We start from the raw sequence: 60,948 nt of genomic DNA, 5'->3' as shown, positions 1-60,948 counted from the left end.
CTTAAACCTGCATCACTTCTGGCTTTCTGTTTATTTTAGCTAACACGACGTTATATGACTGAATGTCTGTTGAAGCGGATTTAAAGCTGTCACTCACTTTTCATTCATACAAAATACATACATTCATCAAAATAATTGACACACCTTGATGTTTGAAATACGATACTGTATCTCAGCCTTTGCATGTACTTTCCACAACCCCCACACCCCCTCACATCCTTGGTTAGTGCCCATCGTGAACCCGCGCCATTAGGGAACGGTCTAACTGAGACCGGATGGTATTGTACTTCTCACAATTAGATTACCATTACCGTATTTACACTTCCTCTCAAAACAATATCATAACCTCTGTAACCAATCAAATTACCACGAGCACGGAGCAACACACGTGTGAAATGAGAGTTAGCGTCGAGTCATCTCATGCTAAACCTTTGTTCGGGGAAGCAGCTCAAGTATAATTTGTCTACAGCAGTTAGCCGAGTCAGCAGTAGAACTGCTGAAGTCGAGCCTGATCGCCTCAGGGACATCATGCTTCCCCTCTGTGGTTAATCAGCATCACAAGTAGCTATAACTTGATTAATTTGCTGTCTATATTGACCATCTTCTGATGTAACGTGTATGGTCATTAGATGTAATTTGGCCTCGTGTGTCAGAGTTGTGGAGTGTGTATCGATATGTCTTTGAACTCGTCCCTATCTGGTCGGAAACGACATGGGATCTGTTATCAGCACACGCCACAAGACACTGTATGCTGAAATATGTATAGATATCACAGGTTCAGCGTTAGGCTGGAGTCTCACGTGGAATAGATATATTGTGTGCTTCAAACAGGATAATTAAGACTGAATGTTGGCTCCTAATCTTGCTTCCCAAGGCAGAATACCATTGTCTACATTGTCAGTGATAAGCATTGTCTCAATGCAAATGAAGGGTTTTGAATGGGTTTGCGCATACACAATGCCACAGCACTGACTAAAGGTTACTTTGCGATCTCCAATGTATCTCTTTTTCGGTCCAGGTTTGTGTCTGAAGAGAGCTCCAGGTATTGATATCCTTGATGGATATATCAACAGCAAAGACACACGATCATTTACAGATTATATCACGGAAACGTTCAGTGAATAAACAGACGGGATTAGGTTTCAATTGTCTTTGTAAAATAAAATTGTTGCTAATTTTATTTATTTCTCCCTAATTTTGCGTACAACCGCGAGTATCCTGAATTTAACGACATCTACCGTGATGTAGTGGGTGGATCATGTGCCCGGAGAATGGACGGCAGGTGGTTCGATTTCCCTGGCCGCGTCAGAGACGTTACGATATGGCTGGTAAGTGTTACGTCATAGACGTTACGATATGGTTGGTACTTGTTACGTCATAGACGTTACAATATGGTTGGTACTTGTTACGTCATAGACGTTACGATATGGCTGGTAAGTGTTACGTCATAGACGTTACGATATGGCTGGTACTTGTTACGTCACAGACGTTACAATATGGTTGGTACTTGTTACGTCATAGACGTTACGATATGGCTGGTAAGTGTTACGTCATAGACGTTACGATATGGCTGGTATTTGTTACGTCACAGACGTTACGATATGGCTGGTAAGTGTTACGTCAGAGACGTTACGATATGGCTGGTAAGTGTTACGTCATAGACGTTACGATATGGCTGGTACTTGTTACGTCACAGACGTTACAATATGGTTGGTACTTGTTACGTCATAGACGTTACAATATGTCTGGGACTTGTTCTGTCTTCTGGCGTTCTGCAGTAAGGGAACAATACCTGGTCGGCTCGGAGTCAGTACATTGTGTGTGAGTGGGCTTTCCATGATAAACTGCGGCATGGTGTCTCACGTAACAAGTACAAAGGAACCGGGCCCACTAGAAGCAGCCACCCACTAATGCACGTTGCTATTTAAGTATAATTCTCTTGAAAGCTAAATCCTATTTCCCAAAACCTCACCTGAATTTAACAGTTTTTTGGCTTTTGGCTGCCTTGTGAACTGGAATTTGGTTTCATCTTCTATCGCTGAAAATAATTCGCACTTTTAGGCAATCAAGTTAAAACTATTTCCTTAAGTGACTAAACTATCCTCCTGCAGTGTGAGTGAGCAGTATTTAAGTAAACGCTGAATCTGGGATTTGAACTCGCGATCATACATTTCTCGCAGGCCAAAGGGACGCAACCCTTAAAGGGTAGGTTCTCTTCCTAAGAGTTCTGAGACATTCCTTAATAAACTAATATTGAAGCGTATTCCAAGCATGAATTGAGATTACTATCAAAAAATCGGATGTATTGGTTTAATATTATAAATTATACTGGTACTACCCTTTTCGCGAACACCTGGTGTCATCAATGATTTTCAGTGATCCTTTCATATAATTTTTACACTATTTTGCCTTGCTTCGGTAGCTATTCGAGACTAATGTTTGACTGGCGTTGACATTTTGAATTTTGTAAGAACCGACCAAAATGAGGATCGGGTGGGAAAAACTATGTGACCCGACAGGCGCGTCATTCCACCCCGACGTCGTGGACAGCTTTTGCTGCTAGGAATCACTACTTGCTTTCTGTTTCAAAACCATGCACGACTGTGGTAAACCTGCTTTAACCAATGCATGACCCAAGTTGACTTCGGTCGACCAGTGCCGGCATGTTAACTGATTTACCATCGGTTCCCAACTCAACTGAACCCCTTGGGTACAGTACTCTGGTTAACAGCCTTCAAGTACTTTCATCGTTAAAGATAATCAGTTTCGTTTTAATGAATATTATTAACTCGGTATTGATACGATATATGTATTTTGACATGCGACAGGAAAATGTAACTTTTGTTTTAGAATCGATACTGCAACCTTTGATGTTCTACGTTTTTTTTTAACTTCCTGGTCGATTAATGTGCATAAAATAGCGATACAATGGCTTTGAAAAGCAATAAAACTCTTGTTCACCTCTCATACTTGTGTGCTAAAGCAAAACACGTGACTGTTGTGTTTCTCCTTCTCGTGGTAGCCATTTTGTATTGTATCAATGGTTGTATCTAATGCGTATTTAACTCGGGTACTGCCCTAAGTTAACCTTGATTAGCACTGGTTAACTCAGGTTGAATTCAGTCAACCCTGGTTGACAAATGCGGTAACCAGGGTTGACTCAGCTCACTCAAATTTTGATAATCGAATACACGTGCTAGTTTGCATGGCCCACATTCTACTGTAAACGGGATGCAATGATAATATCCATTTCAATATCGCAGACTCTCACGTAAAACAACCTTCATTCACAAGTTATGTGACAGGCGATTGTGTAGGACATGTTTACCATTTCAGCGAACACGAGATCCATTCATGTTCATCATTCTTTGCCTTCTGGGGGCACGGGTGGCCCAGTCGTCTAAGGCGCCGCGATTCGCTGTGCAGAGTTGCGTCCCTTAGGCACGCCAGAAACCTTTGATTGTGGGTTCGAATCCCGGTTCGCCCCGATTATGTTTCTAGGTTTGTCAGCAACCCGTGCTCGTGGGTTTAACCGAAGTGGTAAACGTCTTAGACCTGCATCACTTCGGGCTTTCCTCCTACATTAAGCTGACACGCCGTGATATAACTGGAATACTGTTAAAAGCGGCGTTAAACCCAACTCACTCACTCACTCTTTGCCTTCTACTCCCTATGGAATCTGTTTCAGCGAATAATCGAGACTGGTTATAGTATGGCGTTGACGTTTAATATGGACTTACACAAATTACATTGACTTATATTGCTATAAGCAAAGAAAACGTATTTTAGTTATGTAAAGAAAAATATCATGACATTAATTCTCCCTGTGTATATCATATCTAATACATGACATATGTAAGTTAATATTGAGCTTTAGTTACAGTGTTTTGATTGATGTTTAAAGATCACCCAGCAGTATTCCAGCTGTATGACTTCGGCCTGTAAATAATCAAGTCTGGACCAGACAAACCAGTGGTTGATATCAGAAGCACCGTCTCCTGCCGTCGGGTACGCAATCAACCTAAGTAAATTATTTAGTGATAACATTAAAAGTTTTTCAACATTTTTGTTGCTATTAAGCGATATTATTACTTTTGTGTTAAAAGAAACACTTCATCTCCTAAAGATATGTTTTAGCATATGTTTTACGAGCTTCGTACATTGCGTACACCTTCAGCTAGTTCTCCGCTGCTTGACATATTTGTTTCAGACATTAGATCTGACGCTAGAACCCTTACACTGTATCGCAGTTCAGTGTCGTTCACAACGAGTCGCCCCGTGGGGAGTCCGGATTAGAACAGGCCCCAGCAACCTGGTGGCAAGAGGCGACCCTGTGGATCGGGTGGTCAGCCTCGGGGACTTGGTTCATAGCGTTTCATCGTACCCCAAAGTCGTTGCTCACAATATCGATCACTGGACTGTTTGGTCAAGACTTGCTGAGTGCGGCGTTAAACAACAAACATATAGTCATCACATTCAGCAAATAGCCAACGTTGTAGGTCACGTTGTCACCAATCAAGAGCAGATTATACGTGGAGTTGCCCTGGCCTTCATTCTGATATTTTATGTAAGTTCTGGTAGAATCATCGGGTTACACTTTGGGAAATCCTTGTATAACCTTGACAGTCAAAAATACCAACTATAAATGAACAATGATACTTTTTAAACTATTCGCTAAAAAAGGAGTTTTTTTTACAGTAAACGACGTTAGATATCAGAAAAATACTTTTATTTAAGAACCATGTTGAATTCATTGTTTTTTTATATGTTATTAAGGTTATTGATACCCAGGACGCCTTTTAGAATAAACCAAAATTGTCATTTACGATTTTATGTTATCTAAACAGCAATTAGCACGGTGGCGTCACCACGTGTACGAAGAATTCACACGAACTCCTGAAGCATTTTGTTACATTCATCACTCAAATCTCCGAATTCCTCCGAATTTGTCCAGGAGGGTAAGGGAGCAAGTGGCCGCTGGGTTCTAGAGTACATTGACCCCCTTGTGTCTGGGCCCGGGGGAGGTGCCGCTATCTTCTCATGTTTGACAATTAGTGGTTTTAACGAGAACATATATTTTTGGGTCCAAGGGTACTGCCTGCTATATGCCACCTTCTGATGTGTTATTTCAATTATCCAGACCTGTCCGATGTTCAGCAATTTGTTAATTACGACCAGAAACCAATCACTGATGTGTATTCTTGATTTGACAAGGGATTAGAACTGCGCTGCATTGATTGGACTACGCGTGGAAATGGGAATCTGTTTGTAGTGTTCCACTGATACCACATTTGGCTACCCCAGTTGACTTTTAATTTCAAGAACGGGAGCATTTTTTAATGTTTTTTTTTTTATAATAACAGTAAATAAGCACAAACCACGATATCACCATTGATGTAATGTGAGGTTTACAGCGTTACCCGAGCCACCAGGGCCCACTTGCACAAAGCGATCTCGGCGCTACGATTATCGTAACCCCCATTCTTTAACATAGGCTTACAATAGTCGTAGCGCTAAGATCGCTTTGTGCAAGTGGGCCCAGGAGATGTTCCCATGAGGGAATCAGCGTGACCAGTACACGCTGTAACCACGAGCCAGTCCACCGCCCCCTATACCACCGAGACCGTTTTAGATTCATCCGCGTTCTTATCAGTTGTTCATTTACATACAGTCATAGTCATACTCAAAGAACTATGGAATCCCAAATAAATACGTTACAATATACTTCTTCTGTCCGCGTCGGCTGCGCCAAGCCGTGACATGGCCGCTCAATGTTACCACTTCTTTAATGTCTTTCTGTTTTTTTGTGAAAATTGTGTGAATGGCGGATACTACCGGTAGAAGATCTTCCCGGGGCAAGAACTTCCACTAGCCTTTTTATCAAAGTCTTGTTTCTACCCTTGCCACATCAAGCCCACTTTCCTGTAAATACGATTGATTATCGCACATATCGATTTCCAATCAGAGAACGTTTCTCAAAACGACATCCACGACTGGTACACCTTCGTATGAAAGTGAATATGTCTTTTTCATCTTTTAAATCAGCAACGATTGCCTCTGTTTTTGTGTCAGGGATGAAATCGTGAATGTTTTCGTTGCCCCCTCGACTTGGTCGTCGCCTATGATGTTCGCCATCTTTGGAAAGCTATACGAGATAAGAGGGAGTGAGTTGGGTTTAACGCCGCTTTTAACAGTATTCCAGTTATATCACGGCGTGTCAGCTTAATGTTGGAGGAAAGCCCGAAGTGATGCAGGTCTCAGACGTTTACCACTTCGGTGAAACCCACGAGCACGGGTATGGTGCTGACAAACCTAGACACATAATTGGGGAGAACCGGGATTCGAACCCACAATCACAGGTTTCTGGCGTGCCCAAGGGACGCAACTCTGCACAGCGAATCGCGGCGCCTTAGACGACTGGGCCACCCGTGCCCCCATACGAGATAAGAACAGCGATCTAATTGGCTATCGCGATTTCATTACAAGTGGCACAACACGTGATCTACGCGGGGTGGCGCCAGGGTCGAGCCAAAAAAAAGTATCCTCGGTGTGGTAAGGGTAGAAATTAGGCTATGATATAGGCTAGTGGACACGCTTGCCTCGGGAAGATGCCGGTAGAACAGGACACGCTGAACCTTGCCGTGAACACTTGGTGTCATCACTGATTGTCACTGATCCTTTCATATAAATTTCACTGGTATTTCGCCTTTTGCGACCCAACGGAATCTGTTTCGGCAGATAATGGTGGCTGGTTATTCTTTAGACCTTTTATATTAAAGTGCAAAAATGTTATGGTATAAGGACAAGAACGATACAATCAAAGGAAGACTTCGTGATACAGTGTAGGTTAAACTAGCTGTAAATAAGATTGGTGAGGTGAGGTGAAATGGGGTTTACTGCACTTATTGCATTTATGCACGTGTCTGTGGCTGCTTGCACCAGTCCGGACAGATGCCTATTTTATAGTTCTAGCCCACTGAGATAGCCCGCAGTTTAACACCCTATCTTAAATACCCCTCGCAGACACAGTGTACAGACTCCGAGCCGACAAGTTCTTGTTTTAACCCCTAATACCGAGCGCCAGACAGGTTAACACCAAGTACTATTTTGTTACGGCCGGGGATCGAAGTCCGGACCTCACCCACTAGACCACGGAAGCGATCTATATTAGATTACATGAATGATACATCAATCTGCGTGGGTATATAATGGTTATTCACACATTGATCAATGGATATGCTATGTATGTAGGAATAAAGCACAAAGTGACGCAACCCTCTAAAAAGGGAAAACTTGTGATTGCTATCGAACAAAAAAACTTTACTTCGAATACACAAAAAGCGTATCCTGGCTGCTAAAGGGACACGACTCCAAGGCAGATACAGGGATCTTGTGTGAAACAGTTGGAGCTGTGTCATAACTATAGTTGGTCACAATTGATTTACGCCGATTTTTGCAATATTCCAGCAATATCTCGACGGGGACACCAGAAATTGACACAGTGTTACCATGTAGGGAATCAAACCCGGGCCTTTGGAGTCACAAGCGAACGCTTTAACCACGAGGCTACCCCACCGCCTTGTCATAACTGTTAGTATGAACAAGAGCATGTTACAAGATCATGTGAGGTCATTGTCATGAACGTTAACTTGATGCCCGCTGTTCTTTGTATTATGATCCTAACCAACCATATATTTGAAAGGAAAATTAAGCTGATTCATGTTTGGATGGATTTTATTTACAGTTTCATTGTAAATACTTCAACAATCAATCAATGTATGTACGTAAACAAAGGTGAACACCCAAAACCGTAGCTGGCCACAATAACCCTGCTAGGACATGTGAAGCAGTTCCCGGATGATAGACTCATGTTCTGTTAATGGTGGTGGATGTGAAACAGCGAACTGGACTCCCCTCACTCTCACACCTCCCCAAACAATTTCAGTATAAAGAGACATATTGCCCAAAATATGATATACTATGTTTAAAGAATCATAGTCTTTCGAATGACACAACCTAACTCTCAGCAGCTTCAGCTTTCTCTGCGCTGCCCTCACCAGAATCCCGCTTTCCAAACCTCATAAACCTCTTGCCGAACCTCATAAACCTCTTGTCCTGTCCGTCACGGCCAAATCTCATAAAACGTTTGCCGAATCGCATAAACCTCTTCTCATCGTCTCCACTCTTTCCGAATCTCATGAATCTTTTCTCGTCTTCGCCGTCACGACCAAACCTCATGAAGCGCTTGTCTGCTTCGAGTCCTTCATCGTCATCTTCAAATTCTTCACCATCTTCACCAGCTCTGCCGAATCTCATAAACCTCTTCTCCTCTTCGCCGCTCTTTCCGAACCTCATGAAGCGTTTCTCGTCCTCCCCATCACGTCCAAACCTCATAAATCTCTTCTCTTCCTCCCCAGCCCGTCCGAACCTCATAAACCTCTTGTCTGCTTCTCCCGACTTGCCGAATCTCATAAACCTCTTTTCTTCTTCTCCCGACTTGCCGAATCTCATAAACCTCTTTTCATCTTCTCCAGATCTCCCGAACCGCATGAAGCGTTTGTCTTCACTTGTCAGCTCATCAGCGTCTCTTTTTTCAATGTCCTTGTTGCCCGTCTCGACAGCCTTGGTCTCGGCGGGGGCAGCAGCAGCTGATCGCCTGCGTCTTGTGTTTGGTGAATCGTCCAATGAGTATGCGAGTAATGAAGCACGTATGACGTCATCTAGGTCTGAATCAGAACGCCCGAATCTCAAAAATCTTTTCTCCACATCATCCCCATCCTTTCCTATTCTGTAGAATTGTCTGCCAAACCTCAGAAAGCTGTCCCCTGCTAGTGTACGCCCGAAACGAAGGAACCGTTTGTCTTCATTTTGGGGAGGGCCACCTGTAATTTAGAAGGAAAACTGCCTTAAAGGTTTGGACGAACATCAACGTGAGTATTTCAAGGACAGAAGTGGACGTAGATTACAAAACATTACAAAACATGACACCACAAAACATACGAAACATGATCAGTGGAAGAGTTTCACCACAACAACAGAGCTCAAGCGTCATCGTATATCGGGAGACAATGCGGTTTAGATTTGAAAGGGAAAGTTTCGAAGTGTTTTAGAGACAGGATAGTAACAAGATCGTTCACTACTTACCTAATATTGAAAGGACTTGACTTCAGTCGACATCAGTCTTCGTACAAATATAACACGTACTTTCTACAAAAGTTGAAAATCTATTACATCTTATAAAATAGCGATTGGTCGAAACGCACAGTGTCCCGATATACAAATATCCTTGCTGTCTGATACAGGGAATGCAAACATGAATATGCTGGAAATACAATTTTAGCAATAAGTTTGGACCATTCATCAGATGAACGTACACTAACGGCAAAGGAGTAGAATCATGTCCAGATAAATGCGGCGAAACATCTCATGTTTTACAGTAGCCATCTTTGCTCTGATAACACCATTATTTATTAAAGTATATAGGGTCACACTATGGAACACGTGCATGTTTCCCACACACGTATGTAGCATTCGTCGATTTATTTGCTTAAATATAGCAAAACTAATGATCAAAAGTGTTTTTAATGTTTTTATCCTATATCGTCATTGTTAATCATTTTTAACGCATCAATTGGAGTCATTGTCTCTTTTGGGACTCCATCCACAAAGGAATCGTTGTGCTAAGGTGATCGTAATGCCCAAACGTAAACAAAGATTTACGACTGTCGTAGGGCTAAGGTGATCGTAATGCCCAAACGTAAACAAAGTTTTAGGACTGTCGTAGGGCTAAGGAGATCGTAATGCCCTAACTTAAACATACACTTACGACTGTTGAAGGGCCAAGGTGATCGCAATGCCCAAACGTAAACAAAGATTTACGACTGTCGTAGGGCTAGGGTGATCGCAATGCCCAAACGTAAACAAAGATTTACGACTGTCGTTGGGCTAAGGTGATCGTAATGCGCTTACTTCAACATACCCTTACGACTGTCGTAGGGCTAAGGTGATCATAATGCCCAAACGTAAACAAAGATTTACGACTGTCGTAGGGCTAAGGTGATCGTAATGTGCTAACTTACACATACACTTACGGCTGTTGTAGGGCTAAGGTGATCGTAATGCGCAGACTTAAACAAAAACTTACGACTGTCGTAGGGCTTAGGTGATCGTAATGCGCTTACTTAAACATACACTTACGACTGCCCTATGTCTAATGAGATCGTAATGCGCAGACTTAAACATACACTTACGACTGTCGTGGCGCTACGATCGCTTTGTGGAACAGCGCCCAGTTTCGGTCTTTGTCCTTGAAATCAGTCTCACACGGATAAATAGACAGATCAATGAAGTTAAGATAATATTTTTCTCTCTAAAACCGTTTGAAATTGGCATTGTGTTTTCAATGTGTTTAGTATATACGATGCAATAACGGGGTAGAACGTTACATAAAACTATATCGAAATAATTCTCAATTTGGTTCTGTCCGATATATTGTCTTATAAGAAGAATTTCCAGTTAGAACATCCCCCATCCTTGCTTCAGCATGCCCCAATTCCTCCCGCGAGAATGGACAAGATATGGCAGGCACATTAATCTGAGTGATCATTTTACAAGCTGAAGGCTTTTCACAGCGAGTAATTAAATTCCCCAAGAGGAAGCATACGGTGCTATTGTACGGAACTTTCATTTGGAGGACGATGTCATTGGATGGGAATTATTGCCAGTAGATTCCTGCCGTGGCAACACTTAGACAGAGCGAACAACTTGCTCAAACCCTTTTAACCCTAAATGTAGTTAGGCCATTACCATCTTCTAGCGTCCATGTAAGTCGGTGTCTTAAGGCCTTATGGGCTCTTTTGAAAGAGAACGCCCCCTTCGACACATGCATATTATGTCCTAATTGGGTATCAACTTATCAACGCCGCCATGTTCTGAAGACAATGGGGTGATGTTGTGAAGCACGTTTGCAAGGATACAATGATAGCTTGGCAGGGTGTGTAATACTCCTTCATTGACAGCAAAGTAGGCTTGTGTTGCGCTTTCTGTTTAACTCGTCTCTGAATGGAAGGAATGACACTATTGGCTGCACCAAATAATTTAGTCTCAACAGATTGATGTTTGAGATTTGTGGCCGCTGAAGACGTAGTATTGGGTTTGTTCTTAGACAAATTAATGGTAGTGGTTGAAAGGTCTTGTGAGTGTTTCTTGTCCCAAAGGTAATATGTTCTGTTGAATTTTTTTTATTCTTGAATCGCCAGAGATTGAGCTACCAGCTTACACAGAATAAGATGGGTTACTTACAGTAAGGCAACATCATATTGAGTATATGTTGGTTGGAATCGCCTTTATTTCTGTTTATTCAAAAAACATCTTTTCTTGTTTTTTTAGCTAGTGTTTAGTTTTATGTTTACACTTAGGCTACCCCGATGAACACGGTGACAATTACGGGGAGAAATATCCTACCGGTCAAGGTGCTGAGAAATTTAAAGATTCTATTGTCTAAAATGTCTCTAAGAGTACACTGTGCAGAAATATCCTGCCGGTCAAGGTGCTGAGAAATTTAAAATTCTATTGTCTAAAATGTCTCTAAGAGTACACTGTGCACTGTATTGAACACATACGAGAAATATTCAGTTCTAAAGTGTTTATGAGTCTTTGCATGTCTTTGCATGTGTTTGTGACGTGTGTCACTTGTGTGCAGGATACATTTTTCGCGAACACCTGGTATCATCACTATTTTATAGAGATTCATTTATTATATTGTCGGAATCGTACAATGGACTCTGCTTTTAGCAGCAATTTCTTATGATTATGAAAATGGTTTTATCGTTTTTATTTTAATGCCAAACTAAACCTGTTATAATATTCCCGTTCGGATGCCTAACAATAACGTGTAATTTATAAAAGAGAGTCGACCAACTTGTCTTCAGCAAATCCGACCAACATTTAATTGATTTGTTGTGGCCATCTGTAGAATTGCCAACGGTACGGCTCAAACAGACACGGGAAGGTTAACTGTTGATCTCCTTATACGGTACATGCAATTACTCTCTTGGCAAGGATTGGCGGCGGCAGTTCATGTCTAGGCATTTGCCAATGCCCCGGAGATGAAAAAACGAACATTTCTTTGTATTTTCGTCAACATTGTACACAAACTACCTTTTAGCTCTTATCCCCAATAGGTGTTTCGCGATTAACAAAGATATCAATTCTGTGCGGGATCATTACAAGGGAAAATAGAAACATGCTAGGAATCACTCAACATCTTTTCAATGTTCAGCTGGACAACCATTCCATGCTGTCGGAGATTAAATGAGCCTTGCTTTAGACACCACAGCTTTAACGTCTGTTATAACGACAGCATCCGTAGTCATGTTTACATTACGTAAATTTCTACAGTTAAACACTCGAGGGCGTCGATGATGGAAGAATAATTTATCCCTTACTTCTACAAAATCATGGTGTATCAAGTTACAAAATATTTATTTTACGATTGATGCTGACTCACTGAATATACATGAAAGCGGTACTTTAAGCAGAGGTTAATAGCCAATCGTATAAAACATATTTTCACAAGTTTCTTATCCCAATCCTATTCAGTAACTGTCAATAAACAATCTTCGAGTTGAATGAAAAATACACAAAAACGGACTACAATGATTTGGCCTGTCTGGATTCCACACCAATCTGGGGATTGCTTCTAAAGACATTTAAACTGCCCCACATGAGAGGGATTTCAACAAAGTTTGAAATGAACATCATCTTGCTGATTGCTATCGATTTCTTTGTAGGAAAGCGGATTGGCGACAACAGCAAAGATCGGGCACACTGATAAAATTGAGAGTCACTGAGAGGGAAAAATGAAATAGTATTGACCCTTTCACGTTATCCGCTTATGTCTGGAAAATAGACAAAGATGATGATAGGAACGACGTTTGATTGACAGGCAACACACTTTGGGAGTTACAGATATGAGCCTTAATTCTGTCACAGCGAAACGTTTTCAAAGCCATTGGCAATATTTGTTTATGCAATTCTGGGATAAAATGTCATCCGCTGATACTCTTTTAAACAATAATCTTTAAGTTATTAGCTGAGTGAGTGAGTGAGTTGAGTTTGAGAGTTTTTCAGGTTCACATGTTGGTTAAAAAGTCCGAAATGACGCAGTTAGTAGATGACTAGCAATTTGAAGAAACGGACGAGCATTTCAAATAATATGAACTTTTCCTGTCAGATAAGAACATTTCCCACGAAAACAGCTTTTATTTCGACATAATCTTTTTTCCCTCTGGTACATCATGTTTTCATTAAACTTCAAGTGATTCAATATGAAACAACATGTCTCTTTTTGCAATAAAATATTTCAGGTGTGGAGACGCAATTTCAGTGGTCATCATTGGGTATTTTGTAGAATTCAAACCAAATAACTTTTTAAAAACACTTTATGTATTCATATTGTACAGGGGCGGTCGGGTAGCCTAGTGGTTAAAGCGTTCGCTCGTCACGCTGAAGACCCGGGTTCGACTCCCGACATGGGTACAATGTGTGAAGCCCATTTGTGGTGTCCACCGCCGTGATATTGCTGGAATATTGCTAAAAGCGGCGTAAAACCAAACTCACTCACACTCACTGATCTTGTACAGGGGCAAGCTGTGGCTATGACGCGTCGTTACAAACAATCAAGAAGTTATTATTTATAATAGTGTTGTGTCTTCATGTTCTTCTAAATGCTTATCGAGGACTTCAAATAGGTGTTCAGGTGGCTATTCCGTAGCCCATGAACACTGGCTTCGTAGAATACTCAACTATTTCAAGCTGTTAAGATGAACTGTCCTATCGTAGACACCAGTCTGCTGACAGTCCGTAGGCTAGTGAACGTGCGTGACAAACTTCTCTTCATACAATGATGAAGCACACAGTCGAGACAAGTGCATTGTGTTGGGGATGGGAATGACCATACAACCGATGTCTTTGCGACCAACGTGTCATCTTCATCACCCTTCCTTGATAGTTATCACTAGTCTGTCAAGGAGGACTATATAAGTATTGTCTGTGAAAGATGTAATGGATTACATGAAACACACCCTATTTGTCTATATGCATTAACTCACTTCAGCAGTAGACGATATTATAGCATTATTGAAAGATTAAATATTGTAACATATAGCAGTTCATCATGCAACCCGGGCGAATAGGAGCTCTTGAAACTATCTCATGGAACTATTTATTTGGCATTAGGAGACGCGACGTGTCGTGCAAATGAATTCAAATCTACTTCTGTTTTAACACCGCACTGATTGCGGATGTGCCTCTAAATGATGTGAGCAAATGAGCACTTGCTGGAACTCTGCTTCCGTCGTAATTGGTGTCATGTTTTTATTTAACATTTTTATCACCCAATTACCGCATTACTTTTCATTGTTTTACAAACACAGCAACTTATTCGCGTAACATTTTGAATTGTTTTTAATCGAACGAGAGTTTTGAGTATGACATTTCTTCAGGTCCACTTAATGAACGGAACAAGATGTTGTCACAACGCCATTATACCACAGTGTCGGATCTCTGCGTTCATATAAAACCCACTCTCACAGGACTAGAATACGATTCTGACCGCCACCTGCCTCGTAACAGGCACATGACGTTAATCAGCTATATGGGAATCAATTACCATCACAGAAAGGTCAACCTTGCTGATATAACATATCTTACATTTCTTTCAAAAACTCCATGTTTTAAAATGCGCTACGATATACCCGCTGATGGCGTCCCGCATTGCCTTGTGGTCTCGCAGGATAAGGGTTCTTATTAGAACAGATCTTATCGACTAGTAAAAAAGGCCTTTTCACATCTTCGCTTTTAAGTTTCTGTTTATTGCGAATACTTCTTAAGAATTATGAAATTACGTTGGGATGCCGATATCTTGAAATGAATTATCTCAAAGTCCCTTCTTTTGGTTGATCAGTGTGTGGGAACGGATAGTGCAAAGATGAAATTAGTTTCATCAGGACCCTTTTTTGGTTCTCGTGAGGGATGAAAAAGATCATGTTAAATATGCGTTAAGGTCTCACGGGACAAGGCATCTATATAATATCTGATGTAAATCGTGATACAAAGGGCAAGGATGCTCCTTCGCGTGGGACACCTGGTGTTATCACATTGAGTTAGCAATGTCTCTTGAGGCCAGGCTTCTATGGAATGTCGCTTCTGTTTTTTTTGACCTGCTAACGTAACAGTGATAGACAAAATACCCCAAAGGTATTGATATTTTATTTCACATGGTAAAGTAAAACTTTCTCAAAGTTGTATGGTGGACATGTTAAGAACATTTTCAAAAACGTCTGATGTAATTCTCTATTTCGACTTGTACCATGCTCCCGGGTTTTTTTTCCAGGTCCGCAATTCGCTGTGCAGAGTAGCGTCCCCTAGACACGCCAGAAACCTATGATTGTGGGTTCGAATCCCGGTTTACCCCGATTATGTTTCTAGGTTTGTCAGCACCATACCCGTGTTCGTGGGTTTCACCGAAGTGGTTAACGTCTGAGACCTGCATCACTTCGGGCTTTCCTCCCACATTAAGCTGACACGCCGTGATATAACTGGAATACTGTTAAAAGCGGCGTAAAACCCAACTCACTCACTCACTCACTTTTCCAGGTGACTTGCCTTTGTATGACTATGTTTCGGATGCCACCAACGGAGCATTCTACGCTCACCATTTCGCGAACATTAGGTGTCACCACTATTAATGGTGATTCATAAAGACATGCTCACGATGGAGTTGGGATCGTACAATGGACTTGAGCAGAGATTTCATATGGTCATGGAAAGGGTTTCGCCGCTTAAATTGTCTTGCTTTTTATTCTTTCATACGCGTAACGGTCACACAGGTATGTCACGTTGCTGTAGCGCTTTGTCATATAGACGTCATCTGGGCATGGACTAAGACCGGGGCAGGGGACTCTATTTTGGTGAAAATCATTGTATGGTTCTGAGGAATCTGAGTGAGTGGGTTTAACGCCGCTTTTAACAGTATTCCAGTTACATCACGGCGTGTCAGCTTAATGTGGGAGGAAAGTTCGAAGTGATGCAGGTCTCAGACGTTTACCACTTCGATGAAACCCACGAGCACGGGTATGGTGCTGACAAACCTAGAAACATAATCGGGGCGAACCGGGATTCCTGAGGAATCATAATCGCGATGAACCGAGGATTCGAACACACAGACAGCGGATCCTGGCAGTGCTACGGGGGGTTATAAGAAGCATTTCCCAAAAGTTATAAATCATCTTGATAGAGAATTATAGCATCCCGGGGCAATGGCCTTCACCTTTACACTGTTCACACCAATCCCCAGGTATCGTGGTACTACTGGAATAACAGCGTGAATGTCAGGAGCATGGCGAAACAAGTGATGATGTTAAACAAATAGAAACTCCCTTTAGAATAAATCTACAGAATTGATCTGGTAACTGGATTCAACATCAGAAAATCGCTATTGACAAGTCAACACAAGACAATGCCAATCGAGATGCCAATTTGTGATTTGAATGTGAACAAATCAATTCTCCAGTTGCCTTGTCATTCACATCGGCTCCCATGATATTACCCAAGCTCCCTATGACTTGAGATCATGAACTCGCAAGTTAGTACTATTTGGACGTAACCGAGAATCGTGACAGATAGTCAACCGATTAGAGATTCATCTCACGGGAGCTATAGGTATTATCAACATTGGACGAGTATTTGTTTTTATGCTGCCTTTGCCAGGGTTCGTTCAGCGTTAAATTCAACATTTTTGTACTTCGATATTTTGCACACATTGTAACCATGACGAGAATCGGACAGCGTGGCCAGAGATTTTTATAAGAACACAAACTGTATAAGAAGAGTTTTATAATGGACCGATACCTATAGTATATACAGTATTCGATAACAAACGTATTACAAATGCCCATTTTATTACATAGAGGGAAGGGAATATGAACTATTTTTACCCTTCATTCCAATTTCATACATATACATAGAGATCAAATATGCTGAGGATGCAATTTGTGTGATCATTACAAGCATTCTCCACCGGAATGCCAGGTGTAAACTGGCCAAATGTCCTGAGAACACTAATCATTATATAGCATATGGGAGGGATGAAAGTAAGCATGGATTGGATGTTCTTGGCTGTAGAATATGTTTTACTGTTATTGCTTCAAGACATACATTTAAATATCTTAAAACAATTTTTAATTACAATACATTATTGTGTCGGTGGATGCACCAGGTCCTGCGAAATCCCACCCTAAATGTCGATTAAAGCGGGTATAGGAGGCAATCCAATGTGTGACCTGGTTGAGTATGTCATCGTTCATCTACAGTATGGGTCGCCGCTGGGTGTGTCTGATCCAGACTACATACAGACCCCGGTTTGAGGGAGTTGAAATTCAAATGTTATAGCCAACAATCATTTGTAGAAGATATTTTATCCGACGAGCCATTACGCTAGTCTCTTTCTGATACAAAAAATGACATATGTAAGAAAGTCAGTTAGTTCCATAAGTTTAAAATGATATATTGCTCATGTCTCATTTTTTGAAAGAATCAAATTTACAACTTCGAAAACATCTCTCTCGTCCTCCTTTTCTTGTACAAAACGCGCGTTGTCCCCCAATGCAGAACGTTGTGGAGAAATACATGCAATCACACAACGATAGACAGGGAATTTGATGTTAAAGATGAAGACCTTTGTCAAAATGAGAGTAAATATTTGCGATGTGTCAGAACGACTAGCGGACAACGTTCTGAACTTTGATCTCATATTGTACCCCCTACTTAACCCCAAGATCTGTCAACGTGAGCTTGGTTGTTGAAAAATCGAAATATTGAATTTCTTCGCAAAAAGTATGATGATAAACTGTCTGTGGAAATTGAATTGGTTTTAGTGTTGACCTCAAAGGTCTGTTCATGAAAAACGTCAGACGTTGACTGACAACCCTTCTATCTACACCGTCTTGGAAAACAGTAATTGAATTGTTAACATCCCATGTAGAAGACTCGGGAGATTTCTTTGGATACTGATGTTTGCCAAATTGGATTTATGACGCTCGTTTGTCGACTCACAGTGACACTCAATGTTAACTGATTTAATTTTTTGCTTATTTCAAAATATATCGTTTCACAAGCACTCATGACCCTCTGCTAGAAACACGTACCGTGTGTTAAAAAAACCGCTATGTCTTTGTTGTTTTCCTCTGGACGACTTTTTTGCAAGAATTACAAAAAATATAATTTCCTGTTGTCAATTACGCCCACGGGGCTTCCTGTATGCGTCAACTACGATGCATGTATATACAAGAACACGAAGCTATGGCTACAGGGCCTTTACAAACTGTTTGATCATGATCCTCGAGACGGGCAGAGATGAACCTAGAGATCGTTGATGATCGTGACACTAAACTGTTGATGCGTTGATAGAACCCCTCAATGCGGTCGCGCACTTTCCCTGCACGTCTTTTCAAGATTATGGTAACCCCGTCTCGCGGTTCTTAAATATTATCATTTTATCCGCTTTATGCGCTGACTCAGGTCTTGAGGGGTGTGATGCCAAATAGTAAAACGTCATCAGCAGTGACCTTCCATAGATGGCGCCTTTATCGCCATGAACCGGATGTCATTGTGCTAACATTGATTCTTTAAGAATCACAAGGGAAATAAATCAAGTTACGCGTTTGGAACTTTTCGTTTGGATACTGTAATGATATTGTTATATTTAAAAATGGGGTCAAATGTTTGTTTCACTCAAAAACACCTGGTGAATGAACTTCGTAATGTTAGCTAGTCTCTCATTTATTGATGACAACAATTTGATTGGACCTCTTTAACAACGGAAATAGGTGCAGTTAAACCTTCTGATTAATTTGTCAGGTTTATAGAAAACTGTTTCAACTAATTATTTGGTTCTAATTGTTCTGTTACCTAAACTCTGACTGGAAGCCAACAGACATACCTTGAATCTAGGGCTGGGGCGGGTAACTCGGGTACCCGGGTCGGGTTGGTACTGAGTAGGACCCGGGACTACCCGGACCCGTGGTTAGTCACGTGATATATTGTTTATTGACAAAAATTATCTAAAACACTATGGTCACGAATGTTCGCATTTCTTTCTGACTATGCACCCATTCCTTCTGATTTTTCATATGGTGGAATAAAGACATAGCTTAATTCAACTTCAGTGTATGAATGACCAGATTGTTTAATACATGTATTTAAATACGTTTTGCCAGGGCTATTCTAAAAATGTTCCCAATCGGACATTTTGAGACATCTCCTAAGACCTACAGCGGGTACCCAGGTCGGGTCGGGTAATAGGAGGGTGGGTACCCGGGTAGTAAATTTGGACTCGTCACAGCCCTACTTGAATCTAACTATAAAAAAACAATTAGTGTCTTAATAATGTTATTACAACACAATTATTACCATGGAAATCTTACAGAACCTGAGATTTGGGAGATCTCTATCCCCTAAAACCAAATTTTCGGTACCAAAATGTTCTCGATTTATATGTTCGCCTTTGAAGTTGTTTTCATGAGATCGTCTCCAATGCCACCACGCCACGCGCTGACGAATGTCATTTGGTCATTGTCACATTGAAGATGCTTCTATATTTTGTCGTAGCATGGTGGTACATGTACATGGCATGGCATAGCTTTTCGGTCCTTAAACCAGGTAGTAACATTAATATATTGATTGCTTCACGGATTTTTTTCTCAAGAGCTTTGATGAAAACTTAAAGTAGATTGTTAATTAATTCCCTCGTTTATGTAAGAATACAGAATCAGTAGAATGAGAAAAAGAAAATTCTCTATTTACGTTGTGATATTTTTTGTTAAATATGACAGGAATGTTTAAGATTTAACAGCAATGCCTTGACCTGAGAATCGATGACGTATTGGGCATGTACCACTTGTCACAGGGGCGGAGGGGCAGCCTTGTGGTTGAAGCGTTCGCTCGTCACGCTGAAGGCCAAGGTTCTATTCCTCACATGGGTACACATGACATACTGGAATAGTGCTAAAAACGGCATAAAACAATAACCACTCACCTGTCTCTGTGAGGCAGGTTTCTTATTCATACACTTGATTATCAGGAAAGGCGTTAATGGTAAAAAAAACTTCAAACAATCATCAAATTCTTTCTAACATTTTTGGTATCTATTGTCGGCGGATCCGTAAACCAAAAACTAAAAAAATACACAATGCCTTACATCAGCCGCCAATGGTAGATGTATTTTGACTTTTGAGTACCAGCGTCTAAGCCCTATTACGTACCCCACGCCCATCAAGCTATTGTGAATCTTAGGACATTGTATCGATCAGCCTACGTTTGTGTTGTAAAGCTGACGTTTATTGGGTGTTCGGGGATTCCTGTAGAATATCACACGTAACCAAGCCCTGGTGTAATGCTAGAAAGACGAAGCCTGTCTGGTAATTGCAAAGGGATCTTGTTCTGAATAACAACAAAAGTAATTGTCTGACGAATGCTCCTCATTTGTGTTTTGAGCTATGACGAAAGAACAGAAACTTGATATGTTATATTTTGTTTTTCCTAACCACATTTTCGCTGCGTCTCTTTAGATGTGTGAATTACAGCTGTAGAAATAGTTCAGGAACTGGATTGTCAGGATCATAATGGCATTAAGAGGAACATAAAGGATGGTTTCATTGAAAATGTGTTTTGCGTGAATTGTATGTCTGGGACATGATACGTTGAGCTGCTGGAGAGGTTCTATGGTCGTGCCACGGGTTTGTGCAAGATGCAGTGATGCCATTCTATAAGCGTCACACATAACACGAACGAATAGGGGTGCGGTTAATTCTTTCTTGATTAAAAATGATTAAAGGTGAGGTGAGGTGAAATTGGGTTTAACGTCGCGTCCAAGATTATTGCACTTATATAGCGACGTGCATGCACGTGTTTGTGTGGCTGCTTGTACTAGTCCGGGCTGATCCCGATTTATAGTGCTAGCTCACTGAGATACCATGCCGCAGTTTAACATAAATACCCCTCTCAGACACAGTATACTGACTCCGAGCCGACCAGTCCTTGTTTTAGCCCCTTAATGCCGAGCGCCAGACAGGGTAACAACAAGTACCATCTTTTAACGTCTTTTGGTATGACGCGGTCGGGGATCGAACCCCGGACCTTCCGCTGTCCGGGCGGACGCTCTACCACTAGACCACGGAGGCGGTCGATTAAAGACTTAGGTTATCAAGTACGTTTATTATCTAGTACTAGTGATATAAGTAGTTGATCACGCAGAACCAGTTTGCAAGACAACGAGTTTAAAATATTGTTTGTTTTATAGAATCTGATATAGGTTTACTGGCTTTCACTCAGAGTGAGTGAGTGAGAGAGAGCGCGGCTCAACACCGATTTTGAAAGTACTGCAGTTGTATTGCAGGGTGTTAGCGAAATACTTGAGGAAAGACCGAAGTGATGGAGGTCGAGTGTACCACTTTGTGAACCCATAAAAACAGAGACTAATAATCTGGTATTTGTGCGACAAATCTTAGGATACTTCTACGCGTAAGGGACGCAACTCTGCACATCGAATTGCGACGCCTTAGACGTCTGGACCACCTAAGCCACTTCCTCTTAGAAGTGTCTACTGACTTCCATACATGATGCTAAAACTGAAAATAACTACACTTCTCTTTATATAAAATACAGTAAACTACAGTTATAAAGAACTCAAAGGGACCACTAATTTTAGTTCGTAATAACCGTAGTTCGTTATAAGCATATTTACAGCATATATACAACAAATGGCCGGGACTAAGAAATAAGTTATATCAGTCAGTTCGTTATATGCGTGTTCGTTATATACTGTATTGGTATGGCGTGTTTCATAGAAATATTCTTATCAAAGTTGAGAAGCATATATTAGATGATGCCATATGATGCCAGTTGATGAAAATGGAGTGGCTTTAATGCTGAGATAAAATTGTTCATATAGTTTAACTTAATATTTGAAAATATCAAATGAAAATCAACCTGTTATCATCGTGGTAAAATTAGTTTAGCGATAGAAAGTCAGGTGAGGTGAGGTGAAATTGGGTTTAACGTCGCGTCCAAGATTATTGCACTTATATAGCGACGTGCATGCACGTGCATGTGTGTGTGTGGCTGCTTGTACTAGTCCGGACTGATGCCGATTTATAGTGCTAGCTCACTGAGATACCATGCCGCAGTTTAACATGAATACCCCACTCAGACACAGTATACTGACTCCGAGCCGACCAGTCCTTGTTTTAGCCCCTTAATGCCGAGCGCCAGACAGGGTAACAACAAGTACAATCTTTTAACGTCTTTTTGTATGACGCGGCCCGGGATCGAACCCTGGACCTTCCGCTCTCCGGGCGGACGCTCTACCACAAGACCACGGAGGCGGTTGATAGAACGCAGGCATCTTCTTGGGTCACTTACGAGTGAGTGAGTGAGTGAGTTGGGTTTAACGCCGCTTTTAACAGTATTCCAGTTATATCACGGCGTGTCAGCTTAATGTGGGAGGAAAGCCCGAAGTGATGCAGGTCTCAGACGTTTACCACTTCGGTGAAACCCACGAGCACGGGTATGGTGCTGACAAACCTAGAAACATAATCGGGGCGAACCGGGATTCGAACCCACAATCATAGGTTTCTGGCGTGCCCAAGGGACGCGACTCTGCACAGCGAATCGCGGCGCCTTAGACGACTGGGCCACCTGTGCCCCCTTGGGTCACTTACGAAAGCATAAGTGAACATATAAGAAATTGATGACGAACCACATTGATCCAAATTATGTTGGAGTATAGAACTGATGATAGCTAGTTCAAAGAGACCTGAGCATGAACCCAACGGCCTTAAAACACAGTTATACTTGAAATACTTCAATACTGAAGCACATTGGCCCTGAATGAGAACGCCATCAAACAGACTCTGATGTGATGAAATAATAACATATGTCATTTCACGCTTTCTTCGTCCACAAATATCATCTTAACACGTCTGAAACAAAACCTACAAATTAGAGCTGGCAGTTCAAATGCATTTACACGCTATGAAGGAACAATGACGCTTGGGCATCAGAATAACCGCCTCTCATTATGCAAAATGCAACGATACATTAGCGTGCAGGCCATGATTCCATGGACCGGACACCGCTTGTGATTTTATAAGAGATAAAGGAATCCATGTCGATAAAAATGTAAAACTGACCTTATTAAGAGATAATAGGCACGGTACAATCTATATGTTTTGACATTACCTGACAGAGATAATTTGGAGTGAGTGGTTGGTTTGAGTGTGTAAATGGCTCCATCTGAAACAATGGTGCGGTGGTGTGGCCTTGTGGCTAAAGCTTTCGCTCTTTCGGTGAAGAGCTAAGTTCGGTTCCATATACGGATAGTGTCGTGAAGCTCAGTCTCAGTTGCTGTTCCAGCTATATTGAAGTAACAGCAACATTGACGTTCATCAATATTGATCTCCAGCAACACTGACGTTTCAGTAATAATAATGTTTCAACGACAATAACGTTTCAGTAATAAAAACGTTTCAAAGACGATAACGTTTCAGTACTAATAACGTTTCAACGACAATAACGTTTCAGTAATAATGACGTTTCAACGACAATAACGTTTCAGTAAAAATGACGTTTCAACGACAATAACGTTTTTGTAGTAATGACGTTCCAACAACAATAACTTTTCAGTAATTTTAACGTTGAACGACAATAACGTTTCAGTAATAATAACGTTTTAACGACAATAACGTTTAAGCAATAACAACGTTTCAACGACAATAACGTTTCAACGACACTGACCTTTCAGCAAAACCGATGTTTCAACAAGAAGTACGTAGAACCGTAGGTCATACGATAATCTACGCCTAGAACGTTGAAAATGAAATTTTGGGATTTTGTACTATGTTGTAACTACACATTCGCTTTCCTGACAGTGTGTTGTTGTATTATTTTTCCATGATTATTGTTGTTTATGGTCGATTTAATTTTGTCCTGTTATTTAATCTCTTATTTCAGTTATCACATGAGACGCATGTGCTCCTAAAATAGTTACCCAATTCTAACACATGTTTTTTAAATAGAGGTATAATAAACCATATATATATCGCAGTGTCTTTGACGAATCGTTTTTTCATATTCATAAACCAGAACAGAATGAGATTGAGATTTGTAAAAAATAAATAAGTCCAGCTTTTAGGTCGAGGTACCAAGCCCATTGGTTGTTTGTTTGTTTTTAACGCCGCCCTCAGCAATAGTCCAGCTATATGACGGCGGTCTGTACATACTCGAGTCTGGACCAGACAATCCAGTGATTGACATCATGAGTATCGATCTACGCGATTGGGATACGATTATCCGAGTCAATGAGCCTGACCACCCGATCCCGTTAGTCGCCTCTTACACTAAGCGTGGTTGCTCCAAGCCCACTGAGATGACTACTGTCTGTTATAGGTATTTACTGCATTGTAATTAATTCAAAGTCAGTCATCTCATTACATCAGTAGCATGTCTAATGTGGACCAAGTGACATATACAAGTACACCATTCGTTAATCTGTAGCAGTATATATTTCAGCATTGAGGTAGTGAATGAGTGAGTTTTTAACGCCTCTTTGAACTGTATTTCAGTTATATAACGGCGTGTCAGCTGTGGAGGTCTTTGACTCTTACCACTTTGATGAAAACCACGAGCACGGGTAAAGTGCTTAGAAACAAAGAAACAACGATCATAGCTTTATGGCACACCCAAGGGATGCAAATCTGCACAGCTAATTGCAGCGCATGGGACGATTGGGAAACCGGTGCCCTAGCATAGAAGCAGATTATAAAATATTGGTAAGAGATTTTCTGATGTTAAACGTGTGAGTTGAAGCATCGATGCTAAAAATGTGTGAGGTGAGCTTAACACGCTTTGAGCAGTGTTTCAATGTCACAGCTGTTTTTTAGCGTATCGAGGGAGAAGTAACGCCGATCGCTAAAGTGTACCCCTTTGGTAAAACCTACAAGCACGTGTATGGTGCTGAGAAATCAAGGGCGGTTATTGAGGCAAATATTGGATTCAAACCCATGATCAACGGATCTTGGTATGAACAAGGGACGCAATTCAACACAACCAATGAGCCTCAAACATCCCTCTTTTTGCAGAGGCCTGACTGTGTGTGCCTGTGAGCGTGCGTGCGTTTGTGTGCATGCGCGCGCGTGTGTGAGTGTGAGTGTGAGGGTGTGTGTCTGTGTCTGTGTCTGTGTCTGTGTCTGTGTCTGTGTCTGTGTCTGTGTCTGTGCCGGTGCGGAATCCAACAAATTGTAAGTTAACAATGCCCACATGACACACAAATCACTAAATGACATCAAATACCATTCTTATTCTTTTGGGCATTCTTTTATGACGTTTTCTCTTCGCGCAATATATGAACTGGAGTAACTCTTTGACTTGACATGCAAAGGGAGGGATATTCTTTCATTCTATTTATGAACTCCCCCGTCCTAAAACAGGTCATTACCAAAATTATTTTGCAATTTTCACCTTTCTTTTCATTTTGACCAACGACAATATCGCTTTCCTAATATTAACATCTGAACTAATATACTAGAAGAATCTTTTAACATGTACTTTCTAACCCAACGAAAACAGTAATATATGTTACAGGTGTGTGGAATACCTACTAATGGATTTCATTCAACATACATCCACTAGTTTATTCCTGTTCCTTTTCGGTATTGTCAAATATCGACGCAGCGACCTTAATGGTTCTCAGTTTTATGACGTTATTATTTGCTCCATGCGATTTAATCGTCATATCAATTCGTCAATCTCATCGCGATATGGCTGCAATATTGCCGATGCGATGTAAAATTATAACTCGCTCATTCACTCAATTCGTCAACACAGACACGTTTTCGGAATGAATACTTTCGAGAAAATACAAAATTATGTTCCGATTGTCAGGCTTCTTTTGAATGTGAGAAGTTGGCATCTTACCGCTCAGGATTGCACAGATTCTGGAGTTGACGGGTTTGTTGCAGAAGTCGCTGAAGCCGTTGATGCAGCTGATCCACTTGATGAGCACGACTGCCAGCAGGGCTACAGATGTCCAGGGCCGCATAACTTGGCCTTCTGCTAGACCACGGAACAGGGGACCCTTCTGTAACACAAGAGTAAGTCTGTCAAATAACGGCCAACACGGACAAGTATCAATGCAGTCGTGCCTTCTGTAACACAAGAGTAAGTCTGTCAAATAACGGCCAACACGGACAAGTATCAATCCAGTCAAGCCTTCTGTAACACAAGAGTAAGTCTGTCAAATAACGGCCAACACGGACAAGTATCAATGCAGTCGTGCCTTCTGTAACACAAGAGTAAGTCTGTCAAATAACGGCCGACAAGGACAAGTATCAATGCAGTCAAGCCTTCTGTAACACAAGAGTAAGTCTGTCAAATAACGGCCAACACGGACAAGTATCAATGCAGTCAAGCCTTCTGTAACACAAGAGTAAGTCTGTCAAATAACGGCCAACACGGACAAGTATCAATGCAGTCGTGCCTTCTGTAACACAAGATTAAGTCTGTCAAATAACGGCCAACACGGACAAGTATCAATGCAGTCAAGCCTTCTGTAACACAAGAGTAAGTCTGTCAAATAACGGCCAACACGGACAAGTATCAATGCAGTCGTGCCTTCTGTAACACAAGAGTAAGTCTGTCAAATAACGGCCAACACGGACAAGTATCAATCCAGTCAAGCCTTCTGTAACACAAGAGTAAGTCTGTCCAATAACGGCCAACACGGACGAGCATCAATGCAGTCGTGCCTTCTGTAACACAAGAGTAAGTCTGTCAAATAACGGCCAACACGGACGAGCATCAATGCAGTCGTGCCTTCTGTAACACAAGAGTAAGTCTGTCAAATAACGGCCAACACGGACAAGTATCAATGCAGTCGTGCCTTCTGTAACACAAGAGTAAGTCTGTCAAATAACGGCCAACACGGACAAGTATCAATGCAGTCGTGCCTTCTGTAACACAAGAGTAAGTCTGTCAAATAACGGCCAACACGGACGAGCATCAATGCAGTCAAGCCTTCTGTAACACAAGAGTAAGTCTGTCAAATAACGGCCAACACGGACAAGTATCAATCCAGTCAAGCCTTCTGTAACACAAGAGTAAGTCTGTCAAATAACGGCCAACAAAGACAAGTATCAATCCAGTCAAGCCTTCTGTAACACAAGAGTAAGTCTGTCAAATAACGGCCAACACGGACAAGTATAAATAGCAGTCAAGCCTTTTGTAACACAAGAGTAAGTCTGTCAGATAACGGCCAACACGGACGAGCATCAATGCAGTCGCGCATTCTGTAACACAAGAGTAAGTCTGTCAAATAACGGCCAACACGGACAAGTATCAATAGCAGTCAAGCCTTCTGTAACACAAGAGTAAGTCTGTCAAATAACGGCCAACACGGACGAGCATCAATGCAGTCGTGCCTTCTGTAACACAAGAGTAAGTCTGTCAAATAACGGCCAACACGGACAAATATCAATGCAGTCGTGCCTTCTGTAACACAAGAGTAAGTCTGTCAAATAACGGCCAACAAGGACAAGCATCAATGCAGTCAAGCCTTCTGTGACACAAGAGTAAGTCTGTCAAATAACGGCCAACACGGACGAGCATCAATGCAGTCAAGCCTTCTGTAACACAAGAGTAAGTCTGTCAAATAACGGCCAACACGGACGAGCATCAATGCAGTCGTGCCTTCTGTAACACAAGAGTAAGTCTGTCAAATAACGGCCAACACGGACGAGCATCAATGCAGTCGTGCCTTCTGTAACACAAGAGTAAGTCTGTCAAATAACGGCCAACACGGACGAGCATCAATACAGTCAAGCCTTCTGTAACACAAGAGTAAGTCTGTCAAATAACGGCCAACACGGACGAGCATCAATACAGTCAAGCCTTTTGTAAATATAAGACGTCAATTCCAGAGAACACACAAGCATCAGTATTGTGAAACCTTATTTAACACACGAGCCAATCCGTCAAAAAACAGTCAACCCCTCCGCATGTAGCAAGTCATATATTGAGAAGCATCAGAATAAGGCCCCGTGGGGACCCGGGTGAGGATAGGTCTCCAGCACTCTATTTGCTTGTGAGTATTGTTTTACGCCGCTTTTAGCAATATTCCAGCAAATTCACGGCGGGGGACACCAGAAATTGGTTTCACACATTGAACCCAATCGAACCCTGGCCTTCAACGTGACGAGAGAACGCATTAACCACTAGGCTACCTCACCTCCCCTTCCTGCAAGAGTCGATTCAATGCAATCGGATTCTCGGATTCAGCAACTTGGTTGATTGTGTGTCATCGTGTGCGATTGCTCATGTTGTCAGTCACTGGTTTGTTAAGTCCATACTCCATCATGTAAAGACCGCCGTGATATAATCAGATGAGCTAACCACAGTCTCGGGGATAAGCCTTCACACACATAACGTTCACACAGAGCATCGCTCACCAAGTCTATTTCTACACGCACACAAGGTCAGATCAGTGTAATGGTTTTATATTTCTAGGAGACCGACCATTTCATATTCTGGGAGTGGGCAAGGACGTTTGTTTTAAACAGATAATTTTTTCCCGACTAAAATTGGAAAAATCGACCTCAGGTTTTACAAAACAAATATTGCAAACAAGATATTTTTCGGTCACTGCTTCAAACCATAAATGATTTCTGTGAAAACAAAACAAATTTCAAAACATTTTTAAGAGGTGTCGGATGTCTTAGAAATGTTTTGAATTTTTTGTTTTCACAGAAATCATTCATGGTTTGAAATATCTTGTTTGCAACAAAAATCACAGCCCCCTCCGCACACCTAAACACCCAAAATATTTAACTCGACATGAACAATTATCTTTCACACAAAAATAGAGATATCGATTATTTTTAAGGATATTAAGAGACGCGGCTGTTTGTGATCCAACCCTAAACCACGTTCGGTTGTTTCAGGTTGTATTTGTTGGCACTGTCCATTGTTTTAAATATTTTGGTATTGTTTTGTCCATATTGAATAAAACGTTGACAAAATCTATTCTGGTGCAGCGCGTTTACCGTTTAAAAAGATAATTCTGATGCTAAGTACTTCTATCTCGTTGTGTGCACTAGCTGAAGAAATAAAGTTTCATTTAACCAATCAATAATTAATACTCGACGTGGAAACCTCTTGCTGAAAGAAACTTTCCGAACAAGGTTTCAACGGTAATTATATTTACAAAGAAAACAAATGAACCCTAATTTGAAATTCAAGTCTCCCCACGATGAATCCAATCTCAGAGGTATATACGAAAATAATACCTACCCTATATTACCCATGCCTATCAAGTGACACCGGCGCGAATATTATAAAAATTCGTCTTAATTAACTCTCCTGATGTATAGGGTTCGTTTAGATTATCTTCCTGCGATCAATGGTTGGTGTAAACAATTCCATACCAACATTCATTATGTACTCAAGGATGAACATCTTAGGCCAATTTGTAGGATATCTGGAGACAGTGGCAGGCTGTTTATGTCGTTAATCATCCGGCCTCGTGGTTAGGAGCAGTTGTAAGACAGGTCGTCTTTGTTTCTCCGCGAAGTAAACACTGGGGCATTATTCTAACCAGCGCATGAGGACAGTTAAAATCAGCTCGTTATTTCTAAATTTCCTTTTCTCGTTCACGGTAATTTTAATAACTACTGCATCGAGACAAGAATTGAGTTACTAAAAATCGCCATTCGCTTATCAATATTCGTCTGTTGGCGTCCAGTCTTATTTACTCGTCTCCTATTCATTGCTAAGAAGATCAATATATATATATATATATATATATAATAACTTAATTCATTTTCAATTAACAATAAGAAATATTCCATGACGTTTTGTCACAGATAACATGACATATTAAATGCACACGGAATTCACAAATACGCAATATGTCTTGATAATGTGTCTATTGTTTCGAAGGCTTTCAATTACTGCAAAAAGGCAAATAAGAAAGTTCTTAAATTGTTAATTGTTTTTTTATTCAACGGAATGGAAGGATAGAAACAAATGCCATGAAACGTATTGCAATGCGGCTTACGTTCTATACCAGGCAGAGATTGCAACAGGGCTTACGTTCTTTAAAAGAAAATCTAGGAAATTGAAACCGTGTTGATTTAGATTGTTTCGATTGTTTTTCCTTTGCCGTAATCCTAACGCGAGACCTTTTCGGAAACTCTTTAAAACAAAAACACGTCTATTAATGATGAGCTAATCACACGTTTTTGTTTAATTCAATTCTAAACAAATTCTCCTAATGTTTTCGTCAAAAATATAAGTCGTTTTAGACTGAGTGCTAATAAAGTAATCTTAATGTAGAACGTGTGCTCGTGTGTTCACAACACAGTGAAAGTGTCCCATCTGATATGCTTAAAATGTTTGTTGTATAATGTATTGCTTTTAACCCCATCATCAGCACTCTGGTCAGCGTCCAGTCATTGTCCTAGCATTATCGGTGTCAAGAAACGTGACGTATTGGTATAGGGACACAATACTACGGAAAATATCTTTCACGAAGAAATAACGATATCGATTAGTGTTTTAGGTTATGTAGAGACGAAGTTGATCGCGATCTAACCCGTAACCGTGGTCGGTTGTATTAGGTCCTGTTTGTTGGCTAAGTCCATTGTGTTATATTCATATATTGATATTGTTTTTTCCATATTGAATAACACGGATGAAACATGAATTAGAACTATATTTCGAAAAGTATTATTCTGTTTTATATAATTTAGGAGATCGTTTTGAATACCAAATTTTGAAAAAAAATATTCCAAAGGTAAAAATGGATATTTCATTAGGATACAATGAAATAGTAAGTATTATTGTATTTTCTGAAGAAATGAATAAATCATTTATTACGACTACAAATTGAAAATTACTACAATTCATTGTTGTTGCATTATTGCCTGTTTCCTAAAGTTACGCGAATTATTCCTAATATTTTGCCGTGAATAGGTTTTTATCTTATCTCAATGAGTCCATTACATTTTACATATCTATTTGCAATCTCAACATATATCTGGTTATTGCAACTGAAGGAATGGTTCATTATCTCCGAAAGGAATTGACTATTATCAATCACAACTCATGTCCAATATATAGCTTTCTTCAGCAATCTGTCCAATGTTTAACGCTTGGCTTGGCATCATTATTATGCGATAGTGATTCACATTAACATAGTAAACACATTCTTACGATGTAGTTAAAAACATACAATTGAGATTTCTTATGATTATAGGAATGGGTTTGTTGCTTTTATAATTTACAATTATTACAGGAAATACTATGGTTATATAATCTACAAGGATTTCACTGCGACAATAAATCGTTTATGATCTTTGACACCCTCAAAATCTTTGCAGTTTCATTCGATGTTTTCAAGATCATAAATGCACAAACTGTTATAATATATATTGCTGTAGAGCATTAAGCACCAACATCTTCAAAGGCCCCCAAAAGCAAAGACTTCCAGTGTTCTCAACAAGCAAGAAACAGATTCTGTTCTTTATTTGTTTACGGCGGCTAACTCTGACCCATGCCAAGTCAGAAGGGACTCGTTTGTTGCAGTTAAAATACATACAGATAGTTGATTGGTACTCGGGACGATCACGAAGCGCAGTGATAGAGCCCATGGGGCTGCGATGTCCGTATCCCCATAAAGACTAATCTATTAGGCACGTAAGGAGTGAAATAGCGATGAGATACAATACCCCGGGGGTCTCGGGTCAGGGGAGTAATGCTTCTTCTTGTTTCATGCATCACTCTGTGAGAAGTGACGGCGGAATAGCGGGATAGCGCACCGTTATTCATGGCGGAGCACGTTCTGGAGGTTTATTACTTATGGTAGTGGTCCTGAATGATGTCTTCTTTTAGATATTCCGAGATTCAATCACATGTTTGTCAAAGTAGTAGATTTGTGAAAAAAAGGTGCATTATTTCTTGGAGGCCAGGTTTGTCCTCATGATTTTTGGTTTGTCATCCAAATGGTAAACGTCTGAGATCTTCACTTCGGACATTCCTTCAACCGTTTATTGGAGGCTATATTCAACCACATAACGATTCCTTGTCGTCTCCTCAAATTGGTAAACGTTAAGTATTGCATTTGGGGCTTTTTCCCACATGAAGCCGTGAAATAACTTAAGCATCGTCCAAAGCGGCGTTAAACCAAACTGACTCACTCTCTATTTTGCTTTCATCATGTTTGGATTGTGTTTCTTTGCGGACGGACATAAATAACTTAACGGCATTAATATGACACAGGCGTTTGTATTGTCCTTAATATCGGAATACGGAACTTCCATTAACAAACAAAATTCAAACAGAAGTCTAACTTTTTAAACCCCATACTTTCAACTTGATATAATACCAGCGAGGTTTGCTGAAAGTTGCTCAGGGACTAACCGCGACCATTTCCCTATTCCATTTTCAGTTTTCAACAAGCCGCACATTCATATACAGAAGCGAGAAGATTCACTTCTTTTGTGGCTTGATCGATAGAAGCCAGTTTGTAACGTAATTATTGAAGACGTTCCAATTCGTATCTCAATAGCACATGTTATTAGCAAAACCCTTCTTCCTGTTAATGTCAAATGGACGAGGGGCGGGCCGAGTGGAATATAACGACAAGCTTTGCGCTGTGATATCCGTGGTTTGTGTTGTCTCGGTCATGCATAATGTAACGGTTATCACTGAGGGTCCGTATATATATCATGGGTTGTTATCTCTGACCAAGCCTTCATAGAATCGCCCCTGTCATGTGTTTTTTGTTTGGCATCATACCCGAGCTCGCTCGTGGGTTTCAGCTTACTGCTGAAAACCTATCTGCATCACTCCTGGCTTTCTTTCCACATCATGTTGACACACAGTGGTATGACTGAAGTATTGTTCAATGTTGCGTGAAATAAATTGCAATTATACTATTCTCAACTCATGCATGTGTGTGTGTGTGTGTGTGTGTGTGTGTGTGTGTGTGAAATGGAGTGTACCGGTAGAGCAGGACACGCTTACCCTTTTCGAAAACAACTGATTTTTAGCGCTTCACTGCTATTTCTCCTTTTACGCTCGATGGAATCTGTTTCTTTGAATGATTGAGGCTGGTTATTCTCTGGCGTTGACGTTTTATATTTAATGGCGTGCGTGCGTGCGTGCGTACGTGCGTGCGTGTGAGGGAATGTATCTGCGTAGACGCTTGTTCAGGTTTTATAGTTATAGTATACCGCACTTTAACGCGAACACCCCACCCAAACACAGCTTACTGACTCCGAGCCGACAACAGACCTTCCGCTCTCCGTTCTGACGCTCTACCCACTAGACCAGTAAAGCAGCAGATGCCTTCATTCATTGTTGTTCTAAGGTTTAAGTTACCCCGCTGTAAAGTTCATTCATTTAATAACATTAAATCTCCAAAACATCGTATATTCTAGTGAGTCGTTAGATGTTAGTGAGATTTTAACCCGAAGCCTTCCGAGAGAAGGGTTGCAGGCAAGTGTTAAGGAAGCACTTTTCATATGTTGTTCTTATACGCATTCGATACCAATTCGCCATGATCATATGCACGTTACTGATAAAACATGTTCCTATTTTTGTATCAAACCGTGGAGACAGCTAAAGCATTGACATGTAAGGAGAGACAGATGTTACTGATACTTGACACCCACACCCTTGAAATGATCCAAAGTAAACCATTGCTGTTCTTTAAATACCACAGGGCCTTTGTTGAACCAGTCAGTCAAAGCGCGTGACATAACTCTTTTCCACCACACGGGAAATCACAGGCTTGGAACATTTTATTATTTGACAAATAACCGTGTAAGAAATACCTCCGCGGAACATAACCAAGTTATTTTGAATTTTCTTACCAAACTCGGATGAAGAATCTACCAAAATGGACAGGCTACTGGGTTGGCACAGTTTCTGATGTTAGATTTTAAAACATTATGGGTTTTGTTCATTAAATCAATCTCCACCATGCAATAGCCTTAGGGGGGCTCCAGAGACGCTGATGTTTTCTAGAAATAAGGACATATTCCTCTAACGGACCCTTAATCTGATTCCAACCTTACCAAAACTCTATTAGGTTGGTAAAAACTTGGCAGGGAAGTGACAGTGATGCCGATGCCGAAAGGTAGAATGGTGAAGATTAGAGGTAAGTTTGGTAAACACTGCTAATACACTAATGCTACTACACCGATGCTATTAGGCATTGCATTACACAGTCTGACCTCTGTGTCTACCTACGCTGCCAGATTGTGTTCGAGAGAGATTCGCCTCCAGCGACAGGACAAAATAGCAACATTGTTGAGTTTTGACTTAGAGACAAGCTGCCTTGTTTTTCTGTTCATACATTTGACACACTTTTGCGAATGTCATTAGTTGTGTTGGGTTAGATTATTAGCCTTTAGTTTCCACAAATTACAGTTTGACATTGAATAGTCTTTTTGGGAGTAGTGTCATGAGTCGTATTTACTTCAATTATCAAAGAATCAATGTATCTGAAGAAGACCCTTAGGAACATGTAGAAAATGCCTCCACTGTGGAATCGGTAATGTCATACTTCTTCATCTGGTCTCCTTCCACAATCGAGCTAAGCACTGTGAGAGGGGTATTTACGTCAGTGAAGAGATAGAGTTACTCAATAGGGTCTCAACATCTGAGGTGATCAATAAAAACGGACATATTCGTGAGTGTGCATTCCCGATTGTGTCTCTTTGTTCAGAGTTACGTATTTTGTGCGTGTCAGAGACACATGATTGGTGGTTCGAATCCAAGATTCGACCTGATTATGTTTCTAGTTTTGTCCGCACCATACCCATGCTCACGGGCTTCATAAAAGTGGTAAACGTCTAAGTCCTGTTGACTTCTGACTTTCCTCCCACATCAATCTGACTCGCCGTGATATAAATGAAGTACGATTCAAAGCGTCGTTAAGCCAACTCACTCATTCACTTACTCACTGGTTGTGCCATATTAATTATATTTTCATTTATGATTATTAATAAATATATTCAAAGCATTGAGATATTTAGTGACCATTATTGTTCCTTATAATAACAACCATAAATTAGGACTACGTTTACTTAACTAGTCCCTTATATCCAAATACGTGACTTTCATTACGTACAAAATTCAAGCAGTCGTCGAAATTATTAAAATTATCCACGTACAACTTCTGAAGCAATTGGGATTTGTCCGTTTTCACAAAAAGTAACATGATTTATTCAGAACAAAATTTTATGTGTTCTTCAATATAAGACTTATCAAGGGTTACATCAACCGTTCTAGATTTTATTAACGGCTCCCTAGTGCTTTGTTATATGATTATGCCATATGTCGGTCTCAGACAGTTTCCTTGACTGGTTTCCAACACTGTGACATAGGTTTATGAAAATCTTTTATTTTGTGGGAAGTGTCCGTTTGCTTCAATACAGATGGAAAGAAGTTGTCGGCACTGGCGCCAGTTCACACTAAGACGTCTTTGCGGTCTACCGTGGTGCGGTGTAAAGAAACAAACACATATTCTCATGCAAATTGTGTTAGTGGCGGGTGCTACCGTTAGGGCAGGACATGCTTACCCTTTTTCGAACACCTGGTGTCATCATTGATTTTCAGTGATCCATCCAAATATTTTTCACCGTTAATTCCCCCCTTACGCCCAATGGAATCTGTTTCGGGGGTTATTCGACACTGACTTTATATTTGGAGAACGAGACCATTAGTCAATACATTAAAGGGCTCATATTCTTGTCTCTGTCATCATAACGAATAATTACAAACAGTCGAAACTAAACTGAAAGTGGGTCGTTGTTCTGATCGCTCTGTGGAAAGACACCGTTGGCTTGAGATACTCGTCACACTACCCTGTACTTGGGGAGCCGGTACCAGTCGTATCGCTGGTAGTATGTTTGACGGAGTATTGGGCGCAAGACGGTTTATAATGTTATTGCGGTAATTAACGTGACAGTGATAGCGACGTGAGTTGGGAGGATGAGGACGGTGGTGCTGCTCATCTGGTTACAGAAGGTAGAGATGCATTTACTGGAACCCTGCTAGACAAGCCAGATGCTCAAATAGAGTAGTCCATCTACTATGCTCGTAAAAGTAGTCGGAGTCCTTGTAAATAACTCACAGACTTTAGTTGTAAATATAAAACGTCAACGCTAGAGAATGACCATTCTCGATTATCCCCCGAAACAGATTCCAGTTGGGGTAAACGGTACACTAGCGGTGGTAATCATGTGAAAGGATCACTAAGCATCAGCGATGGCACCAGATGCTCACGAAATGGTATTCTGTGAATGTCCTTAAAAAATAGGTAATCTATCAATTAAATATACATTCTAACATGTTGTATATTGAAAAAGAATTGTTCTTTGTTAATTAAAAGACTATTTTGAATATTTCCTCTACAGTGCTGACTAAAGGTCATGAAAAGTGTGTTTATATATCATTATTTGTTAGTCGGATGGAATATCAGTACAATACAGCTTGTAAATGAATACGATTTAAGCGTCCTGGTTGTCAACAGTGTATATTTCGTGATCTCGAGAAACCATAGAATATAGAAATCATAGAAACCATAAGTATTTGTATTCTTTAAAATGAATGAGCGTCAGAATTGTGTGTTGACAATCAGACGACGCTTCACTTTCTTCCATAACCTCTAGTTACCCATATCGTCTCCTCTCCATTCGAAACAGTTTATCTCCGACGAATGGCGACATTTTCCATTCATGTATATCTATGTATTGAGTCAGTAACGTTACCTACCGTTCCCACATGATTTGTCCTTGGTCTTAAATATCTAAACAAAATTCTGTACAAATACTGTCAAAATGGGATTGTAATGGGTTCGTAGTTATAAGACAATGTTTTCATTACAAATTTGGTTTTGAATTGGTATTCTATACAAGCGATAGGTTCGGTAATCTTTACCTATTCACCTTCTGGATTAAGCTGAAAATGAAACTGGTCTTCTGTCGAGCCTGCGAGAGCGCGTAAAAGTATGAGATTGTGGTAGATACATCAGTGTGTGAGTGAGTGAGGTTAATGCCGCTTTGAACAGTATTCCAGTTATGTGACGGCGTGTCAGCTCAGTGTGTGAGGAAAGCCCGAAGTGATGCAGGTCTTAGAGATTTACCACTTTGATGAAACCTATGAACATGGCAATGACAAACCTAGACTCATAATTCGAACCCACGATTAAAGGTTTCAAACACGCCTAAGTGACGCGACACTGCAAAGCGAGTTGCGATACACAGACGACAGGGTTCACCGTGTCCAGGAAGAAAACATAGTCCGATATATGCAAGAGATTGTATTGATAAGAACGGACTGATTTACAATTGCAAATCTGACGCATCAGTGACCAAAATCGTGATTGTTTTGACTTGCATCATATGTTCACGTTCTTTTTAGGTGAACATTTGACTTGCCTTTGCATGTATTTGTTACGGGTGCCACCAGTGGGGCAGGTTCGGCTTACCGTTTCATGAACATCTGGTACTAACACCATTTGATAGTGATTCATAAAGACATGACATAGTCGGAATCGTACACTCGACTTTTAGCAGAGATTTCTATTTACAATATACACTTGGCATAACCTCACTGATACGTCTGTAAGGCCTTGGCAATACATCATGACTGTTAGATATATTTGATAACATACTCAAGTTCTCTACATGTACCTTTACTGCCTTGTCTCAAAGAAATCATCAATGATACGACAATTATCTCCTTTATTTGATGTTTAATTGGATTTGAGAAGTATATGAAAGCATGATCCGTTATTTGACGTTTTCACCGTTCATAGGTACGACATACGTGATGGGACGCGATTTCAGTGGATATGTTAAAGCATTCTTACATTTCAGCTTATGATGTAATCTAGAGTAGTCTTATTGCAAACATTACATATTTTTCTATATAATTTGAAATGCATGCCCAAAATATCAAAAACCAAGTTCAGTACCTTGTTAGCACAGCCCATAAAATATTTTTAGTTAAAAAACCTGGATTAAATTTTATATTCCGGCAAAGCCCTTCAGAATGCTAACTGTCTTATCTTTAAATGGAGCATTGTTCGAATATTCATTTAAAAAATTGCAGAATTCAAACGTCTTCCAACCAGACAAGTGACTGAATATACGGTGTGTGTCAATGACACTTTTTAAGAAATCCAGCTCGTTCTCGCCGCTTTTCTTCATCGCTCTTCAAACTAATTCAACTATACCCTTGTGTCTACCGAGTGCTTGATATAGAACTCGCAGGCGTCAGAAAGCCACTACCGTCTCACCTCTCACGGGAAGATTCAAACTGTTGAGGACATTTCGCGTGACGCTATTATCTAGTTGCTGGAATCTGGTTAAAATGTTAAGAAGAACAGCCTGCTAGTCGTCAGTCTTATCTTCACAGTGTAATTATCACATGATGCTAAATTACACATGTTCTGAAGGAATCAATGGTTGTGGATTGATAGCGAGGTTTGATTCATGACGTGTGTCGCTGTGAAATTGATACCCGCCTTCATTACATGACGTATACCTGCTATACGGATTAAACTTACAGTCGTTAACTATGCATACACGAGTCTGTTGGTCATGTCGATGGGGATGGTTCGAATATTGTAATACTTGTAATTTTAAACAGGGTCGAAATTGGTTTCGAAAAATGGCAATATATATAAACTAAAGAAAAAGGTTTTTAACCAATTCACTTTATTATTCATTTGGGTTTAAATTCTTTTTGTCTTCAGTAATTAACTTTTAAACCATTTCTACAGCTGCATTAACAAGTCCGTGTTGAATAGTTCAATTCTTAAATTTGATACTTCATCTGCAACTGATATATCGTTAAGCTCGTGCTATGCCTTGTCCACATCGTAACAAGTACATATGCATTTACATACATAACTAGTTGCTATTGGCTACACGTCAAATATTCATAAATACCTTTTCATGAACTTCACATAATAAAATGTCACATATTGAAACAAATATAAATTTCTCCTTGTCGTGTGGTAGACATCCTCACTTTTCTTGCAGAATAAAATAGTTGACTTACCTGTTTTCAATATCCTTGGCGTGTAGTGGTCTAGCGTTTGTCCGTACGGCCCTTATACCCTGTGCGCTCGGAACTGTGGGTTAGTCAATGGAAGAAACTATGTACGGTGCGTCTTTTATCCCACAAGTCACGTGACCCATGAGAGGATGTGGGCAAAGTTTAAACAATACTTTTGGACCTCCCACACACTCTATCAATATGCAAATGTGCTCGCAAAGCAGTTTAGTCAGCCTTGTCCACCAAGCCCGCTCCAACAGCCGATGTTTAGCCAGCAAGTGGAAGTTTCTACCAATTATCGTCATGTTCTAAATGATCATTGATCGTGCCATTGCACGGACAAGCGGTGTATGAATTTTGACTGCGCCATCGGTTCAATCAGCTGGGCACGCAAGCTGCAAAGATGGTCGCTTAATTTCATTGTAAGTGCAGCGGCCTGGACTTATCACTGGCAGGATGTTCGACCATCTCGTGATTTGAGAATCACAAAGACAAAAGCGATGAAAAAATCAAATAAAACAAACTTTCATATTAGATTGTGAAAGTGCCGGCAAGACTTCATAACTAGCTTGGGAACGTCTCAGAAGGATAGAATCGCCATTCGTCTTGTAAACATGTCCTTCAATAACAAGCTGTTGTTTCATTCAAATAAGAAACGGAGTGGTTCATTATCTACCGAAAACTTGATGCTTTGTTTTAGAGCTGTGTTTAAGCAGTTGTTCATGATTAATCAATAATGTTTGTTTTTGTCGTTTACGTGTTTTGGGGATAAATATAATAAGAAATTAGGCTAATTTGGATTGTTTGACCTTGGACATGATATTGTGACCCTGAAAACAGTTGGCTAATGACGACATGCAATAAGTCGCTCCCTATTTCAAATATGACACGTTTGATAGATTGTCACACCTCACTGTCACGGAAGCAATTTAGCATGGTGAAACAACTATTACCAACAGCTTAAACAAATGTTAACATAGACGAAGTTTGACATTCAAAGCTTGCAATGCAACCAACGCTATTTTTCAACACGACACTGCGCACTATCAATACTCTTTACAAACTTTCCAAAGAAAAATAATTTATCTTCCAAATGTTTTCGTTAGTATGCTAATTACGTGTCTTTGCCTTCGTGTGCAAAAGTACGTCTCTCATCCTTGTATTTATCTGTTCATACGTTATATGTAGAGTGATATGTTATTTGATGTTAAAGCTGTTACAAACATCAAACGGACTGCTTAACTTTGCATTTGTTTATATGGAGCGTATGCAGGAAGTAGTAATTAAGTTACAACTTCATTGTGCGAATATATATAGTATATTGATGATGAGTTCATGAAATGAAACAAAAACGTAAATAGCTTCTATTAAGTTTTAAAGAATAAGTTTGTATGATGGTGTATTAATGATTATCATCATTATTGCCATCATCGTTGTTAGTATCATTATGAATAAATACAGATTAAAATATTAAATGCAGCAAAGAGGGTTTAAGTGACTAACAACACCAAAAGAACACGGAAGGACCGGTACAGCAAAAGCATTTGTAGTATTATACTGCTATTATTATCACTCACTTACTTAGCGGTGGGGTAGCCTGGTGGTTAAAGCGTTCGCTCGTCACGCCGGAGAGGTTCGATTCCCGACATGGGTACAATGTGTGAAGCCCATTTCTGGTGTCCCGCGCCGTGATATTGCTGGAATATTGCTATAAGTGGTGTGAAACAATACTCACTAACTTGTACAAAAATAGTTGAGCGAAGTATCATGTTTGAGTATATTATCTCAGTCTCTTGCACTATAAAGGGCAAAACAGTATACCATAATGTCTTTTGTGTAATTGAAAATTGAAAGAACTGTTGTTAAATTTGACTATGTCTATTTTGCTATCCCTCATTCCTGCAACAGTTTGTAAAACGCAATCTGTGGCTGGGTAATTTTATGTAAAACTAAATTGATTCAATGAAGACTGCGGTAACAAACGAATTTGCAACCACGTGACCCCACCATGTTTGAATTGTTGTAAAAGTGTGCCGAAATTGTTTTATTCATTTCCACAGATAAGTTGTCTAAGATATCAACCAGCAGTTGTGTATTAAATTATATTCATTTTTTTTATTTATAAACATAAACATGTAGAGGTAATCCTTGTGTGCTGACTAAGCGCCAGGACTGTTCAGTGTTTCGATATAATACGGCTATCTTTAGATATTTTTAGGGGGCACGGGTGGCCCAGTCGTCTAAGGCGCCGCGATTCGCTGTGCAGAGTTGTGTCCCTTGGGTACGCCAGAAACCTATGATTGTGGGTTCGAATTCCGGTTCGCCCGGATTATATTTCTAGGTTTGTCAGCACCATACCCGTGCTCGTGGGTTTCACCGAAGTGGTAATCGTCTGAGACCTGCATCACTTCGGGCTTTCCTCCCACATTAAGCTGACACGCCGTGATATAATACACTCTGTCAGCATTTGATAGATATGAATATTACTGCGACTCTACGCACCCCCTTCCCCAGTGGAATGATACATATGCTTACCTTAATCCAACCTTACCTTAACCCATAAAAGCGAAGTTTAATTAATGCGAGCAAATACCACTCAATTCTTTCGCTTTTAATTCACGCTCGCATTTATATGAGATGAGGAAGACAGAGCCAGCGTCTTCATGGCAGAAACCTGTCTGTCTCATTTAGGCAGTGTGTGCATTACCAGGTATATGAAACGTTCAAGTATTGTCTTTTAACCCTCTTTGTTTCTTCAAACAGCCTCTTTCTCTTCAACTGCTTGAATTTGCCACCTTTCCGTGGATAAATGTGACTTGAGGATTGGCTTCCGCCAAGCACAGGTGTATCTTGCAGTATGAACCCCTTGTGGATTCCAGGGAACAGTCAGCACCCATTACTGGCGTTAAAAGAATAAAATTTGGAATTTTGCTGTCGTAATAGTTTTTGAGGGTGTATAAGGGTAAGACTGATTGGCGGTTATTAGCCTAGTGGTAAAAGTGTCAGCCCGTCGTCCCGAAGACCCGGATTCGATTCCCACATGGGACACATGACAACCCGCAACCCTAACACTCACTCACTCACTCACTCACTCACTCACTCACTCACTCTAATAATCTTGAACGCGACGTTCACCCCCATTTCACCTCACCATCTATCGAACAATGATCTGTCTGGTCCAAACTCGAATACTTTAATTTCTCTCACCATGCACTAAACCCAATTTACTTTCATCGTCTTAAGTTTTAAGGGCCTGGTCAAAACAACTACTTCGAGCTTGAAATCAAAAATAATTAGCACCAGGAGGCATCACACGAAACATCAAGTAAAACGCATTCATTATGTTGAAAAATAAATTTTGCCAGAGAAACTGAAACATAAGTTATTGTATCAGTCATTGTATCAGAAATGGAAAAAACTAACATTAACAAGGATGAGTCATCACACAGCTATCTGTTTTAGAAGCGCGCGTAACATGGTATGGCTGTGAAGGGTTGATGGAGTCGCATCAGCATAGACAAGACAAGGTCTTATTCATCATCAGTTTGATAGGCAATAGTTCTTTAAGACGCTGTTTCGGGGAGATAATGGGGCTATAGGGTAGCCTAGTGGTAGCGTTCGCTTGCCACGACGAAGGCCCGGGTTCGATTCTCCATATCGGTACAATGCGTGAAGCCCGTTTCAGGTGTCCCACGCCATTGCAGAGATCTTGCTACACGCGGCGTAAAACCATACTCTCTCACTGGGATATAAAATGTAATTACACATGCAGTATCTGCTGTAACTACTAGTAACTACATTAACTACTACTACTACTACTACTACTACTACTACTACTACTACTACTACTACTACTACAACTACAGCGTATTGAGACGATCAGCCACCATGCAGAGTCCTTCGCTTGGTCGACTGGCCTGAAAAGTGAAACAGAAGGCTTCCCACACGAAACCGTCAATGTGTGATTTTGCATCAAAATGTAAAATTAATGTAGATTATGCAATGAATTTAATGAGACTGTCCAACACATTGTCAGTGGATGCCCAGCTTTGGCACAAACACAGTATCTTCAGCGACATGATGGAGTGGCCCGATCTTTTTTAAAACCGCCTTCACCATGCTTGTGGTTTTGACACAGGGTCCATCCATGGTACGACCCAGAATATGTAGAGGGCGTCAAGGAAAATATTAAATACAGAATTCTTTGGAATGGGCCCGTATACAGCCTTTTGACGTGTCAAGGCCAACAAACCTGATCCTGTCCTTTTTGATAAATCCAATGAAATCATTTTTATTATCGAATTTTCTGTCCGTTTTGACACTAATGTGATTGACATGATCAGGAAAAACATGGCCAATATGCTGACCTCGCATCACGGTTGCATCTGAAATACCAAGTTGTCCGAAACCCAATTGTCCTTGGTGCCCCAGCCTGTTGACTGACATTGGGAAAGTACCCCGGAGTACAGCCCTTCTGACAATATGGGTCATACAGAAGGCCGCAGTGTTTTGAATTCTTCAGATTCTCCGAAAGGTTGTGGGTGGGTTTGACTTGGGGGAAGTCCCATTCACTGTCTGGGCTTCGTGTTGAGGGGTCAGGGGCCCTGAGCTGATGATGAATCTAACCAGCCTGACTGTGCCAGGATCACCCCAAGCCTTTTTTTTAAAATCTGATAATAATAATCAGAATCAAAATCATAATGATATATTTAAACTAGTTTACAAAATTAAATAAGCAATTTTAATTTTGACATAAACGGGGTTAATTTTCTTCTGTGATACCAAAGATCGGTCGTTATGATTATCCTTGTAATACTATTTACTTTTGCTATTGCACTGATGTAATTGCAGCGACGGCGGGATAGGGTCTGGCAGACAATAATTGATGTCGTTTCCCAAATCACCGATGGAGTCATGGACACCAATCACGGCAGCTTCCAGTAGTCTGTTGAAGGGCAGTTTCAGACAGCCATCAAAAAGGGTAAAGTTACACCCAATTTTACTGTACACGTGGTATTCTTTGATATATATATCTCCTTCAAAGGCAGTTTTCAATAACGCAGCCTTGACCAGTGGTCAATCATAGGAAGGCATGTCAGCCTTTGTCAGTAGTCAGTCATAAGGCGGCGTGTCAACCTTGACGAATATTCTCACTAGGTATTTTGGTTTGAGATAAAAAAAAGTTGTCAAGACATGCATTATTTTGTCTGAAATTAAGCGTCAAATAATTCCTTTCCGGTCATAAAACATTTGCTTTCCCATGTCCAGTGGATTTTTTGTTTTGTTAACCTAACGTCAAATTATAGTCTATTTGCAAAAGCAGTGGGAACGGATCCTTGCACGATTTTGGACAACGGGTTTCTGAGCCATAGGCCATTGGGTTTCTTGATCACTGGGGCGTTCATGCCCTCGATATACTAACAAAATGATCACTGGGGCAGACATGCCCTCGATATACCAACACAATGATCACTGGGGCATACATGCCCTCGATATACCAACACAATGAATACATGCGACCAAACCCTTTCCGTGATCATAAGAAATATCTGCTGAAAAAAGAGTTTATTTTACGATTCTGATTATATCACGAGCATGTGTATATGAATCACTATCAAATAGTATTGTAGGTGTTCGCGAAAAGATAAGAGTATCCTGAACGATCGGTGACATCTGTCACAAACACATGCAAAGGTAAGTCAATTGTTCACATGAAAGAACCGTGAACATATGTTACAAGTCAAAATAGGGTATTGCATCGGACATCATTTTTGTTACAGAAGCGATATATTTGGAAATGTCCGCCACGTGTCTACCTTTTGAAGATGAAGACTTTGCAATATATATGTATTCATACTTTCTGTAACCACTTTGTTTGGACATGAAATGAGGCAGTTATGAAAGGCTGGTCGATGCAAATGTTATATATTGATGTATTAGTTGATGGTATGTCGGGCCAATACTTGAATCTCCATTCATTTAGCCCTTGTCCCGATGTGTATTGCTTCCGTGAAGGGACATATCACTCTGTTCGATATTGCCCGCAGCGTCCGTGGCCATCTGTCTGCGTCTGTATGCTCATCCTTCACTGTGAAATCTTCTGTAAACAACAACACGTTTAACATTCATGTTACACATTATAGACGCCTTATATGCATTTCAGTCGATTACTGAGAGAAGCTGGTAAATTGTTGATGCGGTGTTAAAAAATAATCACTCACTCACGCACTGAGGGGGCACCTGGTACTCCTATTCGGCCCTGAATCCCAACAGGCAGAGAGGCATTGCATACTTGGGCGTTGTGCCTTACATTTACATGGGACTACAGGCAGAATTGGGTACTGGGAACTTATTCGCATGGTTCAGTCGTCTAAAGCGCTACAGTTCGCTGTGAAGATGTGCGTATTCAGAGTACATCAGGATCTTAAAATCAAATAATGTATAGCCTTGGGTTAAGAGCGTCCACATGGGCGCAAATTGCAAATATAAGCGATAAAACCTTTCCTTAAGAAAACATTTACTGAAAGATTACGATTCCGACAATATCACAAGCATGTGTTTATGAATCACTATCAAATAGTGATGATACTAGGTGTTCGCGAATCGATGGGCGTATTCTGCCCCGCCGGTGGCGCCCGTCACACACACATGCAAAGGCAAGTCAAGGTTTCACCTGCACAAACTCGGACACATCATCGTGATCACCGAGGCGTCAAATTTGGAAATGCCCCCCCACCCCCGCCCAGTCGTCTGAGTCGTCGCAATTCACTTTGCAGAGTTGCGTCCCTTGTGTGTGCCACAAAACCCATCATCCAGACCAGCCGTGAGTTTCAGGACAGTGGTGAGCGTCTCATTAAAGGCGACAATCCTTTCCATAATCAAAAGAAATATCCGTTACAGGCAGAGTTGATAGTACGATTCTAAGACTTGAATCACTTCAGGCTGTCCTCCCACATGAAGTTGTCACGCCATAATATTACTACTGTTCAAAGCGGCGATAAACCAAACTCATTCACTGAAGATCAAAGATCAGCTTCATACTGGTGCACTTAAACCAATGAATTGTGTTCATATCATGTATAATGTTTTATTACACAGCTATAAAAGCTTTGCTAAGAATATTTATACTATTCATAGATTTATCTGTGTTCAGAAATTCAATTAAACATAAATATAACTTGACAAATAATTGATCACCTTCAGTCTTTGCAGACAGTTAATCTCAGGGGGATTCGTTTATACACTGCACAAGCATATAAAGACAACAGCGCAACCATGATTATAAGACATCGGCGTGACATACGTTAATATTATCTCATTTCATAGCAATTTCGAATAGACAGATGTTCATAGCATCTGTTATTACTTCCGTGTACTACTGTGTACAACGCAAGCGACGCAAATATCAGTCCAATATGATTGTCAATTGTAAAATTGGCATGTTTGAAGAATATTTGATAGCTGTGTTCCTGCAACACATTAAAGAGGGACTATGGTTTGAAGTTTGGTACTGTTTTCCATTATATGTCTAAACATTGTTATAAACGCCTTTTTTGAAACTTTCAAATCATCTTTGCATGACAAGGGTAATATTACTTAGTCGCACTGATTCTGCTGAACATATTTTCAGTTATTTTCTTTTGCATTACTAACTGCTTCGTTGGTTTCATTTTTTTGCGGAGAGGCTCATATCAATATGACTTCACGAACGCATATAGGACGCATATTGTTCATGACGTCACAAACGATTTTCAACATTAACGTTCCAAGACTACCTGAGCTGTTGACCCACCTTGAGATCGGAAAAGCCAAATTGTTTCCTACATTTCCTCAGAAAAGTAGCTATGGGTGATATAAAAGAATAACCGCATCTAACGGATTGTCTGTGATTTAATTCCTTGCAGTTTATCAGGTATTATTTTAATCATTAAACTCTGTATTGGTATATAAATATGAGTTTAGATAACTTAAGCATGAATTAAACTTGCTAGCTACGACTGCCAGCGTGTCTAATCTTGTCCCATTTGAACATGTCAAGTTAAATTTGAATATTATTGATACACAATTCCCAATTATTACGCAAAATCAAAATAACTTTGAAAAGTTTAAATTGGAAATTAAAGGCTTTGAATTGAACAATCGATGTTTGCAGGAGCATATTCATAAATAAATATTATCGTCTCTAAAGGCAAGTCATTATAAGGCTGTTACAAAATGGCAGAAATTAATTGCAGTGACCGAAAGAAGGTGACGGGCCGTTACGTAATTCTTGTATTGAAAAGCAATTAGGACGCAATAACCAAGAATCACGTAACTAATATGCACACTAAAAATTACCTGGGGTATAAATACTGTTTACAAACTTGATAATTGCAGAATAACAAGTTCCCCTGTGGCATTGTTATCCCTATCCACGACGCCTCTCTTGGCCATCTGGCAGTGATGAATAATTTATAGATACATGGTGTTATGTTGACAAAGTTGCTTTGCCTTGGTGGTCTTCTCGATGGCGTAACCAGCTGTTTGATACAGAACATTCCTAATGGTGTCTGCCGTCATCCTTAGCCACCTGTTAATGTGTAATGAACAGCGGCTGGTGTAGTGTACCCATGGCTGTGCATGAGGTTAAGTACTGGCTGCGATAGGACTCAGATTAACAGACCTGAACTTGTTACGATCCGGTCGCAACATTCATTTATATTCAGCATTAGAGTGAGTTGGCTTTACGCCGCTTTGACGTCGTGTCAGATTACTGCAAAATCTTTGGGTGAGTGAGTGAGTGAGGTATGCTTTGAACACTACCTCATTTATATCGCGGCATTGTATTACATACATAATATGTACGTAGTCCAAAATAAGCATAATGATTCAACGTTTGCCCACATAATTACAACTTGTTAAATATATGTTTTTGGCACTGACGTAATTACGTTTGTCAGTTTCCCCTCTTATGCTATTTTGCAGCAGTTGAATAGATATATCCGTTTATGCATAAATGAATGAATGAATGAATGAATGAATGAATGAATGAATGAATGAATGAATGAATAAATATTTTGTGTGGTTTGTGCTGCATTGTTGCGCTGATAGATGTGTCTGATTTCGTATTGTTGTCAACAGTGATTAAATAAATCGTCTGTGCAGTTGTTATCGCTGACTTGTTTATTTACCAGAATTGATCTTATTATTGTTTGCGTTTATGGAGCTATAAAAGGAAATAAGGGTGACAAAACCCTTCCATAGCCACAAGACATTTCTGTTAAAAGCAGAGTCGATTGTCTATTCCGACTATGAGCATGTGTTTAAGAAACACATGCAAAGGCAAGTCAATTGTTCATCTGAACACGGGAACACATGGTACAAGTCAAAATAGGGAATTGTATCGGACCTCATTGTTGTCACTGATGCAACAAATTTAGAAATAACCTGCACGTGTCTGCCATAAAACCTTTGGAAAGGCCTTGCATGGTGTAACATTGATCAAACAACGTCATGGTGGTCTTGAAATCTTGTTAGAAAGAGTATGCTCTCGACTGTACCGCAAAAGTTGTGATATGTCAACACCAAAGGCTAGAGCTGAAGGACTATTGCTCGACATGAAGGAAAAGTTGACTATTGGAAAGTTGAAGTCATCCCTCTATTCACACAGTCTTGTTGAGAGTTATTTGGTCACTCTGAATCTATGCATAGATGTGAATTATGAAACAGATGAGGTGGTCTCACTGGTCTCCTTTATTCCTAGTTCAGGTGGATAAATCGGTTGAAGGGAATTGACTACTGAACTATATCAGGACATCGATACACCTGAAGCTTAAGTTAAACGCCTTGCCAAAATGACCTTGTTCCGACTTTACAAATCCGAACAGAAATTCAAATTCATAAGAAACAGATAAGCAAAAAGCACAATTGTTACCCATGGGGATGCCTGCTTCATGCCTAATGTCTAACCCCAACATATTACATAGAGGTGATCATGGGGAAGATCCTAGTTTGCACACTTTGCATATTTTGGCTACGCGGATTTACACAGTAAGCGCACAGGTATTCTCGCTTTACTTCGATAAACGCAAAACATATTGAAGTCAGTTCTTAAAATTGTTTATTTAAATGCTGATATTTACTCTGCGAAAAAGTGCATGGAAACAGAACCAAATAGTTGGGGCGCTGCCAGAGCAAGACCTTTATTGGTCATAGCAAAATGGTTTCCCGACATGACGCTGCTTTAGAGGTTTATCACAGGTTTGTCAACATCTTTGTACACCGCTATGGCACTTATGAGTCTCGCTAACCCAGAACACATATGTATGATCTATGCTTCTCTGGTACATAGCTATTTAGCGAATTGATGGTCGTCTTGTAAATGCTACTTCGTAACTATCATTATCCCCAGTGGGTTCAAAACACACAGGCAGTAATGTCCCAGAACTGGAGTACTCCAGTGGACACTCGCCTTTACGGTTCCCTTTCTATCGAGTATTGATTTATCTGTCCAAGGATCATGATGCATTACTGACATCCTGGTGCAGGAGAGTCTCTTGCGAAAATCTATATGTACATAATAACACAAACACTGGTATCTGATAACACATATGGATATAATAACACGAATACTGGTATATACATATAATTTATATATGAGAAACCTTATTTGTCCAAACACTGTAAACAGGCTGAGACATATTTAAAAGATGAAACTTGGCTAAACTGACCATAAAGGTTGACATTAAAGTGTCAAATGTTCTTAAAGTGAAACACAACACTAGTCTCTGAGTAAATGGCATCACAAGTCCGCCATGTGCATTGATGACCTCGTGCAACGTCGATACATTGAATGGATGAGGCGGTTGATGAAGGCCATAGGCACTTGAGCCCACACTCTGAGGAACGCCTGACGCAGTTCAGCTGCAGTTGTCGGCCTTGGTCGAACGGCATTCAGCCGTCTTCGAATCTCGTCCCACAGGTGCTCACTGGGATTTAAATCGGGACTGAGGGCAGCCCACTTCATGGTTCTGATGCCATTCTGCTGGAGGAAGTCTCTTGTTGCTCTCGCAGTGTGGGAACGGGCGTTATCATGCGGAAACTCGTCTTTGCGGCGACGTGCCAAATGAGGTATGACTTGATCAATGTACCGAGCTGCTGTGCTGTACCATTGCCTCTCCCTGGACCGATGTTCTGGAAGACCACTGGGCCGACCCTCTGTGCAAGACCAATTCCACACCACACCATGATGCTCGGACCACCACACGAGACCTCTCAACAACACAAACATCGGAATAACGTTCCCCATGGCGTCGCCAGACTCTCTCTCTCTCTCTCTCTCTCTCTCTCTGCCATCTGCTGTTGAGATACGGTAACGGCTCTCGTCTGAGAAGAGGACTCTTCTCCACTGCTGGTGGCGCCAATGCTGGTGCTGTGTTGCCCACTGAAGACGGCCCCGGCGATGACGTGGTGTCAGAATGGGTCCTCGGTGTGGCCTGTGACAGTGGAGGTGTCTGCTCGTCAATCGTCGACGCACGGTGTCCGCACTAATCTGTCGCTGGTGTGTCCCCATGGTCTGTCGAGCAGTTTCCGCAGCAGTAACAAAGAGATCTTGAAGATGCTGTCGCACAATCTGACGATCCTGACGTCGGGTGCTTACCCTTGGTCTTCCACTACGTGGTCGGTCATCTGTAGTGTTGGTGGTCTGGTACCGTTGCCGTAGCCTGTATATGGTCCTTACGTGGACTTGAAACGCATTGGCTACTTGCCGGGCGGTTTGTCCAGCTTGCAATCGTCCAAGAGCTTGGTGTCGCTGATTTCTTGTCAACCTTGGCATGTGGTAGTAATTCAATAACGAATGAATGTTATCCGATCTGGTTGGATTATTATAGGGCAAGAAATGGGGGAACGCATGTGCATTTCAATTTTCACGGAACTCACGTGCATCGGGTTACCATTGCCGTTGCCGTGATGCGTTTGGATGATCGGTTTTATTGTCATTTGCTTTGGTTTTTTCTTTATCATCAAATTTCATTTTTCCAGACAAGGTAATGTTAAATATTAGAAATTTTGACATAAATTACCCAGATATTTAAATGACAACTTTTCATGCAATGTTGCTTAGGGTGAGGTTTCTTTTGCGGTTCAGTACAGATAATAGCAACGATACTAGTATCTGATAACATATATGCATATGATAACGACCATATTAGTATCTGATAACATATATGTATATAAAAACAACCATACTGGTATCTGATAACACATATGTATATAGAAACAACCATACTGGTATCTGATAACACATATGTCCATAATAACAACCATTCTGGTATCTGATAAAAGATATGCATATAATAACAACAATACTAGTATTTGACAACACATATGAATATTATTACAACTACACTAGTATCTGATAACACATATCTATATAATAACAACCATGCTCGCAACACACAAGCAAAGGCAAGTCAATTGTTCTACTGAGCTAACACGGGAAAGATATCATATAAGTCAAAATATAATCACGAGGAATATTACACACTTAGAATACAACACTATGATGACGAGCAATGTTACAAATGTCATCTGTAAAATTCCAACACTATGATGACGAGCAATGTTACAAATGTCATCTGTAAAACTCCAACACTATGATGACGAGCAATGTTACAAATGTCATCTGTAAAACTCCAACACTATGATGACGAGCAATGTTACAAATGTCATCTGTAAAACTCCAACACTATGATGACGAGCAATGTTACAAATGTCATCTGTAAAATTCCAACACTATGATGACGAGCAATGTTACAAATGTCATCTGTAAAACTCCAACACTATGATGACGAGCAATGTTACAAATGTCATCTGTAGAATTCCAACACTATGATGACGAGCAATGTTACAAATGTCATCTGTAAAACTCCAACACTATGATGACGAGCAATGTTACAAATGTCATCTGTAAAACTCCAACACTATGATGACGAGCAATGTTACAAATGTCATCTGTAAAATTCCAACACTATGATGACGAGCAATGTTACAAATGTCATCTGTAAAACTCCAACACTATGATGACGAGCAATGTTACAAATGTCATCTGTAGAATTCCAACACTATGATGACGAGCAATGTTACAAATGTCATCTGTAAAACTTCAACACTATGATGACGAGCAATGTTACAAATGACGTATGTAATATTCCAACACTATGATGACGAGCAATGTTACAAATGACGTATGTAATATTCCAACACTAGGCTTACGACAGATCGCTTTGTGTAACGGGGTCCCGGTTGATTGCGTGTCATCGTACCCCGACGGCGTAGGGCGTGGCTCAGTAGTATCAGTCACTGACCTTGTCTGGTCCAGACTCAAGTATACGTGTTTACAGGCCGCACTAACACAGCGTGAATATTGCTGAATGCGGCCTGTAAACACAAAGAACAGAAACAGGAATTGTATGTCAACTATATTCTGTAAACTTTATTGTTTGTGTACTCCAAAAAGAAATATAATCATAAAAAAGAAAAAAAAGGAATTAAGTAAATGAGTTACTGTACTGAAAAATACATCATTAATGCATCTGAAAAAACTACAATACTCCGAGAGCTGGACGAAACGTGACGTCTAACATACATGTTTATGTTCTTTAAAACGATTTAATAACAATCATTGATTAACGTATGGCCCACAGCCTCTTTGTCATAATGCTCCTCAGCAACGACTCGTGTGTGCCCTAAGTAAAACATACCGTTCGACGTTAATTTCAGCAGCGTGTGACAAGGAAGGTTTTGATTGGTCCCAGGTGGACCCAGCTCGCCACTTCCCGGTGCTGGGTAGATCACATGCTTCCATAGTGATCCCATGGCTGTTCAGGTTTAATCAATGTCCACTTTTAATGCAATAGTGTTCTAATTATACCCGTGGTCCAGCCAGGAAGAGACAAGGAAATGTGGTTAGTGTGCATTGCAAACCCCAGGTGGACCAACAGGGGGCGGCCATCTTGGAAAGCCGACATTTTAACTGCGTTGGGTCATGGGCTCGATTGATACCATTAGGCAGATGTGTGGGAGTCCGTTCTAATGTACATACCACTCTTGCCAATCTGCTGTATGAACACAGTTGAAGCATTGTTCATTATGGTTTTCAAACTACCCACTTTTTAACAAAATTAAATGTCTCAGAATCAACTGAGGTCAATACGTTGGTATTGAAAACTCCGTCCAAAATTGGATTTAAGTCTTGAATTCATGGCGGATTCTCAGGCGCCGCAATTCGTTGTGCAGATTTGCGTCCCTTAGGCTTGCCGGAATCTGAACCAATGGTCTTGGGTTCGAATCCCAGATTCTGATTCTAGGTTTGTCAGCATCATACCGGTGCTCGTGGGTTTCACAGACGTGGTGACCTGCATTACTTCAAGTAGATATGCTGTGATATAACTGAAATAGCATCAATACCCCATGGGGGCTAAGAAAGAAATTGCAGTGCACACTGGTCCAAAGACCGAGGTTACAATGATGAAGAGCCGTGAGTATTCACTGTTGAATCTGAGGCATTATAAATGGACTTGCTATTATTATGTAAATATTGTTCACAACGGCACTAAATCAAACTCACTTTACCCACTGTGGCGAAATATATACAGTGAAACTTAGTTGATTCGAACTTCATTCAGTATTCGGCGTGATAACCGAAGGCTTTTACCACAAAGGAATAGAACAGGTCAATACAAAATGTAAGAACCAACAACAGATATTATCAATTACATTAACATATTTTATAACAGTGATGGCACCAGGTCTTCGCGAAACATGTCTTGTCCGACTGTAAATTCGTTGGTGTCTAAGGATATTTAAAACATGGCGGTTCCCATTTCTGCTGATAGCAAGAACTGTAAAGACGGTTAAACGTTGGCTCGTCACGCCAAAGGACTGCCTCTGATTACCAACATGGAACAATGTGGTGTAATTGATTGAGTTTGGTTTAACGCTGCTGTTTGCAATACTCCACCAATATCATGGGGTGGGACACCAGAAATGGGCTTCACACATGTGTGGAATCGAACCGGGTCTTCGGCGTGACGAGCGAACGCTTTAACCACTAGGTTACCTCACCACTCCTTATGTGTGGTGTGAACATTTGAATTCTAGCCACGTCGATTGACTACGATAGATTCGATAAACAGTGTGATTACCAACCACCATTAGATATGCTACCACACCAACACTTATACCCGCACCCACATCCACTCTCATACACTCACGCCCACGCCCACGCCCACGCCCACGCCCACGCCCACGCCTACGCCCACGTCCACGCCCACATCCACCCCCACACCAACACGCACACCACATCCACGCCCACGCCCGCGCCCACGCCCACGCTCACGTCCACGCCCACGCCCACGCCCACGCCCACATCCTGCCCCACCCCACCCCCACCCCCACACCACGCCCACGCCCACGCCCACGCCCACGCCCACGCCCACGCCCACGCCCACGCCCACGCCCACGCCCACGCCCACTCACGACGATTTCCCTGAGAACGGTCAGGTCCGGACTGACAAGGTGTCGTTGTATGCAGTATCTCCCCAGAGCGTATGACCAGTGATAACAACAAAGATTAGTCATAAAAACGATTAATATGGTTACGTCCAACAAACAGAATCTCATGTGCAGACATAATGGTTTTTCTATGACGTCTTAACTGTGTCTTCAAATATATCTATAAAGTTATTTAAACAGGTAAAGACATTCCAACAGACACTCTGTCACGCACATAGCCAATCAAATATTCTACAAACGAGTCACCACAGACGTGACGATGTTCCGCGCATCAATACGATGCCCCTGAGACCGCACTAATGTTTTGTTATTGGCATAAGCCGTTGACCATCGGCATTTGGACAATACACGGCCACTCCCTGCACTTCCAGACGCCACTGATGCTATGATAAGTCATAACACAGGATATATGAAGTCAAACAAATAGCGGTCCTCTTGTGAGATGAAAGGCCATTTGTTTCAGTGCTAAGGGTTTATCTAAACATCACTACTATCAATAAATCTTGAAGCCCTTGGGACCGGGCTGACGGGGTCCAGCGGAAGCATACAACAGGGGGCATAGGGTTTATGAATAGGGATGTAAGGGAAGGCAATCTGTTCACCAGCTAAATACATATCTGTTAATAGTTACAAGAACATTATAACAGTGTACGCCAGGATGGCTTTAATAACTGAATCGATCTATTGTTCTGTTATTTCCATGATGTTGGACCTCTGATATACCACAGCACGTTAAATCCACTATGCTCATCATCTGGGGTTGGCAATGCATGGATGTCAATATATCATGTTCCATGGTAGTTTATATTATTGCTCTAAATCAGTAAGACACTTGCTTAATTAATATTCGTATCTCTGTCACAAACAAACTGGTTACTTCAAATTATAAATCTAAGGGACAAAACTCTTTCCATTGGAAAACTAAAAGCAGAATCCATTGTATGGCTCTGACCCACAATAGGTTTTGAAAGCCTCACTAAGATCATGAATGTTGTTACCTTGATCAAACAAAGTTTAAGCAAGACTCGTTTTACGATCTTTGAAATGTTCGTAGAAAGGGAATGCTTGACTGTACCTTACAAGTTTTGAAATGTAGACACCAAAGGCCGGAGTTGAGAGAATATTGCTCCACAACTGGAGATTTCACAGACACTGTAAAGTATATGTGAGGGTTTCGGAGGGAGTGCATGATTTTCAAATCAGCGTCTTTTCGGATACTCTTTCAGGCATAGTGGATTGGTATTCTACAGTAAGTGTTCAGGCGTTGATATATGGACACTCATTCATTGACAAAGTGATATATTTAGTTACAAGCTTCTGGCATGCCCTATGTGCGTCTGTATACACTGCCCATTAATTTCCAGAAGTTAATTTCATTACATTTCGCTTCTCGAGGAGAGAGTCTGATGCCAAATTAAATGCTACTTTCAAAGAAAAATCCCATTTGACGTTGAAACATTGTATGGTTTCTTGAACACATTTCTTGTGGTAAGAGTGGAATCAAATTTGGCGTAACAGTTCCAGGCAGCTGTCACCAGGGATTGTTTCTGATGTTTTGTGTGGTACAAAATGATCACTATGTTCCCCACAATGCTACCATTGTTCTGTGGATGCCAATCTGGGACATTGTACTAAGGCCTTCGTTGTGAATCTGGACATTATACCTCTTTAGAACTTCCACTACAGCTTGACGTTCCTTAGGGGAAGGTTCTGGCAAGTTGAGGGCGATGCTCGTCGGTGATAATACTTTATGCCTGCTTCTAAAACGTTTCTTAGACGTTTGGGATTTGTGTCTACACTTATGACTAGAACGTTGGTTTATATCAAATAGGAATGGATCAGGATATGGCAATAATGATATTAAGGCTGTAGCTCCTGAGGACTGGCTTATCCATTTGTTTGCTTTAAAGCGTATGGTCAGCTAGAAGTCAAAGTTTACTAGCAGGCCTTTCGGGTTCAACGGTGTCCACCACGGGTGATATAAGCATGATATATATTTGTTGTTGAGTTGAATTTTTTATCAGGCAGATTATATGTATACTAGTCGTGATTAGATTGGAGGGTGTAACGTTTCACATGAAAGTGTTTAATGACACAAACTCTAACAGAATCACAATTAGTCTCTTCAAACCGAATTTCAAAGTCAAATTGTAAATTTGTATTTTCAGATATTTCAATGTTCCTTTTAGCACATGACATTTATTACTGTCGTCCTATTTCAAAATCTTAATCTTTAATATTTAACCAACAGGTATTCCAATCCGAAACTTTAAGACTCTTCAATCATGATCGATTATGACATATCACTATTCTGTGAGTACATCAGAATCACACCAAGCCGGCGTGTGTTAGGGGGATTACATTCACACGGCGGACTGCCCGTAACAAACCTGAGCCTGATCAAAGACCTTACATTACACAGGGTGAAGGGGAGATTGTCCTACAGCCTCACTTTAACAGACAAAGCAGAACTTACGAGGGTTTTAACCCTACCTCTCAACATGATAAATTTCTGATTTTCAGAAATTAGGACTGACACAACTCATTTTGTGTTGCATGTCAAAAACCGGATCCCGTTTACTTTCTTGTTGTAAGTCCGGTCACGTCTCAACATGAGACCTCCACATATACAGTCATCGTCGGAGATATCCGCCGTCAGTTAGGTTCATTTTAATCAGACAAGACCACAGCTTCATGTATCAGGATGTCTTGTTGTCACACATGGGACGGGTGACGGACACCGATAACATAACCCGAAAAAACCTTAGTCTATCAGGTGTTGCCATGGACACGATTCAGTCAATCGAAGTTGAAAATTCAGACACGGAATTTTTTGTATGTTGCAATATACCAACTGCATAGAAACTGCTTCTCTTAGGTTTATTGATGACGTTCGAGCTATGCATTGTTCCGTGAAGTAGAGTTCTGTTGATTAAATTTCATCACGAACTTTCAATTATGTATTCCTCAGTTTTATGAAAATTAAACCTTCTCAGTCCGCACCCCGTTAGTCTGGACAGCGAGTTCTCAGGACGATCACTGTAGGTTACGCCATTATATTTAAGTAGACATTACCACGTGGGGTCATTTCAACCCCAAATGACCTTTAGTGTATTTAGCCGTAAATTTAATCCTTCACTGAAATGTAAACTCCATGTGAAATATTACATAATTCTTAACCAACTGAAGACAAACAGGTCGTTTCTCTTTTATTCATTAACTTTTCTCTAGGAGTTATGCTTAGTCAAAGTGTCACTTGATGTAGCGCGTGTTACGAAAAATAAATTAATAACATTTATCAGCAAGGTATATATGAACACAGTATAACGCCAAGGACAGGACGACCGACGAAAGGCAGTATAGCTGCATCTGGAACCAAGCCTTGTTTCTGCTACTATTGATCTGTAGTTGTGTTGCTTACCAAGTTTATATAAACCATTCAGTTTGACAGATTACTTTCATACACATGTTCCATGTCTAGGAATGACTTCGATTGGTGTTAATCGTCAAGTCAAGTTCCTTATAATCCATTTTCCACGTTGTTAATATTTGCCTTACGGTTAGTGTTAGATATTTATTTTGATTTCGCGATTTTCTGGACAGCTAAAACTTATATGTTTTCATTTACACATTACACTGGGTATTATGTTTTTTAAAAGTATATGTTTCCATTTTTCGAAAAAAAGTTTACTGATATTGACAATATTTAACGTCAACGCCAGAGAATACCCAATCTCTATTATCCAATGAAATAGATTACATTGGGCTTTGAAAAAACGGTTACAATTATATGAATGGATCACTGAAAATAAGTGATGATGAAAAGGGAAAACGTGCCCTGCACTACCGGTAGCCACCGCCACTCACACAATTTACATGAAAAAGTAATTGTTTTCATCCCATGTTAAAACTTTATGTTGCTATGCATTAACCGGTGAACGTTTGTCTCTATTGATGAAATGACAACAACGATTAAGCTGACATTTACATCGGTCCCATGGAGTGTCCTAGTATTGAAGAAGCATCAAGCGTCACAACATATTGTTAGCTGTGTCTTTTGAGTATGGAGGTTTCCAAATACAATTTTGAAAAAATACAACTTTTTCCGCTGGCAGCTACGCTGCAAACGTGTACAGGCAGTTGGCCATTTTGTTTTCAAATGGTCTCGTGTGTCTGTCATTTGACGCTGACGTGAGCGTAACTTTTCTCAGGAAAACAAACAAGAATCAACGTCATCGACAAGCTTTTTGTCCATAGGTAACGTCTTTTAGAAGGGAAAATGTCAGGCAAAGCCCATCTCAAGGGCCACACACTCACACAGAATTCCCAAACCAGTCAATCATAGCATTTCGATAAGGTTTTCGCATGCTTGGGCTATATCAACCCGACGTCAGGGGACCGGATGATCGAAGCACTACCTTCGTGGACTGTGTCCCTCCGCGCAGGAATTGAAATTGGGAAATTAGCACGTAATTGGACCATTATGATGGGCCGCGTATCCTGTAACAGTTAATTAGTCGAGGTGATCAAAAGACCAACCTTACGTTTACATTTGTCGTTTGTTCAGGAGAGTCCTCCTTACGCAATAACGATTAATGCGCAATGTCCGAACAGACACCGATTAGGCGGCGCTTTGCCGAGAGGACACGCGTGAAAAAGGCACTGTATCATTACGAGAAGCGTAGTTCGGCACTCTCCTTGTCTGTCATTAGATGAGGAAACTGCCATCCTTGACAATAATCCTCCTAACAAAGTGACTGTGACGTGAATTGTTTCTGACACATACAAAACAGACAATAACAATATGATCTAAGAAAAGGAAAATGGAATTATTGGCAGAATCATGGAAACATGGTTTTCCTTTGTTGTCATGTCAAACAACGCCGGCAGTTAGCATTGAATAGTTGATGTTTGAAACATTTATTACCGGCTAAACTGACATGTTGAATTTATATATGGGTCAATGAATGAGAGATTATTATAAGGCAGATTCGTATGTAGAAAATGTTGGATTGGACGGGATTACCATCTGATACACCAATTACACACAGACACCAACACACTCACACACCCACACACACGCACATACACACACAACCAGGCACGCACGTTCACAGGCACGCATACATACACACACACACACACATTTACACACACACACACACACTGGAACCACACACACCGGAACCACACACATACATCAACACACGCACGCGCGCGCTCGCACACACACACACACACACACACACACACACACACACACACACACACACACACACACACACACACACACGCACACACGCACATACACACACAACCAGGCACGCAGGCACGCAGGCACGCACACATACACACACACACACACACACACACACACACACACACACACACACACACACACACACACACACACACACACACACACACACACACACACACACACACACATATACACACACATACACACACATACATCAACACACGAACACACACACACACACACACACACACACACACACACACACACACACACACACACACGTCTTATTCAGAGCGATTTCCCTGAGAACGGTACATTCCGCATTGACAAGACTTCACTGTAAACAATACCTCCCCAGAGCGTATGACCAGTGAAAACAACAAAGAATATAAGTCAAAAATACGATTAATATGGCTACGTCCAACAAACAGAATCTCGATGTGCAGACATAATGGTTTTTCTATGACGTCTTAACTGTGTCTTCAAATATATCTATAAAGTTATTTAAAACAGGTAAAGACATTCCAACAGACACTCTGTCACGCACATAGCCAATCAAATATTCTACAAACGAGTCACCACAGACGTGACGATGTTCCGCGCATCAATACCATGCCCCTGAGACCGCACTAATGTTTTGTTATTGGCATAAGCCGTTGACCATCGGCATTTGGACAATACACGGCCACTCCCTGCACTTCCAGACGCCACTGATGCTATGATAAGTCATAACACAGGATATATGAAGTCAAACAAATAGCGGTCCTCTTGTAAGATGAAAGGCCATTTGTTTCAGTGCTAAGGGTTTATCCAAACATCGCTACTATCAATAAATCTTGAAGCCCATGGGACCGGGCTGACGGGGTCAAGCGGAAGCATACAACAGGGGGCATAGGGTTTATGAATAGGGATGTAAGGGAAGGCAATCTGTTCACAAGCTTTCAATA

The 60,948-nt window shown here is 40.7% G+C and overlaps 1 protein-coding gene across 1 annotated transcript; it reads right to left on the bottom strand.

Annotated features, from left to right (window-relative positions):
- Window positions 1–7,716: 7,716 nt before the first annotated feature.
- On the bottom strand, window positions 7,717–39,341 carry LOC124122201 (FMRF-amide neuropeptides-like). The gene is made up of 3 exons (XM_046485338.1): window positions 39,190–39,341; window positions 26,032–26,194; window positions 7,717–8,882 (listed from the first exon to the last, which is right to left on the bottom strand). Exons 2-3 carry the CDS (start codon window positions 26,153–26,155, stop codon window positions 8,017–8,019), a joined length of 990 nt encoding a protein of 329 aa, XP_046341294.1. The 5' UTR covers window positions 26,156–26,194; window positions 39,190–39,341; the 3' UTR covers window positions 7,717–8,016.
- Between the last annotated feature and the right edge of the window lie 21,607 nt (window positions 39,342–60,948).

This window comes from Haliotis rufescens, unplaced genomic scaffold (genome assembly GCF_023055435.1).
Source record: "Haliotis rufescens isolate VD_foot unplaced genomic scaffold, xgHalRufe1.0.p SCAF_6, whole genome shotgun sequence".
Classification (NCBI taxonomy): domain Eukaryota; kingdom Metazoa; phylum Mollusca; class Gastropoda; order Lepetellida; family Haliotidae; genus Haliotis; species Haliotis rufescens.
Note: the sequence above shows the minus strand (reverse complement) of the source record. Positions and strands in the feature narration are given on the sequence as shown.

Coding starts and splice junctions, on each gene's coding strand:
- LOC124122201 (XM_046485338.1), bottom strand. CDS start 26,155: ATGCGGCCCTGGACATCTGTAGCCCTGCTGGCAGTCGTGCTCATCAAG. Junction 8,883..26,031: donor AATCTGTGCAATCCTGAGCG/GTAAGATGCCAA, acceptor TCTAAATTACAG/GTGGCCCTCCCCAAAATGAA.